The sequence below is a fragment of the Cololabis saira genome, chromosome 19 (assembly GCF_033807715.1).
Source record: "Cololabis saira isolate AMF1-May2022 chromosome 19, fColSai1.1, whole genome shotgun sequence".
Classification (NCBI taxonomy): Eukaryota; Metazoa; Chordata; class Actinopteri; order Beloniformes; family Belonidae; genus Cololabis; species Cololabis saira.
The window spans coordinates 22,675,292-22,747,380 of NC_084605.1; the positions used below are offsets into that span (position 1 = coordinate 22,675,292).

The 72,089-nt window shown below is 41.8% G+C and overlaps 3 protein-coding genes across 4 annotated transcripts in view; 2 read left to right on the forward strand and 1 right to left on the reverse strand.

Moving 5' to 3' along the window:
• Positions 1-5,465: 5,465 nt before the first annotated feature.
• On the forward strand, positions 5,466-18,280 carry sstr2a (somatostatin receptor 2a). 2 transcript variants are annotated; one of them, XM_061707792.1, is made up of 4 exons: positions 5,466-5,632; positions 8,429-9,123; positions 10,688-11,013; positions 16,908-18,280. In XM_061707792.1, the coding sequence occupies exons 2-4, from the start codon at positions 8,736-8,738 to the stop codon at positions 17,337-17,339; spliced, it is 1,146 nt and encodes a 381-aa protein (XP_061563776.1). In that variant the 5' UTR covers positions 5,466-5,632; positions 8,429-8,735; the 3' UTR covers positions 17,340-18,280. The 2 variants fall into 2 exon arrangements, with proteins under 2 accessions (XP_061563776.1, XP_061563775.1); XM_061707791.1 differs by lacking the exon at positions 5,466-5,632 and adding an exon at positions 5,917-6,257.
• A 14,331-nt stretch (positions 18,281-32,611) lies between these two features.
• Positions 32,612-45,233, forward strand: LOC133419453 (tumor necrosis factor receptor superfamily member 13B). The gene is made up of 5 exons (XM_061708641.1): positions 32,612-32,679; positions 40,662-40,793; positions 44,205-44,321; positions 44,493-44,780; positions 44,876-45,233. Exons 2-5 carry the CDS (start codon positions 40,682-40,684, stop codon positions 45,136-45,138), a joined length of 780 nt encoding a protein of 259 aa, XP_061564625.1. The 5' UTR covers positions 32,612-32,679; positions 40,662-40,681; the 3' UTR covers positions 45,139-45,233.
• Positions 45,234-49,713: 4,480 nt separating this feature from the next.
• The window catches only part of usp22 (ubiquitin specific peptidase 22), a 23,998-nt gene continuing 1,622 nt past the window's right edge, over positions 49,714-72,089 (reverse strand). The window contains exons 2-13 of the mRNA XM_061708358.1: positions 65,997-66,129; positions 59,041-59,154; positions 57,102-57,203; positions 55,172-55,338; positions 54,934-55,081; positions 54,579-54,681; positions 52,935-53,093; positions 52,625-52,751; positions 52,447-52,538; positions 51,255-51,317; positions 50,889-51,038; positions 49,714-50,794 (exon numbers count right to left, since the gene is read on the reverse strand). Of these exons, the coding sequence (XP_061564342.1) occupies positions 50,752-50,794; positions 50,889-51,038; positions 51,255-51,317; positions 52,447-52,538; positions 52,625-52,751; positions 52,935-53,093; positions 54,579-54,681; positions 54,934-55,081; positions 55,172-55,338; positions 57,102-57,203; positions 59,041-59,154; positions 65,997-66,129 (1,401 nt within the window). The 3' untranslated portion in view covers positions 49,714-50,751. The remainder of the gene's footprint in view (positions 50,795-50,888; positions 51,039-51,254; positions 51,318-52,446; positions 52,539-52,624; positions 52,752-52,934; positions 53,094-54,578; positions 54,682-54,933; positions 55,082-55,171; positions 55,339-57,101; positions 57,204-59,040; positions 59,155-65,996; positions 66,130-72,089) is intronic.

A 72,089-nucleotide genomic window follows, 5' to 3' on the forward strand; every position in this document is an offset into this window, starting at 1 on the left:
TACATATTTGCCAGTAAAACTGAAGGACAAAAGAAAAGGAGTCAAGCTGGGTATTTTATTTATTTCTTTTAAACATAATCTCCTAGTAATGAAATGTGCTTGATGCACTTTGGTCAAAATATAGCAAGATTACGGTACAAGAGAGCCTTTTTCCGTCAGATTTTTACAACTGGAATTTGGTAGTAAATCAGTATTTCAGCTCTGCATCCTTCTTACGGATGTTTGCTTCTTTCATAACTTATGTTTCATCTTTGTTCAACCCACTTCCAGTGTACAGTAAATGGGATCAGTGATGCCACAGTATTCCATAAATCTAAATAGTTTACAGTAACATAGATAGTTGCATTTAGCCATTTAGAGGTGCAAATTGAGATTCATTTGAGCAAGCTTGGGGGTCTGTCACTCATCCTGGTGTGTCCTGGCACTTGCAACAAATGTTGTCAAACACTGCAGCTCTGAACTAGTGAAATTTGAGAGGAGGCCGTCTGTCCTTTTTCCCTCGGTGGTACAAACAGCCAAAGCAATCTTCAGAGCTGTGTGACTTTGACGATGAAGTGTTTTTGTTTTTGTCCAGGCTGCATGATCCAGTTGACATGCAGTACCTTGGCACTTGCCCTTGGCGCCAGTTGCATCATGTTTGTGATATGATGTGCTGCAGCGAAGTTCTGTCACCAAGAGTCAAGGTGGTCACCAGCAGACGCTGTAAATCATGTCACAGGGAAGCCCTGCTTTCCCTGTGGCAGAGTTCTGCACAGGGCATGCTAGATTGATAGGTAGGAGAGTTAATCTGTCAATTTAGCAATCATAGTGGATAGTTTTAACAAAAAAGAAGCTAAATCTTATGGTCAATACTAAGTACCTCCTTCTTCCAAAGGATTTGGATGAGAAAATAAGTTGCAGGTAGGTGCTGATAAAGATACGAGTCCTGCATGACTCTAAAACCCCTGCAAGACCATATCCCGGTAGTTCTCTGCCCTGTGGGACCCAAACTTTGATCATCAGCCCTTAAAAAAAACTAAGCATTAGCAGGCATCTCCATTAAAGGAGCATGAGGCTCCTTTTAAGAAATGAGACTCTCTAGCGCCACCCTTCGCCCCGACGGCCGTCGGGGGTACTGCAGCCAACAGCGAAGCCGGCACGGGAGAACAGGGAGAACGCACATGCAACGTCATGTGACGTCACATCCGCAGCCCAGCGCGGGAAATTCGGGACCGAATTGCAGCACATTTTGCAGCACAGAGCCTGTTCAAGGCAACGGAGAGATACACTCGAGGGCTCATTCTTTTTGGTTAGGAACGCTTCATCTGACATTATTACTAGAAAACTTAAAACGTATACTAATTAATTTCATAAATCCTGCCTCAATCCTGCCTCATGCTCCTTTAAAAACAGACGATTTTGCTGTTTGCTGGTCCGGAGTATTCAGAGATGTGTTAACATAATGCCAAGAGGGAAAGATACAATCAATGGTCTTGGAAAAGCTTCTTTTTTTTTTTGCTACACACATAAAATGATTTTCAAACAATCTGGAGCTCAGCATCCAATAGTGATTATAAAAAGAAGAAAAAAAATAGTGGAAGGTATTCAAGAGAACTCTCAATATTCTTAAATCCAACCATGTGACTCCATTAGGTCCCATGAACAACATCAGAGATCTCGGTCCAGAAGAGCCCTAGGAACAGCAGAAATACTGTGCAGAACCCTCAAGCTCCCAGGCCTCTGGTAGAGGACCCGAGCTTCAAGAAAGGGAACATGACTATGCAGAAAAAAAAGATAGCCCATGACATAACAGGTAAGACTCGGTAACAAACAGAAAATAAATGTGACGCTTTAAGTAGTAAGTAAGCACTTTTTTTCTGTAATAGTTTGTCAGAGTGGAAACTGCATGACAGAAGTGATAGCTACAATCATCCGACAGTGTCGGCGCTCGAAATGTTCAAAGGTGTTTGACAGAACTTGCGGCTCAAAATTTACCAAAATGATGTTGTGCAGACATGGGAAATGATACTTTTAGTATAAAGCTGTTTGAAGTTGTACGAAGAGGACAGTCAGATTCCCCAATCAGCAAAGTAAGGACTCAAACAGCAGATTGAGAACGTCTGATGTCGGCATTTGATCTTCAGGCCTTATCATGAATGGACTTCAAACTAGGCATCATGTTGACTCAGATTTGTGTAAGAGTTTAAGGCCAAGTAAAGAGTTGTTGACTCATGAATGTTCAAAGCTGCATGTGTTTGTGCTAAGAGGAAAGCACAGAGATGCATTTCAAACGGACAGACACACAAACAAAAGGCACTAAATACAATGAAATGCCAGCTTTTACTTTTGTCAGTCCATTTGAACATTTTCTTTCCTGCAGCGTACTCCAGAGTAAAATCATTTTTTTTTTTCCTGAGTAGTTCTCAGAGGTGTCATGTAAAATAGTATCCAGCACTATAAATGTACTTAGTATATACTTTGTACTCAATTCTATAAAAATGTTTAAATGATTGAAGTTACTTACTGATTTGATGTGTAGCACGAATGTTTCCATCTCCTCTGTTGCATGTCTGAAGCCATCACACGTTCTAACCTAATTTTCTGTTCTGTGATATTAGTCACCCTCATTCCCCCTCAAAATTGAAGCACATTTGTCCCCTACGCCCAGTAATCAGTGCTTTTTGGGCCACTTTAGCAAATCCAGGTGCTAGATGGACCGAGAAGCACTTAACAACATGACAAATTCCAACCGAGGCGGCAACAGAGCAACGATGCCTGTGTTTTTGTCACTGGTGCCTGGTGGCTTTGAAAAAAACATAGATGGATGGCAATAGCTTTAGATGGCTGTGGTAAAAGACTGTCTGTGGTTTGTTTGTACTGACAAAGTCAAATCCAGAGAAACCAGACTAATTCTAAGGTATCAAAACTTCTTGTTCTTCTTGTTGTCTTGGTTTATGGATTAAAATCCCTAAATTAGGCTGTGGAAATGTGCGTGCGTGTGCGTGTGTGTGTGTGTGTGTGTGTGTGTGTGTGTGTGTTCCCCCAAGTACTATTAACCTGATTGGCTAAAATAAAAATGTGAAAGCAGCAAAGCATGAAGTGTCCACCACATTCTGAAAGCTCACACTATTCGCATCAGTAGATTGCTTATGTTCTGTGTGATATCAACAATACAAGCCTCATCTATTGAGGAAGAATTGAAGGTCCTGTGTAAAAAGGCAATAGTTGTGATCTGATGTCTTTTGTATTATTTTTCTCTCATGGCCAAAACATCCAGCTTTAAAGAAACAGCATTCTGAGCAAGCAGGATACCGACTGCTCGTGAAACCACAAACCCTCTAGCAAAGCCTACGATTTTAGTCTAATTTTTAACTTTGAATTAGCTGAAGGTGTCCAAAAAAGATTCACTTTTCAAATGAAGACTCATTTCAGAAATGTTATCCACAATTTAAGGAGCAATGCACAGACATAATGTATGAATGCTGTCCCAGTTATTCATCTGCAATCCCCAAAAAACTAAGAATGAATCCAATTTAACATCAATTTGCCTACATATTTCATTATTTTTGGCTAATACAGCAAATGAGTAATCCAGTTCATTACTTTTAAACTTGTTTAGGAACTTGATCATATTTTAACTACTGATTTTATCAGATTTTTATGTGTAGTTATTTTTAGTTTACATTTAAAATAATGCTTTTTATTTATGTTTTAATGTCTTGAATCACCTTGTTGTTGAATTGTGTTAGAAAAAAACTTGCCTTGCCTTATTCAATGTAGGCACTGTCATGTGCTCTGAAAATAACATTGTGATATTTTTTTTTCCAAGTGTGTTTATTTCATTTTTGCACTGCTTTCAGATGAAATCCTAAATTGTTTCAAATTCAGGAAAGAAATGACCTGATTAGGATTAAAGATTAAAATGCCATGGTTAGGTTTAGGAATTGAAACTACTTGGTTAGTTTGAAGTGTGATTCATGGCTCTACGTAGCAGCTACGCCTGTAGCCGATGTATGGGACCTACAATGTGGGTTCAGTAATAAGCTTCCTTTTGTTTATTTCCTTTCTTTAGCTCATGCATAGCAGCAGAGTAAATGGAGCATAGTTCATGTGAGTTGGGGCTGATAAATGTTGAGGAGCAGTCATGTTTACTTGTATTGAAGCAATATTTCCTTTTACCTGTTTTGAAAGCCACAATGAAAAAGCAATAGCAGGAAATATCCAGAAATAACTACCATGCTGACCAGTCACATTTATTGTGGTCTGCATAGACCTGGTGCATAGTAGCATTTCAGGAGAGGTGCATTGCAGCCGATGGTGGAACTTACGGTGTGGGGTTCCCAGAGATACAGAATTGGTTCAACACAGAAGCATAAACTAGAGTTTTAGAGATTTAAAAACTTGATTAGGTTTAGGGATTAAGACTACTTAGTTACATTTGGAGATTAAAACTGTTTGATTGTTTAGGAATTTTATGTTAAATTTAGGAATTTATCTGGCAAGGGTTAGGGATTAAACTCTATGGTTTGTAAAACGTATGATTTAGGCAGCCCCATTTTAATAACATTTAGAAAAAAAAAATCTTAATTTTACATTTTTTTTAATCTTTCCTTTGAAAAAACATCTCACCATTCCACAAAAACAGTGTAGCCCTCAACAAGCTCTGGGACTCATTGCTTTGGCAAACAAGCAAGTTGGTCTGACAGACATGGCAACGATCCATCCATCCATCCATCCATCCATCCATCCATCCATCCATCCATCCATCCATCCATCCATCCTTGATACTTGCTGTTTTTATTCTGGGTTGGTGGTCTGCTTTTGCCTATCCCACCTGTCCTCCCATGAATGAGAGGGCACTCTTTGGAGAGAGTACCAGTTCATTGTTTGAATTTTGTTGGCAAAATATATTGGTTTTATTATCGTCTTAAAACACCTTTAGTGATCTATCACATAGATAATAACCATTTCCCCCCTGTCTTTAGCCATCTATGTGCTCCTGCCGTCAGTCTTCGATAAACTGTGGCCTCGAGGTTCATTTGATATTTAATAAATTCAAATGCGAGTGGTACAACCTTTTCTAAATGCTGGCACAGAACATCTTGAACTCTCCATTCGATGATATCCTATCATTTGAACCACTCTCGCAAATGAAAAGGAAGTGAAAGGTTCGCCTCATAATACTGTATTTATTTGCCACTTTTTTCAATCTCTCCTCCCTGAATCCCCTCAGTCCCCCCAGATTTTGGACATAAATAAGACTATCAATCTTTGATATGACAACAGCTGGTGGTAATAATAGCTGCACTTCAGTGTTGCTATGCTGAGATAAGTGCAGGACATTTTCCCACAGAGATCTCCACTGGGAGATGTCATGGAAGACACCCACCATCTGCACTTGGCCAAAACCTTTGCCTTTATATAAAAGGCGGAAGAGGGGCTTGACTTCATCCTTCAGATGTGAGTGTCACCAGTGCCGGCTGACAAGGCCATGCACTGCTGTGTTCTGCACGTGCAGGGCCTGAATGGAGAGACTCCCCGGGTCCAACATCATCCCTCGGGGCATCCAGAGATGCTTTTATTCTTTTGCCTTTTTTGCATGGAGTCTGCTTTTGCAACAATCAAAAGGAGGGCGATATTTTGGCCACTGAAGGTACACCTATAGATTCATATTTATAGTTATAAAATATTGATGTTTGCAGATGAGAAAAAAAATGTAATGGAGGGACCCAAAGAGAAGGTAAGGAGGCAAACTCATGACTCAAACAGCAGACTGCCGCACACCGACGCACAAACGCTGACGCGATCAATGTTTATATGAATCTGTCTCTCAGACCACCATCACCCCCCTCCCTTTCCCTCTCTCCCTCTCTCCCTCTCTCCGTCTCTCCGCGCAGCCGTGCGTCCTGCTGGCTGTGCTTGACAAGTCGAGGAGGATCCGGTGCCAAGTCTTTCTGGTTGGAAACGGCGCACGCCGAGCGCACGGCCGCGTTCAAACCCCCCTCCACGTCCCCGGCTTTAACCGCGACGGTTGTAGTGAACGAAGCCTGGGGGTATTTCTCGGGAGATGAAAATGACATGAGAGATGTAGTGTAGAGGGCGGCTCAGATCACCCAGCTGAACGCCGGTGGCTCCGTGCGTAACGCGGCGGCGCGAGCAGGTGGATGGGGAGGCTGGCGGGATGATGGAGCTTCCCAGCGGGTCGCTGCAGATCCAGCCCGCTCCCCCGCTGCAGGACACCCCGGACCCGAGGCAAGGATGAATCTATAGGTGCAAATGTAAGTGTTGGAATTAAGAGCAAAAAAAAAAAAAAGAGAACAGAGGATGTTTTGGTAAAGTCAGTTGCACTCTCGGCTGGCATTCCTGTCAGGACTTTGGTTGGCTTGTGAGGTATATAGTTATTTACTGTTTCTGATACAAAAGGAGGGCAGATGTGTTCTGGAAGAAAAGACTCAATTTGCACCTGTTTTGTTTAAATTTAAAAAAAAGAAAGATATTTGTATTTGTTTAACTAAATGGACAGCTTTGGAAATCGAACTTATCCTCTCTGTATGACATTACCTTTTAATTAAAGAAAGGTCAGAGGTGTGATTGTTCATGGCAACTATTGTATACGTCAATCTGGAGGTTAACTGTGAGGCTGGAAGGAGCTGAGCGACCGCTGCTTTCCTCGCATCCCCTCACTTCATCATTTATGAGTTGAGATGGAGCTCTCCTTCAGTTGTTTGTGACATATATTCATTTGGGAAAAAGCCCATTAAACCTTCCATTTGCACGAGTTTTAACAGAGGAGTACCTAATGCTCTTTCACCTCAAACATACGATCATCCTTCTCTATAATGAGACTAACAGATGTTGCCAAATCAAGACAAAATTGGCACACCAATTAGCCTCCTCCTGCCAGCAGAAAACATGAATCCTTCTCGTCTGAGTCACTTGCTCATCCTCTCAAACAGCCATTTCCATTATAAGGGCTCATTGGTGTCTCTATGCAAATGTTGGGAGGCAAAACAGAAAAGCTTTTTTTTTCTGGCAATAGCCATTTAATCAATTTCAATTCCGAGTGCTGCTGATTACTTCTCCACTCCCTCTTTCCAGCAGTTAAGCAGGTGTTGGAAGCAAAAAACAACTTGCAGGGAAATCTTAAGCATTTCATCATGTAATATTTCACGTAATTATAATATTCTATCTAGCAGCGGTCTGACAAAAGTGAGGGGTTTGTGTGGTGTGATTTGCGATGAAATATTGATGAATGTTGCTTCTTTTAGGTCATTAGTCTTTAAATGGTTAATACTCTTAACAAGTGACATTTATCGTTATCCAGACAGTCTTAAATTCCTTTGGATGTTTTGCCTCATACACAAAACTGTGTTTGTCATGGCTGTCTGTGTGGAGTTTGCATGTTTTTGCTGTGTACTCTTGCTTCCTCCCAGATTCCAAAAGCATGTGTCTTGGCTTGTCTAGGAAATTGAAATTATTGAATTACAAAAAATGTAAAATTGTGCAAGCAGTTCTGTTTTCTTTGTCATCTTCCGCACGCGGTCCCTTCATTAGCTCCGAGCAGAGCTAATGAAGTTTCTGAGTGCTAGTCTCTTGTCATTCAGGTAAATGTAATCTGTCCGTGTTGAACCAGTCCCCATCCCTGCAGGAGAAGGGCGAGGGATCTCGCTTCAGTGTCAGAGCTGTTTGTCCCCAGAGATCAATTGAATAAACATTTGTCTTGGGTAGCGCGGTGCCCTCATCGTTCTCTTGCTCAGGCGTACCTTTTTGAATGTATGCATCGGTCAGGGAGGCACACACACACACACACACACACACACACACACACACACACACACACACACACACACACACACACACACACACACACACACACACACACACACACACACACACACACACACACACACACACACACACACACACACACACACACTTACACACACACACACACATGCAACACACACACAAGGTCCTGGTTATAAAGCAAGGGAAAGACAGAAAACAGTACTGGATCGAGCAGATATTTGTGTGTAAATGTGCAGATAGTTGATGATAACTACAAGTTTTGTCGATGTGTTTGTCTCTTACAACTATGTTAACCTTAACTATGCAAACGCCTAATCTCAACATGTGTGGAATGATGCGGAATAATGTCTTGGCTTGATAATAAACCCTAACGCGTCACTCATGTGGGTTTACCCTTTGCCTCTGATTTTTCTTCCCACGCCTGGGAGGAAAAATCCAACATATAATGGCAATACGTGGAGCACCTCTCTGGTGACACATTTTTAAAAGTTATTCTGATTTAAGGTGTGAAAGCAGTTGTATAAAGTCACCTTGCATCTGTTGCCATGGATATTGAAGGACTATTATTACTCATCAAATGAAATATTTTTTGATCTTCAGCCAAACTTAAGGTTGTTTTCTGTTGTTTTTCTCGCTGTAGATCGATCTTGTCTTTTTCTTGTCTTTCTCCACCTGGATTGTCAAAACCGTGGCTCCTCATTCATGAAAGTCCTTGGTCAGTCGGGTCCCCAGAGCCCCAGTTCCGTAGACTTCAAATTCTCACATTTCCAGCAGCTTTGCTATTATCTTTTATCCCACAATAAGCCCCTGGAAATCAGTGATTTGAAACACATAGCTCAGATCGGTTAATGTCAATCTTCCCCTTATACTTTTATGATTGCACCCTCACTTCTTCGTCTCATCACCTGTAGACACTTTTTGATTGATAATAATCCCCCTCAAAAACCATGGCCTTGGATCTGTGGCCCTTCCTCCCACCTTTACCCAACACCTCCATCCCCGAGCCCCTGCTGTACGACTCCTACATCCCTGGGAATGACTCGGACCTAGACCTGAACATCACAGAGAGCAGGGAGCCTCACCAGGACTCCACCAGCTCAATGGTCATCACCTTCATCTACTTCATGGTGTGCGCTGTGGGATTATGTGGCAACACCCTGGTCATCTACGTTATCCTGCGCTATGCCAAGATGAAGACGGTGACCAACATCTACATCCTGAACCTGGCAGTGGCGGATGTCTTGTGCATGATGAGTCTGCCATTCATCGCCATGCAGCTGGCGCTGGTCCACTGGCCCTTTGGAGAGGCTCTGTGCAGGATGATCTTGACTGTAGGTGAGTGTAATCGTTTATCAGAGAAATCAGAAGCCATTGTACTAGACGAAGGAGCATTATTAACTTCTTCAAGAGAAAAATATCCATAAACCATTATCCATAATGGCTGCAATAAAAAAAACACTGAAAGAACATGTCTTTGCACAGCACAGACTCTAGAGATTTGAAATATTAGCTCTCCATGAGTCAATTTCCATTGTTCATTTGACTCTCGGCCCCCAGATGTTCCATTGTGTTAATTCATTCGATTTAATTCTCCTTTGAGCTTTGACCTGCTCTATTATATCAATGCCATCTCAAAGAGTAAGACTTTGCCCCTTTTGCTTTGATTGTGTCTAGAAAAATCTTAGCACCACCTATATTTTATCTCAGAGTGGATGGAAAGCATACATGCATAGATTTACATTTCATTTTGCAGATTTTCTGAATATTCCTTTGAACTTGGCTAAATGTTTGAATGGAAACCCGGTTGTTGACGTCATATTTGTAATTGGTTTCTAGAAAAGGCAAAAAGGCAAAGTTTCACTCTGGTGACTGGACTGCAGATATGTAGATATAAGCTGGAGCTAAAAGAGTTCTCCATCGAAATTTGGGACCATTTGTTTCGATGGACTTCCAGGGCAATCGCCTAAATTAACCTGGACACTGAAGACATGGAGAAAAGATATTCCAGCTCATTTGTCCAATATTTTAATCACAAAACATAGTGTAACTTGGTTGTTTTTGCAAACAAGAATATTATGTGCTCCACATGAGATCCTGATGCCAGTTTTATGTGAATTTAAGTCAATATGTTCCGATCTTGGATCAATCCTTAATAGACAGGTGGAACATTGGTACCTTTCTTGTTATCCCAGACTAATGGCGCTTTTGCACTAGTACCTCATCAGCTCGGCGCGGCTCCACCCGTTTTGTCCCCGTTTGTTTTTCCACAGCCAGGTGAGAAGTGGGCAGGTTGGGGTGAAGCTGCTGTGATGTACTCGATTGCGCAACCGCTTTGTTCGTGTCGGCGCTGATGAGAAATCAGATGGAGCCGCGAGCGGCTGAGAGTAAAACAGAGCGCCTGTGGATCTGATCGTTCCTTATCGCCCATCTACATCCCTTTTTTAATTCTCTCCTCAGCCACCAGGTTTATGAACATCTGCACCTCAGAGTTGGATCACCAAACAGTCGTTTTGCGCTTTATAATAAAATTGCCGCGAGCAGCGAGTCGCTCTCGCGCTGACTCCCGCGCTGACTCCCGCTTCCTGATTCAAACGTTTGACGGCCCCGCCCCCCCGACCAATCAGTGGCGCGGAGGATGGTGATGTCAGAAATAGTCCCGGCTCAGCCCGGTTAGAACCTCGGCAGAATGGTTACAGAAAAAGTATCTGCTTGGAGCGGCTCCACCCGCCTCATCCCCTAGTGCAAAAGCGCAAGACGGGGCCCTGGCGGGTAGAAGCGAGCTGAGCAGATACTAGTGCAAAAGCGCCATAAGGAAATGAAGGGTGTTTACTGACAATGTGACACCTAATCTTGACTTAACATCTTCCTCTCTTCACTCCTCTCCTCGTTCCCCTTCCAGACTCTCTCAATCAGTTCACGAGCATCTTCTCTCTCATGGTGATGAGCATCGATCGATACCTGGCTGTCGTGCACCCTATTAGGTCAACAAAATGGCGAAAGCCCCGCTTCGCCAAGCTGATTAACCTCACGGTGTGGATTGTGTCACTGCTCGTCAACCTACCCACTATGATCTTCAGCAGTCTGGATAAGGTGCCGGTGTGTGGGATCGTGTGGCCCGAACCGCAGGAAGTCTACTACACAGCTTTCATATTCTACACCTTCTTCATTGGGTTCTTCTTGCCACTGGCAGTGATCTGCATGTGCTACCTGCTCATTATAGTGAAGGTGAGAGCTGCTTTATTCAATGCACATTTTCTGTGGTGCCTTTGTTTTTGTCTCTTTCAAGTTTTTGGCCGTTTGCTTAGATCAAAGACTTTCATTTTCTGCATTAATTTGCAATAAAAGGTCATCTGATTTTCATCTAAATCATGAAACTAGATAAACACGATATTTCTTAGAAAATGAACCAATTAAACATTCACAATGCCGGAGGAAAACGTAAGTGAGCGCATGAAGCAATTACTTTAACAAAAGCTAACTGAAGCCACTTATTTGTACAGCTGGAGTTCAGTGAATAAAGAGTTTGGGGTGTGTTTTTACAGCTACTTGATTGATTAAAGAAAAATATTCAAAGTTTAAAGGGGACCTATTATGGCATCTAATACCTATTTTAAACAGGCCTTGAATGTCTTAAAAACAAGCTTTTGATTGTTTTTGCTAAATAAATTAGAAATTCTGCCTCTGAGCCATGTGTTTATCTTCCCATTCTCTAACCTCATTATCTATGTGGGATTCTGAGTGGGCGGGGCTATGATAATGAGGCTCTGTGCTGATTGGCTGCCTGAATGACGCGATACACTGATACGAAAAAATGGCGGAAGCTCCGGCTGGCGGAGTTAGTTGTGGGCGTGGTTTCACGCATAGGAGACCAACCTATGTAAATCGGATTTTCGTTACGTAACGACGGGAGCAGAATCTGAACGGCTCGTAGAAGCCACATCACACTGGACGGCTCATCCGGGCGGCTGCACAGACACTGCAGAATTTGGTTGCTTTCCTCCTTCTCTGAGTTGGCAGGCTGAGGAGAGACCACTTTATATATGTTAAAGAAATAAAAAACGTGTTTTTCATAATAGGTCCCCTTTAATGTTCATAAGAAGCATCTGCTGATGAACCATAACTCGCAAAAATGAGATCTCTGAATCATACGAATCTGGAAAAGGTTGGGAAGGGATACAAAGTAAAGTCTAAATGTTTAGGCATCCATCACGCCACACTAGGTGTAGAAATTGAGAAAGTTCAGTAATATAAAGAAACACATATACAACGGATGCTAATTGCTTTTTTTTATTTTTTTAACAACCATACACTGCGGTCGTAGCAACTGAGATTAAGGGTGCTTTCAGACCTGTGGCCCGTTTGTTTTGTTCCGATTCAGGGGCTAAATTGATAGTTGTTTCTTCTTTCGTTTGTGGCGTTTGTGTTCACAACCGTCGTAGCGGTTCAAAGCTGTTAACAAATGCCATGCACGAACCAACTGTTCTCTCATTGGTCAGAAAGGAGTTTCCTCTTCCGTGCCCCGGGAAAAACAACAATGGTTATAAAGCCCCTTTCACAGAGAGGGTGGAAAGCACACACCCCCGTAAAGGCTCCTGAAAGCCACATTACAGGGCTGTTCCTGGTAATGGAAGCAAAAAATCTACCTGGGAGATGCCGCTAGTGGAAATGTGCCTTTTTATTCAGGGTAAAATGAATTACCAAGTTCACCAAAGTATCCTGCAGGATGAGGTCAGTAGAAAGTTGCAGCAGTACAAAGGAAGCAATTTGGGAGTCAGAATCTAGACCTCAAGAGAGCCGTTCAGACCAGACATCCAACAGCTGTGTCTGGTGGGGAGCAGTTATGTAAAGAACAGTCAAAGATCCCTCCTGATCCAAAGTGACTCAAAGAACCTGCTTTAGGTCGGTACTGCCCGAGAAGGTTCTAGATACACTGTGAAAACAACCCCTCTTCATATAAGCCTAAAATTTCTAAAACTAGTTAAATAGTCTCATATTAAGCAAAAATATCTGCCGTTGGGTAGGCAAAAAAATTTGGACCAGAATTTTTCGAACTGCCAAATAGTCTAGCTAATTTTCTTGAAACAAGAACATTTTGCTGTGTAGGTCTGCACAATATCAAAAAAAAAGAAAAAAAACATCTGATTTGGGGTGTCAGAGTTGAAAATGGTGCGATGGGGCTATGATTTGTGATAAATAAATCAATACTGAAAAAATTAAAACAAAAAAACTGCTCTCTGAAATAACGACTAGACTATCTGTGTTAACTACAATCTAAATTGGCATCTTGGCTATGAGAAGTTCTGTCTGATTGTTCAGATATATAACTGACATTTAGAGTGTGAATGCATGGCTTTTGGAAAATAATAATATTGCGATATTTTTGCGGTTTTGCAATACTGATATTATACATGCTGATATTGCAATGATGAAAAATTGTCAATATAATGTGCAGCCTTAAAGCTCCGACAACTGACCACTGTTACTTTGAGGGTTCATTCACCTTTTCTTCCAGTGCTGGGTATAGTATGTTCAACAAAGACACTAGAAAGGTATAATTATTTGCGAGTGATCTTGTCTGTTATTGTAGCTTAGATGAGAATCAGATCACATTTTGTGCTCAGCTGTGCTGGTTACGCATGAAAGATAGACAACTACTTTACAGACTTGCATACAAAATGAAACCAGCCATCCTGGGAATACCTTAGGGACCATTTTTAATTTCACAGACTATTCAAATAATCTTGTAAAAGCTTTCTTTGAAAATGGAATAGAACCGATAAAAAACAGATTTACAGCACTAAAAACACATTTTTCTCTGACAGCCAGACATTGACTTCTAAAATTAATGCACCCATTTGAAATTATTTAAGATTTTTTTTCTTCCCATTTTCCTTCCAGCAGTGTTCTTAGTTCTCCCAGTTGTTGCTGGAAGCAAAATTCAATTATTAACTTATCTACCGACTTTCAGTCCGTCTGCCCATTAAAAATGAAACTGCAGCCAGCAGCACTGTAAACGCACGTCTAAAGATGGCAAATTAGTATGTTGTATCTAGTTTGTTGAAGTCACTCTAACAAAGTCCAAAAAGGACTTTTAGGGCATAAATAATTTCTGTAGAACTATAACTTTGATCAGCCAAACCTGTTTGCAACAAGGTTTGGTAGTCTGCTGGTTATATTCTCAATTAATTTACGGCAATTCTGGTTTGTGAATAAAATAGTTTCCGAGCTAAAACTAAATCTGATAAATGTAGTGAAGTAAAATGTGAAATATCTTCCTCTGAAAAGTGGTGGACTTGAAGTCACCACTGGGAAAGAATCAATTAAGCACACTAATCTTGAATGAATTAGAATATTTTAACTTCGGTGTAAACAGTTACATCATAGGTTTGTTGAGTTCATCATCTATCTGCACATACGAACCCAGCTGCTCCCAAGCATCTCTGGTTCAGAGAGTGTTTTTCAGACGTAATGACGGGTAGGAGTTTATCACTCTAAAAGACGCATTTAGATTACCAATGATATTTCTCGATGCAATATATCATACATTCATTCAAAAAGTCTAAAAGATGTCTAACACAATGCTGAACCAATACTGTGATTCAGACCCTCAGACAGCAGGGCACTAAAAAAAAGTTAAAAATGGTATAGAGGTAGTCATTGAGGGAGCTCCAGGACAGTTGTGAACGCAGATTGTGGTTGTGTCCATGACTACCATCAAGTTTCATGCATTAAAATACAGAGACAGAAAGAAATGTCCCAAACCATCCAGAAATCCTGTCATCGTCTTTTTCAAGTGAGTTGAAGTGAAGTGAAAAACTGTCCCCCAGCCTTACAATTGATGTAAGACTATTAAATTGAATTAGATATTTGCATTCTGGGACAACATGTGCTGTCTGTCAGCTCCTTTTTTACGGTTGTGTCTATTACATTAGGCAAAGCCCCTTGGCCAAACTCCAGAGTTGGGCTTTTTGGTATTAAACTTTTAAAGGAGATGAATTATACCCTGTTCTAACAAGCTGTCATCATTACTTGATGTGTTAATAAAACAGTCAAAATATAACCGAGAGGCAAAACAACAGCTCCCCTTTCAACTAGGTCTTTACGGCTGTGTTAAAAGCAACTGGTTTTAAGGGGTGGAGTCAGTCACTCGACTTTAGTCCGCTCCCTTCTTCCAGAGCTGGGTAGTAACGAGTTACATTTACTCCATTACATTTACTTGAGTAAGTTTTTGGAAATTTTGTACTCTTAGGAGTAGTTTTGAATCACTATACTTTTTACTTTTACTTGAGTAGATTTGTGAAGAAGAAACTGTTACTCTTACTCCGCTACATTAGGCTATGCTGAACTGTTACTTTTCTTTTATCCCTTTTATCCACGTACGCGTCAATCTCATGACTTCACTGAATGATTCTTTGGGAAAAATGTTTGTTTTTGCATGTTTTGTCACATTTACACAGACTCAAACACACAGAGAGTTTATACGAGTTCATGTTTGTTCTAGTTCTGCCTGGTTAAAAAAGAAAAGTACAAAGGCTGGAAATTTTGTGCTACTTGTGCTTAATTTATTTTTTTATTCTGTTATTTTATTATTTATTAAAGTACTTGAATTTACTTCAAGCTTATTTTAATTTAAGCTATTTTTTATTTTTTATTAATTTTAATACATTTTATTATTTTATTGATTTAATTTGCCTGAAGATTATTATTTTGTACTTGTACTTGTACCAAGTACTTTTTTACTTTTACTCAAGTAATTATTTGGATGACTACTTTTTACTTCTACTTGAGTCATATTATTCTGAAGTAACAGTACTTTTACTTGAGTACAATTTTTGGCTACTCTACCCAGCTCTGCCTTCTTCTGATGAGTGTTCCCATTTGGAGATCTGTCATCCAGCTTTGTGCTACCCAATTGCGAGGTACAGGAAATCCAGCTCAATGCAAAACTGGCTACGGATAAAAATGGTAAAGGTTGGACTGTTTTGTTCTGATCTGGGTCTGTGATGTCACAGCACCCTATAAACCTGTACATCAATATGCAGGTGTGCACACAAGCCGGTACTCGAGGGCTAGTCTACTGCATGTTTTTGATGTTTCCCTGTCTTCAACACACCTGATTCTAATCACTGGTCGTCCTCAACATGTCATCAAGGTTTACACAACTCTGTTGGTGACACAGCCTTGTCTATCAGGGTTGTGTTGAGGCAGGGAAACATCTAAAACGTGCAGTAGACTGGCCCTCGAGTCCCGGCTTGTGTGCACCCCTGACTATATGATATATTTTCCAACTAAAGGCCTATTTATGTACAACGTTTGAGACAAATACAGACACGGACGGAGCTGTCTCTTCTGATCTTCATTGCACAAGTCTTTTTAGGCACGTCGCCTCAATGCTGAAAATTACGGATAATAATGAGCAAAACTGCTGGAAGCCAGTATTTACAATAATAGAGTAGAGTTAACTGTTGAACAAATACGAGTAAACCAAAAAAAGAAGAAAAATGAAGCCATTCAGCCTCACTCACAGGTGCGCTCTGCAATCCTCTCCACCTGATGAGGTGGACTACACTGTGAAGTAGACTGTCAAGCAAAGTTAGTGGGTTGTACAATAGAAAGGCATGGAGGATCATCCATTTCTTTCATAGATGAAGTGAGCCAAACATCATAGAAGCAAAAATTATTTTCATACAAACCTAACAAACATTTTTTGATAAAAAAATTAACAGCAAAATCTCCTCTACGGTTGCCGTTTGTTGATATCAGTAATTGTCTCATCACTGCCCCCTGATGGATGTGTTAACAACCATACAAACCCAAACCGTATAAGGGATAGTGACGGAAACAGCGTTTGGAAACGACTGACATACAAACATATGAAAGTGGAGTGCAAATGAGGCCTTACAAACCCCAAAGAGACATGGTTATGTCAGAAGTTTTGATTTAAACGACGCTTCAGACATCCAAACAGGCTCTTGTACACAGTGTCTTCCAAATATTACATTTAATCGTTGGCCAAAATTAAAAAGGCACATGTACAAACTTAGACTGTCATTTTTCAGTGTAAGTAAGATGTTAATATATTCTGAAGGTTTCATGTCTCTTTCCCTTCCCTTTCCCAGGTGAAATCCTCTGGGATGCGCGTGGGTTCCTCAAAGCGCAAACGTTCGGAGCGCAAGGTGACACGGATGGTGTCCATCGTTGTGGCGGTGTTCGTCCTGTGCTGGCTGCCTTTCTACCTTTTCAACGTGACCTCGGTCACCGGCACCATCAAGCCCACCTCCGCCCTGAAGAGCACGTTCGACTTTGTGGTGGTGCTCGGCTACGCCAACAGCTGCGCCAACCCCGTCCTGTACGCCTTCCTGTCGGACAACTTCAAGAAGAGTTTTCAGAACGTACTGTGTCTGAAAAAGGTGGCGGGGCTGGACGAGATGGAGCGCAGTGACAGCAGGGCGGACAGGAGCAGGATGATCAACGAAGCAGCGCTCATCCAGGCCAACCTGGAGACTCAGAACGCCGCCCTGCTCAACGGCGAGCTGCAAACCAGCATCTGATGTCAAAGCAGTGGCCATTACGTCCAGAGATGGTAAATGAAACTGCCTCTTGACCGATGGGTTACGTAGTGCCCTGCTATTGACCTGTGATAAAAGCTTTGAGGGGAAGAGAATGACGCCATTGCTGCTCATTGACACTGACACATGAGCAAAGTCTGAGTGAAAAATAAACAACTTCTGAAGGGGTTTCCAGAGGTCAGGGGAACTGTATTGACTCCAGCTAAAAGCTTGAAGATTGCGTAAACCTTGCTACAAAAAAACAGTATTTTGACTGAAGGAATTTTCAAAATTGCAGTAAAATTTAAAGTTGAACTCAAATGTTCATTATGCTGTTAGTGCCTGCCAGTTTGACTTATCCAAGATCGAAGCAAGACGGAGGATAAGCACCATTTTTGCAGTATTTGATTTTCTTTTCCCTTTTTTCGCTGGCGAAGTTGGCCAATCATTTTAACAGCCCTTCAACAACAAAGATCTGAAACCCCAATAGTGTTGCTGTCAATTTTTTTTTGAATAGACATTTTTAGTTCGGTCATATTATCAAACAAAAAAAGAAGAAAGAACCAGAATAGCAGTGGTCTTATACATGTGTGTTTTTTGGGACTCTCGCTGTTATCTTCAAAGGAGAGGCAGCATTGATCTGTGGACTCTTGAAATCAATCCTGGATTATTGATAAAGGATGGGAAATTATACCTGCAGGCACTCTAACTTTGCTCCTTCAAAATGCAGCAACTCTGTACATAAGACATGAGCTTCTGTCTGTCTCTGTGAAAAAGTATCATACACTCTGTTCACAATGAAATAGTTTCTAAAGGCAATCCCTGCTTTAACATTTGGTATTATTGAGCTTGTGAAACCATCATTTGTACAGTTTATTCTGTCCTGACCTTTCCAGGAGTCACCTGTTCTGCTGCTGGTGTCAAGAGCCCATATCTTCTTCAAAGTGTTTTTCTTTTCTTTCTGACAATGTCCGTGTTCCTCTTTTCGTATCAAAATGTGGCCCACGGATTCACATTTGGTTCGGTCAGCGTGTCCTTGTGAAGATGCCCAGATTTCAAAGAAGGCCATGAAATGTGTCACACTTTCAAACGGGGGACGGAGAGAGATGAGCAGAAGCGTGCAAGGCGTAGGAAACTGAGAGTAATGAATCTTATGGGCTGTAACGACTGAAGACAAAGTTTTCAAACAGGCGAGCTGCTTAAAAATAAGGTAGAGGGGAAAAGCAATGTGTTTGTGAATGATAAAGAGACAAAAAAGTTTTTAGTGACAGTGACTTATAAGCCAATTGCATCGCTTAAGCTAAAACTTTACCATTATATAAGATGGGTCAGCCATTCAGACTAATAAATCACGGGGCTGCACAAGCAGTTGCTTTGTGCGCTCCTGCAGAAGTGGAATTAATCATCCCAGATGGATTTTAAATGAACCCTGGATGCCTTCCAGGGGAGGTGTTTTGGATGTGTCCCACTGGGAGGAATCCCGGGGGCGACCAGGAACTTGGTGGAAACATTTGGCTTGGGAGAACTTCGACGTCTCCTCGGTAGAGCTACAGGTCCGATCTCTCCTCAGACTGTTGGCCTGCCGATCTAGTCCTAGTCCAGATTAGATGCATGTATGGACGGATGGCTAAAATTGAAGTAATAGGAGCTAAGAAGACTCCATGGGCGTTTCTCAATAATGTGTTTGCATTTGTGTTCGTGCGGACTTTTGAAACCAATTGTTCAACGTTCTAGTTCAAAAGTCCACGTCGAGTCAAAACAATTTAAAGTCTCCAGATGTGATCTGGTTCTGTTTGTAATCTCAAGGGTGCATCCAGAGGAGACTCGTGCAGTTTTCAACAAGCACTGGTAATAGTCGAGGAGGAAACCTGTAATCATTAGCAGCAACTTTTTTTTTTTAAAGATATTTTCGTGCAAGAAGGTATTTCTTTAAAGTTCAAACGCGCGGCTGATTTATCTAGACTGAAGCCGTGTCCTTCAGACATTCATTTTAGACATGGATGGCATCAAGCCGTCTGCATGCTGCATATGCAGTGTTATCAGCCCTGTATGTAATTGTTTAAAATGAATTATATATTATTATATATAAACACGTCAGGTGCCATAAAGTCATAAACCAAAGCGATTGGGTAAAATCCAGATGCTCTGTACATGTGGGAGTTGGTCAGGAGACGAGTTACACGACGCAACAGATGGCGGTCTGTCAGTTCACTGACGTAGTAATCAGTCGTGGGATCAACTCCAACCGCTGGCCATCAGCTCAATGTCTCGCCATCACTTTCATCGAGTTTTTATTTTGGCTGGTATTTAAATGAACATCAAATTACCGTACTTAGTCCACGGCTGCCAGCTGGAGGAGGATGTCTTTGGTTCTGCGTAATTTATTCCTATTTTACTATTTCTTATCAAATACTGTCCCCATTGTCACATTTTTAGTACGAGCAATTACAGGCATCATTTCTGCCTGTTTGTTGAGCTTTCAGATACATGGAGTATTGTATTTTTGATTCAAGACAGATTAGAGATGCTTCAACCATTCCCTCTGCGTAGAAATGGGAAGTGAGCATGGTCCATTTTGCGGCGTATGCCCCCATGCAGGTACATCTTAATCAATATGCTTCTGCAGTGTCTGATCAATAGGCCATCGTGAGCAGAGATTTAACGGCTATGTATTGTTTACTGTTGTGCATGTGGGGCTTAAGTGTGAAGGCGTGACTCGCATATCGGACAGCAGTGACTAAGAGAACTAAAACCTGATCTAGTAACTGCTACTCGCAGAGGTTCTTGCCAAATTTTCGGGCGCATCCGCTCTTAACGCTGTCACTTACTCAGGTTGAGGCCTATCTGTATAAAGCCAATACATCAGAATTGATCATCAAGACCTGCAGTATAAAGAGATCTTAACCCAAACCTGAACATTTTGACACCCAACTTGAGTTTTTATTGATGGGTTTGCTGGTTATTCGCCAACAAGAACCATATCAGTGTATTAAGTTAATATATTTCCTAAAATAATGAACAGGGTTTTTAATTCTCTTAAATGTAGAAGGTAATTGATCATATTTTGTATAGAAAACTCCATGTTGCACCATTAAACTTTAATGTCAAAACTACATTTAGAGGGGATTCAAAATCACCCATCTATCCATTATCCATACCTGTTTATTCTTACTTAAGGCCGTGGGGATCAGCTGAAGCCAATCCTCACCTCTGGTTAAAGGTCATACCATGAACAGGAACTACTAGAAACTTCTAGAGCTTATTAAACCATTAATGACGGCTAAACGAGCCCACATTTATACACAGATATCCAGTTCCACTTTAGGTGCCAAGCTTTTTGTTCGCTGCAACTTCTCCAACGGAGCTTGGCAGAGGCACAACGCTTGGTTGCCGTGGAGACATGTCACACTGCTTGAAGTTGTTTGACAAATCGGTCAAGACGATTCTGTGATAAGGTCATTGACCATATGCTGGAGTGTCAGGCTGCCTTTGTCCCTGTGTGTCAGTCACGTCCAGAGTCATCAATCAGTGCCATCTCAAGAAAGACGAGGACGCAGACAGGACTCGCGCCGAGAGGTTGATTGCTGACAGCAATCATGTGAGGCCACACGGGCCACACACACTGAAAAGGTGTGTCCCCGTTAGTCGTGGGCAGCACGGCCTGTAATTTGTCATGACAATCTGCTTTCTCGCTGCTGTTGCTTCTATTTCCAGCCGGGTCAGCGACGCTATGAATCACAGGACTCCCATGCATTCGCAGCGTTGTGCGCAGATATTTGTGGTCTGTATAGGTGCAGGCCTATGTGATTTAGCCTTGTTTCTCAAATTATCACACACTTGTCAGCTCCTTCCGCCTTCGTCTGACGATGGGGGTGACCTAATTCTGCTTTTAGAAGTGTAGTCACCAATGGGATTGTAATACTGCATGTCTGACTCATGATTATTGGGACGGATCCACAAAAATATCCTCGGTCTTGGACCCTTGTTACAGATTCACATTTTTACAGGATGATTTTAAATCATTTCATAGTCCCATCTGTTGCAATTCTGATATTTTCCAAGCCTGGCCAGCCATCCTGATTCTTTTTCTCTTTCATGCAAACACTTCTTTTGGCGTGTGTTTCCTCTGGATTCAGCCTTGATTTCTGGGGTGCAGATCAAAAGATGCAGAAGAAACGGCCCTCTGGACGTCATTAGATATTCAAATGATTGGAGAAGCGACGCATGTGATGTCGGTGTGGCAAAAAACCGGAATAGTATCAGACCAAAGACATCAGAAATGGCATGCAGTGAAGTAGGAACGCTGGTGAATGTTGTCAATTTTGCAGTAAAAATCTGTCGATCCAAAGTGTTATTAGCAATCATCTTGGTTGTTTTAAATACGGGTTCTTGGATGCTCCTAAATAAGCCAACCCATCTCATTCGGACTGTTTCAACATATTCTGTGCTGATAGAACTGGTTTAAAGGAGGGGGTACCCGACCATCTCACTTGAGAGTTTTGCTCCTTTTTCCTTCATTTCCGTGAAGTAAATGGGTGCAGTTGGCGAGGCTTGCATTTGGCCTCATAAAGCCTAAAATGCAAAAACAAGTCTTTCATCATCTATAGTTTAACACTTTTTCTCTTTTTACGGCTTGATAATGTTCATTCCTTCGTTTTCCACGATGAAGCGTTTCAAGCCCTCCCCGTCCCCAAATATTGTACTGAAGAACGCACAAGGCCTCTCGTTGTCACTGGCCATTAGGACATACGAAATGGACACAATGTACATAGTGGAGCTTTTAAATGTTTAATAGATGTTGATTAACATGGTTTGTGCCAAAGCCAGTGCACATGCAGCTCTACGAAGACAGCCGGAGCGGTGAGACGGCGTCTGCATTGGCTGCTTTCTGTGTCATTTTGTGAAAGCAAGCTTGTATCGTTGTCTGAGATTAAGTGGCGTTCTGTGAATAAACATTTGGGTATATTTAACTTTTATAACGTTGGCTTTGCCGGGTAAAAGTCAGTACTAAATGTGAAAAGGGCATTTCTCCGTATTTCTGGCAGGTTCCTGCAGCTGTGGTGTTTCTCAACCCTGGTCCTCTGGACCTGCGATAATGTCCGGCATGTTATAGATGCTGCTTTGCTCAAAGCACTCCCGGCTCAGATGAGTGCAATAATAGACATATACATAGACGCCTCCTCGACCGCTGCTGCCTATTGGGGCTGACGAGCCTTGGGGCCGCCATCTTGGAAAGGGCACCCGCTCCACTCAGTGTCGTCTGTCTGTCTGGCGCAGTTAAGTGTCAGCGTATTTAATCAGTCATAACTCGCAGTCAGAACACAAAACTGATTTTCACTGGGGTTTTTTTCTGCAAACGTCATACATCTAGGCATGATACCGGACACATGATTCGACGTATTTTAATATTCATTACACTTAACAGTAATAGAATATTCTGGCATTTGAGAATATATATGTATAATACGCACACATACATGTAAAAACACGACTATATAATAGAGAAGCAGAAGCAGATTGTGTAAAACTCTACTCTGTGTAACGCTATTTTAATAATATGAAGAAATAATAATAAACATATATATGCACATCCATATATATTTATGTATATCCATAAACATCTCCATATATATAAATCAAAATATATATACAAACACTATGGCATGCCATTCAGGAAATTAATCTTTGAATTGCTAAATGCCCGGAAAGATGACTGTTTTGCAGAGCTTCTTTCTCATGCTCCCTTTCTGCAGGTCAAGAGAAGTGAGTTTAGCAATGTGGTGTAGCCTTATTTTTAGATTTTTTATTTTATTTTTATTTTTATTATTTTTTCATTTTTATTAATTGTTCAGGAATAATGCTCTGGCATCTTCCTTCCTATCAGGCTGTCTTATGCTGTCGTATGGGTAGGATGACCGGTCCAAGATGGCGGCCGATGAGGCATCTATGTATATATGTCTATGAGTGCAATCATTTGCATCAGGTGTGTTTAAGCAAGTATCTAAAACGCGGGGCAGCGTGCCCTGAAGACCAGAACTGAAAAACACTGCACAACCATACAGTGTACAGCTGAGAGGCAGAAGCAGAGGAAAAGAAACCCTCTTCCTTCCTGCACCTGCTCTTTTTTCAAATGTAATTAATTTGCGAAGGGCTATTAACGTGCACTTGTGAGGATGCACCGTTAAGTACAAACTATGTGTATTTGTCGTATCCTCTGCTTGGTCTTGGATGGAGAGGACTGCATATCCCACCTGATTACGTGTTACGAAATGTATTATCTTTATTAGAAAAACGTATGATGTTGGTTTCTTTTTTTTGGGCATTTTTTCAGGCAAAACTACATACTGTAAGCTTATAGTCTTGAAAATCAGCAGCATCTGTATCAATTTCTCATTTGGTATTATTTCAAGATACATTTTAGGGGAACTAGTCAAAATTGCTTGTTTATATTAGTGTACAGCTGTGAATACGTGATTTACTGTGCTGTTACTTATATCTATGTGCCTTCAAACTGAAAACCATGTCAAATCATTTGTGTACAACAAAAATACATTGATACCTGATTTATCCCCTAAAAGCAAACCAACCAAAGGCCTTTGAACTCTACAAATATGTAACCAAAACATTACTAATCCCGTTATACATTACTTCTTTCCCCAGCTTTTGTTTGTGTGATATAATGTCAGAGGCAGGTGTTTATTTGTGACTCCTTATTGTTGCATACTGTACATAATGTGATCAATGATTGTAATGGACACGGCCGATGTCCTTGTCTCTGCAATTAAAATGCAGCCCATGGTCCCGTCGGTGTACTTGTGTCAGGGAGTGTGTCGTGCAACGCAGACTGTGTGTGGATACATGTCATCCCACATGATGACTTCTGCTAATCAAAGAATGAGCCTCACGTTGCAAAACGGCAACACGAGACCCGTCCATGTTCCTCCAGGAATCGAGAAATTCCACGTTTTCTCTTGACCTCTGAAAACATTATTTGGGATGCGCTACGTTACACACTCAGTAAACATCTGCATTCCTCAAGAGGCTGTAAAGGGACTTTTAAACACAAACATACCTGCCGATTAGTTCCAAGAAGAGTTAATGTCTTAATGTCACCTGGATATCCATCCAGGCGAAGGTATTTGTCGTATTTGAGAGGCCATCACAAAGCCCTTACCTCAGTCCTATAGAACAGTGGTTTTCAGTTCTGGTCCTCGTGGGGCCCGTGTCCTGCACGTTTGAGATGTTTCTCTGCTTCAGCACACCGAGATACAAATGACTGTCATGATCAGACTTGTGCAGACCTTGATGACATGCTGATGCCGACCACTCCGGTGCACTGAAGCAGAGAAACATCTAAAAATGTGCAGGCCACCGGCCCCCAAGGAACGGAATTGAAGACCACTGCTATAGAAAACCTGAAGAAGACCCACTAACCTGACTCTTCTGTCGTGAAGATCTGGCCAAAATTCCAGTAATAGCTTGTGAAAGGCTACCGAAAACATCTGAACAGAGCTACACAGTTTAAAGACAATTTTGTGCGTGTATGTATGTGTGTGTATATATATATATATATATATATATATATATATATATATATATATATATATATATACATACATATACACACACACACATACATATATATATATATATATATATATACATACACACATACATATACATACATACATACATACATACATACATACATACATACATACATACATACATACATACATACATACATACATACATAAACTGGCTGACAAGAGTAAAACGAAATCCTCAACAATGAGGGGAAAACAAGTTTATTTACCTTTTTTGTAACTGTATGTGAACCTCAGACTGCAACTACAGATTAGATACAGAAATATCTAATATATCTATATATAATTTTATATATATAATTTTTAGACTCAACAGTTGTGTCTGATAATTATGTCTCCTTTAAAAAACAAAAAACAAAAAAAAAACAAGTCATGTGTATTGGCTGTTATGGTTTGATGTGGATTTATTTTGACATCCTTTTTACTCGTGGATGGAGGTGAAACTCAGTTTAATACTTTCCACACGAGTGACCCGACTTGCAACAATCACTTCTCATCTTCTGCAGCCTGACTTGCCTCCGTGTGATTCTGAGCGCCGGGCCAATCTACACCGCCGAGGATTCAGTACACGAGAAAACGATGTTTTCCCTAATGAACATCAGGCTGAGGGCTGGTGGAAAGTGCCAGTTTGCAGGTTGGAGGATGGAGATGAAAATGCATAAAAAAAAGGTCGTATCTAACTTCTACAAACTAAATGAGTTTTAAAATGATCAGTTTTGAATGTCAGTGTAAAAATGTCATCTCACGCCATCAGTGCTACCCAAAGTTTCATTATTTCGGTTGAGTGCTCCTCCAAAGCTTCCCAACGTTATGATCAAGCCTTTTTATTTATGTAATTTGACCTTTTAGATACACAGATGGAAAAAAAAAAAATCACACCACTCTTGCAATTTCTTTTCAAACTGCTGTTGCATGAAGTGGAGTCGGAGGAAATGAGTGTTCTTAAAAAAAAAAGATTCCCATGAAGTACAGCCCTGCAGAACTGCACAGAAAGACACACAGGAGACCTTCTAAACCTGAACTTTTTGAGCTACAAGTAAAAAAAGCAGAGCTCGACTGTCATAATGTTTCGGCCGTAAACTTTCAGCCTATTACATAACTACCATCCAGCTAACTATAATATCTATACATATGAAAATATGATGGTATTCTGACTCTGTCATGATCATTATGAGAAGCAATCTGCTTGTTACGTGATGTTTCCAACACTCAATCACATCTCAATAAGTCTGAGGACACTGAAAGCAGAGAATGTCAGCGAGATTGTGGACTACAGATGCATGACAGAGCGCCTCATTGCACCTCCCCTGTCCGACTGTGTGTTAACAGCTGGTCAACTAGACCCGCGAAGGTACAATATTCCCACCTCAGGGCCTGTTTTCTCAAAGCACCGTGGTTTCCTCTACTTTGCAGCAAAGTAAAATCCCTAATGTTTCTGGTCTCTTGCTCCCTTATTCAGTCAGTGCTGAATAAACACCTACAAGAAAAATAAAGTTGGAATAAAACCCAACGTTTCAGCGGGTTGAAGCTCTTTCAGGCTGCCAAGCACAGCCACAGTGAGTGATCAAGGTGGAGTGACACAGTTTGTAATACGTCCAGTCCACCAGTCTCCACTTGTCCTTTGGTGTCCACAAAGATGTTCTGGCGAGGCGTCTCTGGACGGGGGACCTGGGGCCTCATTTATAAAAGAGTGCGTAGGATTCATACTAAAAGTGTACGTGCACTCAAAAGCCAAAAATGGCGTGCGCACAAGAAAATCCTGATTTATAAAACCGTGTGCATGCACACTTGCACGCAATGTTCACTTTATAAATCACAGTCCACCTGGAAGGTTGCGCAGGTGAATTCGCCTCATACCCCGCCCTCTACACGCCCACTTTATACCATGAATGGGCAATGTAAACTACTTGATGACTGTATTTGCATATAAATGAGTCAGGATAGTGTCAGGATGAATGAGACGTGTCGAGCCAGGCAACCGTGCCACTAAATTTCACGGAGATCGAGATGTCTTGAGCTCATCTATGCAGTGATTGCTGCTTTACTTGAGCCTTCCTGCATTTGCTTCTGAGGCCGAGGAGCAAAATGTTACTCAGGCGTTACAGGGTGGGACCGAGCTGGCCGTGTGAATGCTGATTGATGCTTGAGGTTCTGTTTTTTCCTGGTTCAGTAATGTTCAAGGTCTACTCCATCATAAACACCCGTAAGGAGGAAGGAGCGGCCGCTGGGAAACATTACTCCAGAGATGCAACAGACAGGATTGTGACTTTTTCACAATGCATTCACTTTGCCGCTTCAATTTCACTAATACATATGGTTAGGGGCAAAGTGTTTAAAACAGATGGTACAGTTCAGTATTAAAAAACATGTCTGGGTTTAGATGGTTCAAATAAAAATATCACAAGACTGCTTACACTGTTTTATTCATATTAAGGGATTCGGTTTCACACAAATCAGCCAACGGATGCCAAGACAATGCTACACTGTGAACAAACATGCGCTTTATATGTTTTTTTTGTGACATCTAGCTTCTTCGGTGCTCTCAAAAGACAGAAGACGGTCTTTTCGGGTTATATATTTAAGCATGTTGCCTTCAAGCGTTATTGCATGTTCCCTCTCTCCATCTCTAGCCTTTGTCTTTCCTGCCCTTTGACCTCCCTCAAGCTTCACTTCTCTCCTTTAACCTCTAATCGAGTGACCACTTTGAGCCTCCCTCTTTATCCTAGTCTTTTTTTTGTCTCCTTAACTCTTGATTTTACTGTCAAAGAATGTTGTAATTTGTTGTTGTTTAGCCTTTAAATCGCTACTAATTTGTTATCTGATATAATTATGAAACCACCCAACCAAAGTTTTTTCCTTCATTGATGTGCTCTGCCATGATGCTTCATCTGGATTTAATTAGCAAATGCTTTTGCATGCTACTCTCCGTCGCTTCCACTTTCCCCTGCTTTCAAACTTACTTCATCCTTGACACTGACATTGGTATTCTGGTCAAAAGACCTTCTTGGAACTTTTACTTTTTCAAGCTCAACAATTTGATCCTCGCTCTTTAAAATTCACTTCTTTAAACATCCCTCCTCCTTTCTCCTCCCCATCTTAACGACTTTGAAAGCCAGGGACTCTGATGAGAAGTCTCTGACATCCTCCGGCTCAGCTTATCCACCACCGCTCAGACCCCAGAAGTCCTCTCCTATCTGTTTCCGTCACACTCGACTGCTCCATCTTATTGGAAAGTACTTTTTTTTTTTTTTTTATTTAAATCAGTAAATTTTGTTCCATCTCTTAAATTGACTCTTCAAGATCATTTGGTGACATTGTTGCAGCAATACATAGTCCTGTGAAAAAGAATCTGCCCCCTTAAATGCAGTTTTTAAATGATGCCCCCCCCTAAACCTAATAATTGGATGCGCCACCCTTGGTGGTCTTTCGAATCGCTGTGGGGAATTTCGTTCTATTCGTTTTTGCAGAATTGCTTTAATTCCGCCACATTGGAGGGTTTTCAAACATTAACAGCCTGTTGAAGGTTTCAATCAGCGTTTCAATCAGATTTAGGTCCAGACTTTCACTAAGCCACTCCAAAACCTTAATTTGTTTCTTTTGAGCCATTTAGAGGTGGATTTGCTGTTGTGGTCTGGCTCCTTTTCCTACATAATCCCAGTGGTGTAAAGTAACGAAGTACAAGTACTTCGTTATTGTACTATTGTAAGATTTTTGAGAATTTGTACTTTTATTGATACTTTCATTTTTCTGTACTTTTACTTTTACTTCGTTACATTTTCAAGGAAAAAAATCATACTTTTAATCCGCTATATTTAAAATTGGACACGTCGTTACTCGCTACAAATTAAAGAACAGCCCAGCGGGGGCTGATTTATGGTTCCGCGTTACATCGGCGCAGAGCTACGGCGTAGGGTACGCGGCGACGCACACCCTACGCCGTAGCCTACGGCGTAGGTGTGCGTCGATTTAACGCGGAACCATAAGGCGGACGGGAAAGAAGGGGGGCGTGAATATACCGAGAAGGAGCCGCAGCTCCCGGGAGAGTTGCGCCGCAGAGGCGGGCCGGAAGGCCGGAGGAACCGCCGTCGCGTCGAGTACCGATGAGGACTGAAGCCTGAATTATGGTTCTGCGTTAAATCGACGCAGAGCCTCGCCGTAGGGTACGGGCCCTACATTGGTGTAACGCGGAACCATAAATCAGCCTTGAGCGGCAGCCGACGCGTGTCCATGCGCACCATTCTTTGATTCCACCCCTTCTAAGGTGGTTTTGGCATTTAAAAGTCTCATCATTTATCAGCTGGGGTTGCTTAATGTTGTCACTGCATACTACAGGCTGGGGGTGGACCTGTCAGCGGGGCCAATGGGGGACAGCAGCAGTGATGCAAAGGGAGAAATTAAAATGGGGTAATGGAAACAAACGCTAAAGTGGTCAGAATAATATCACCATTATTTAGAGTTGTAAGCAAATTATTGGATTCTTCATTTCTTTGCAATCCTTTTGAAAATAGTTTTGTACTTTGAATTTTGTACTTTGTACTTTTTACTTTTGTACTTAAGTACATTTTACACCATGTACTTTTGGTACTTCATTATATTTAAGTTGAGGTACTTTTTACTTTCACTTAAGTAATTTTCAAGCAGAAAATTTGTACTTTTACTTAAGTACAATATTTTTGTACTTTTTCCACTTCTGCATAATCCCAGGTTGGTCACAAACTGATGGTTGGGCATTCTCCATCGAGGACTTTCTGGTTGAAGGTGGACAAGCAATCGATGCTTCCGTCAATTACAGCAAGTCGTCCAGGTCCCAAAGCAGCAAAGCAGCCCCAGACCATCACACTGCCACCACCGTGTTTGACTAATTGAGGCAAGTGGGGGCTTCAGAGCTTTAGATGATGTTCTGGGTTCTTTTATTGCCTCCTGGATTAGACTTTGATGCTCTCTTGGAGTCATTTTGGTCGGCTTGCCACTCCCAAGAAGGTTCAGTGATCCATGTTCTCTCCATTTGTGAATAAAGGCGCTCACTGTGCTTCACTGGAGTCCCAATGACTTGGAAAGGGCTTAGTAACCCTTTCCAGGCTGATGGATGTCAGTGACTTTATTTTTCCTCTGTTCTCAAATTCATTCGTTTCTTTAGATCAGTGCATGATAAGTGGCTTTTTAAGATCTTTTAGCCTATATGATGATGTCAGACAGGTTCTATTGAAGTGATTTCTTGATTCGACAGGCCAGTGACAGGTGTGACTAATCCCACGCAGCTTGGGCAGGTAACACAAGAGAACTCCAGACAGCATGAATATAAACTTACTTCACAGTATCCAGTAACACACCATCATGTTATTAACAAGAACTGCAGTCCCTCCTACTATTAGTCTTGCTCATGTGGATAAGAGGGCTTAGAATATGTTGGGTGCGGTGGCCATGTTAGCAACAAAAAAAAGAGGGTCTTAACACAGGAGATGAGTAAAACCAGGCCCCCCAACAAATTGAATTCTTGTTTATTCAGTTATCAACCAAAGTAAGACAGCGTTGTTTGGAGAAGATGGAGCTTTTCAATTAGATTCACACAAGATCCCAAACACTACACCGTTGATCCCATCTGATCATATTTGTGGTAAGCGCATCTACAGCCAAGCAGCTCAGGAGTTAGAAATCTCTTGAGGTGTTTGGATGTGTGTAGGATTTACAAACTTTAAAGCCTCTAACACAGCCATTTGAGCAAAGAAATGGGTGCACTTTAGAACAAAGTAGCTCCCAGCACGGCAGCTTTCCCAAGCACCGCATCCCAAGCCCTTCAGAGAGAGCTCTGATTTTTACATATAAACTATGGGTTTTTCATTGTTTTAATCATCAACCTGAGACTCGGTTGGTCTAATAGCTGATGATTACTGTTGTCAGGGTTCAGCCTCATCAACAAGACTCCAGTCATCATAAGATGTTGGTTTTCTCTTCATAGATGGAACATTAGAGCTGAACACCATGCTGGATGTGACAAACGACCACCTGGCTGACATGTGAATTGCAGTAATTTGGACTTGGCAACCATCAATCTTTAGTCGGAAACTGTCTGTTCTTAATTCCCAACAGACCTGTGTTTTCCAGCACTACTCTGGGCACTTCTGTTTTATATATTTATGAATAGCAACTCTTTGATTTCTGCTGTGTTCCTGCTGCCCTTTCTCTGTGTCTGCTTCAACCTCTCTGGATTTGGGGGCATTTTTTAAGCATTATTTTTTACTTCTGAAGGCTCAGTCACCTGTTGTCATGGTAACCCATGTTCAAAGAGGATGAAGTGTTCAAAATAAGAAATCTTTTCTCAATATTTTAAGCAGCATGATCCAAGCCATTGTAGAAAATGCTTCAGAAAATTGTAAGTGTGTGTTTTGTCGGTGGGGTGTTTCAGTAGAAAATATCAAGATGATACAAAGAAAGTCACAACTTGACTTCCTTTGAGTTACTGAAGTGTTTTTGAGCAACATGTTGGCTCTTGCTGGAGAAAGATCAGTGCACTAAAATCTGAGGAGTTAATTAGATGTCCTACTATACAAACATCCTACCAGCAGCAGCCTCCACCCCTTTTGATCCAGACAATCGTAGTCTCAGTTCACTCAGATAAATATCACTGTGATCGTGTCAGGAAAGGCATCCAAAATCTATTATCACGCAGAATACAAGGATCTGCTGTGACAATACTTGAAGGTTAAGAGATAAAAAGAGTTGCTTTTGCCACTATGATGGAGACATTATTGAGCTGAAGCGCAATTTTCGGTTCATATACTGAAGCTTGTCTCCATCTAGTGTCCAGAGTCTGGTACTGCGCTTGTTCTTGTGCGGCATAAAAGACTGCCGTCGATAGATGCCAGATATGATGTATTGAGAATTTTAAAAGGATGAGTTTTTAAAGTTTTTCACTTCTGTATTAAACAAAGATAGAGGTCGGCAACAGAACTGGTTTGCCTTCGGTAAACACTTCAAGATAGACGTTTAGAACTGGCACCAACAATGGATGTGATGAAAAGAGGTGTAAGAATACCAAAATGTTCTACTCGAGTAATAGTACTCTTAATGTTGCTCAACAACAGTGAAACTACGTGTCTAAAAGTCTCATTTAAAAACCTGCTCAAGAGTAAAACCTGCTTATTTTCTTTCTTGATAGAGCGGTGGGTTTTTTGTGGAAAACCCCATGGGTCTTTCCACCCAACTAAAACCTTTAATATGTACAATCCAACAGCAAAATACACCTGGCCAATTATAGAGAAACCATATAAAAACAAATACATTAAAAAAACAACAACTTTCCAACCATTGATGGGGGGGGCTGCAGTTGTTGTGGATTTACTCACTGGACAGATATAAAGCCTAAGCTCACCCAAATGTCTCAATGACCTTATTTGTGCATCCATCTTTAAAGCGTTTAGTCAGTTTAAACAGGAATTGATATTCAAATCAGTTGAGCTCTTTCATTTGTATTCGGTTGCACTGGTCTGCATGTCTGCTGTCCATCCGTCGATTTCCAGCTTTCTTGAGGTTGTCCATAGCCTGTTTAGAAAGAACTGGACAAACCTCTACTAATGTCAACCACAGGTTTTCTTAAGATGCTTCTGAAAACCTCCTTTTCTTCTTGTGCCATTTTTCATTATTTTCTGTTCTCGAGTGAGCTGATTTCCTTTTTCCTTTTCAGAATTTGACTACCCATCTGCAGTGAGTCTATTCTGGGCCGTCTCAGGTTTCTGAAGGTACAGTAAGGTCAGAGTTGCGATCCACACCTTGCCTTCTTCTCTCCAACAAAACATGCATGCAGGAGCTTAACTTTGCCTTATTTTTAATGTTTCTAATGTCATCGAGATGTTTTTGCTTTAACAAATGTATCCATGCTGCGTGTTTGGATTAAAATTTCCCTTCTTTCTGCATGATGATTTTTGACATTTAAACTTTTTTTTTTCAATTTTCAAGTCCTTTATTTTACTGAAGTTACTGCCACAGCAGGGTATCAAAATACAACAATACAACAACGCTAAATATTAAGGCAAAGGGTAACAGTGAGCAAAACTGGAATCAAGACAAGAAACATGGCTAGGAGCACAACCCACCAGTTCATGTCAAACAAAAGGAGGTGACTTTAAATGCACACTTGAAAACACTTTGGGCCAATGAGGATGATGCAGAAAGGAAAGGTCCACTAAAAGAAGTCAAACAACATAGCACACACAAGGGGAAACACTTTCAAATTATACAAAGTAGTAAAGAAACTTGGCTAAACACAATAGCCTACAGGTGAACAGAGGCAAAAGAAATGGAGGAAAGTGAGAATAAAGCCGAACCAAACGACATGAACCTGAACATTTCATTCAGTTTTGTCCTGCCCTTGTTGCACGGCTTCCTGGGAACCTTCATGATCACCGACGTAGCTGCAACAACCGCCCTTGCGTTTGCTGGAGCGTAATTTGTCTTACATGTGTTGAAAGAGAGAATGTACGCCGTTAGCTAGCACAGCACGAACACCTAGCAGGTTTGCTTGGAAAACAAACTTATTTCAGTTATTTAACTTTGTTGTGAATTGATACAGGCTACAAGTGAAGTCTGTTAGTTACAAAAAGTAAGTTTCTCTCCCATGGCAGTGAAGAATTAGGAGTGTTAGCATTGCTAGCATTAGCATCGAGCCCTTGCAGCCATAGAGAACTGTAGTTCCCTGTGTTCAATAGCAGGGGACATGTTCTGCAGGTCATACGGATTTACTGAGGGCGAGTGGGAACAAGTGGGCAACAGAACAGGGTCGTTGTCAAAGTTTTGATTGTCAAGATTTTCCACACATGATTTCTATCGGTCAGGACTGCAGGTGGGTCAGTCAAGTAGGAGTACCCTCTTCTTCTCCAACTCTGCCTTTGTAACGTGTACACAATGTGGCTGTGCATTGTCTGATAAAGTGCATGGACATTCCTGTGCAACACTTTGGTATGGTGGTAGCTATATGTCGTATGAGTATTAGCTCCGACAGAGGCATTGATACAACCTGCTTTTAGACTTAGTGATGCAAAAACTGGACGATATCCCAGAGGATTCGTTCTTGGTCTGTATTGCACATATTAATGATAAATCCCATTCCATTAGTTCAATGAAAATGTTGCCAATTAAATATCAACCCAAATAGGCCTCCTGTAATATCAACACCATGAGCCATGACATTATTTTAAGGAAACCCTCCACCACTTGTGAGCTTACTTTTTTGTTTGAGGACATAATTGCGTTCACTCTGACATCTCTGGGATTGCGCTGTAATCTGCAAGTATCTGGATGATGCACTTGTAATAATCAGAAACTGAGTGGGGGAGGTCCGACACTTCACGCCCTAAATGATCAATCACCTCTTGATGTAGCGAAAGTGAGACAGTCATTCGTCATGTTTTCAGCCACAAAGAGCCACAGAGCCAAAGCCGGTGCAACATATCACATCACATCTTGACAGTGTAAAGGAGATAACTTATGTAAAACAGACAAAGTTTGTCGTTGTGATTTCCTGTAAGAGCACAAGGATGTTTTCGAACTGAGATGGCTCTCATTCACAAATTGTGAGCGTAAGAACAATGTCCAGCGCGCTGTATGTGATGATAGTACTCTACTTGAAACAGAGCTTGTGTGTCAGCCTGACCCCCCCACACCAGCCGCATAAGAAAGTTCAGCTACTGTTGTGACAACGGATTACAATAAGCATAATCCATGTTCACAACAGGACATATAGAGACGCTGTTGTGCAACAACTGGCATTTCAACTTCAATGTCTTCAATGTAGCCTAAATCAGATCAAATCAAACTTTATTTATTTAGCACTTTTCATACACTAGTAACGCAAAGTGCTTTACAGAATAAAATCAACATTTAACATAGAAAAACTCACACTCATGGTTAAAAACACACATCTGGTCATTTTAACACACATCCTCACTTTAGATATATACCTAAATAAATAAATACCTGGCTTGACGCCGAGGTGAGAAACAATATCGATATAGAAAACAAATCAGTTTTTAAACATTTTGCTATTTATGCGGATATTTCCTTCCTTATTTTGCTCAGAATTGTCTGCAAACATCTCCAATGTTTGGGACTTGTGGGGAAGCAATCTGTTTGCCTAGAGGTTCAGTCATGGTGCTTGGCCTTATCCATTTGACAACCTGACTTTAAGGGATCTTCAGACCACACATGTTTCAGCGTTGGCCGATTGCCGTGCTGTTCAGATTACATGACTCAATTTGTTGTAATGAATCCTGATGCAGTGTGCAATTGATCACACTGCATGATCTGACAGCGCTTTGGCCATCTGATCACCAAAATATGCTTTGTCAATGACATACATTTGTGAAATAGGAGCAAAAAATACCTTTTTCACCTTGAAAATGAACCAAGAAAAGAAAACTGTGACTCACCTCTGACTGGTCTGCAAAAACAGCTAGTTTAACCCCCTCTTCTTCATTTGAATGCATGAAGGTAGACCAAGTTATATCACCTCTAGTGGGACAAAGTGGCGTTGCCAGTCTTGCCCAGTTAAATTTTGTACACATAAACATATAAATATGATTCAAGTTTTTATTGTTTTGATTCAGTATATGAGAAGATCATGTAAAATACATAGAGGCCATGAATAAATTAACAGAGATAGGCAGTATGTGGTAAATAAGTAGCCGAGTAGCAAAAAATAGAGAGAAATCAGAGTTATTGTGTTGCACGGACAGACGGCATCACATAAGACCAGAAATCCTCCTAGACAAGGACGTAGGATCGAGGCTGTCTTAATCATTGTGTCAACCCGTTCTTTTAGCACGTGATTAGGTTAGGTGTGGTTGATTTTTAAATATTTCAATCTCCTACATGTGGTCATTTAAGGGAAGCCAGATTCCCTCAGCACAGTGAGTCCCCTTGAGTCCCTAAAATCAGAGTTTTCTTTCTTTTCTGATCAAGAAAAAGGTTTCAGATATAAGAAATATAAGAATTGGGTTTTTTTTTTCAATCTAATTATTAATTTAAACTAACCTTCGAAGAGAATTGCAACATTTTTCTAAAAGCAATCCAGCTACCCGTAATACATCTTAAAATGGACAACAGTTGATTTTAGGACTCAGTCATTGTCTTCTCTAAATGCTACACCTGTTGTTTTCAGTAAGCATGCACCGTCATAAAGTGAAACAAAATTACAGTGTTTTAAAGACAAAACTAACACCTTTTAATCACCCACAACCGCATAATTTCCAGTAGCGTCTAACAGGTGCAACGGGCAGAGCCTCTGTGAAAATCTCAAAAGGAAACCTGATGCTTTTTTATTCTCTGTCTCATCCTGATTTGTTGTGATTAGTCATTACTGAACCTTGCCTTTCTGCTGCATGACTTTACACGCCTCAGTTACGGTTGATCTTATCAATGAGTAGTTTACTTTTAAACTATATGCATTTGAAGTTAAAGAAGTTTGGAAATAAGGAAATAAACACTGAAGGAATCTGAAACAAAAGTCATTGTCAGGTGTGCATGCTGTTTAAAAATAGTTCATTATATTTAGTCTCAGTTGAGATAATGCTGCACATGGTCTGCGAGATTGTGGATCAGAAGAGAAGTGAAGCAGCGATGACACACTGAAGTCCAGGTTGGTGCTCGCTCAACAGTGAAACACATGTGGAGTCGTTGCCCAGCAGTTTCATGTTGATGCTGAGAAAGTTTCTTCAGTGCCAGCGGTGTTCAGAAGAGTGTTCAAATGTGACTCACGGTAGTTGCTAAAGATTTTACATTTATGCACCTTGATGCTTTTTTGATACTTTTATCAACACTTGGAGCAAAGATCAATGGTATAACATCAAAAAAACAACTCCTTCCTTATAGGTTATCAATCATTTTTCTAATGTTAGAAATTAAAAGCAGTGTCATCAGTTTATAACTAAAGATGTATTTTTATGTGCTATGCCTTCATTTGATGAGACTCTCTCGACTGAGTCGGAGCTGGGAGGCTGCCGTAAAGACGTAGTAACTTTGTAAAATGAAATAAAATTGTATTTATATAGCGTCTATGACAAGAAAAGTTATCTCTAGGCGCCTTTCAGAAGTAAACCCTAACTGCTTCCCGAGCGCTGGAAAAGTGGCAGCCCACTGTTCCTAGTGTAAATAGTGATGGATAAAAAGGGGGACTGATCTGCAGACCCAAACAGTCGGGTAGGAAACCCAACAACCCAGGGCCCCTGGATACCTGGGTCCCACCTGGCAGTGAACAGGCCAAAATGCCACCCAATCCTAATTACCAACCCCCCCTCCATGCCAGATGACTCTACCAACCTTTTTTTGGCGTGCAGGGTGTAGTCCAGGTATGACCCAGCTTTCCATGTAACAAGTCTTTTTTTTTTCAAATTGAGAGTTGGTTCCATACTAGTGGTGCCTGATAGCAGCAGGCCCGTCGGGCAAATCTACATTTTATTGACTGCTCAGGGTTAAAGACAACTATGCTACTGCACTTAAGTCAGTCACATGATCACGTGATCGCTTCCACCAGCTTTTTTCTTGGAAGTAGCAGGAGGCCATTCATGTACATCTAGGCATGATTGACAGACTGTTTGCATACTATGTAGTTCATTTTGACAAAACCAGTATAATAGTATAGTATGCAGGTTCGAAAATGGCCTTGATTTTTTTTTTTTTGGATAGCCTTAGCTCCTCAGATCTGCATGGTGCTGTGACATCACAGACCCAAATCAGAGTCTAATGACTCAGTTTCTTCATGTCGTCTTCCAACCACATTTACATTATTCTGCATTTGCTGTACCTTGGAAACGTGTAGCACAAAGCTGTGACACCGATTTCAAAAAAGGCACTGCCCCCATAAGAGGAAGGTATGGAGTCAAATCGAGTGTCTGACCCCGCCTTCTGAAAACCAAAGGCTACGAACGGATCTGTGAAAATCTGTTGAAAAAGGGCCTTTGTACTGTCTCTTTGGTATTGTAACCAAAACATGTAAAAATGTCACGAAATTGTGCTTACTTTTAAAAATGGGCACTCTCCTTTTACAGATATTTGTAAAAATGGGTTAAAATAGCAATAAGTTTGATAAAAAGATCCAATATGGCAGATAATTATACAAAAACACTCTTTTACAGGTATCAGAATGAGCTGAGTGAGTATGCAGGTTTAATTCTGACTTCCCAGTTATGGTAATCATAAAACGATTTTCTGGTTGTTGAAAAGAAGAATAAAGAAAGAGGACGTTAAGCTGGGTTCTGGTCATCCAAAAAGCTTCTTGATCTCTGATTTGTGAGGATAATCCAGAGATCCCCAGATGTCAGGGTCAATCCAGCTGTGTGGCTGACTTCATAACTTTACAGATGAAACTTATATTATAAACCAGCTCAATCAGATTAGGATGGCACTGACTTGATTTGCATCGAAAAGCCTAAATGCACTAAAAAAACCCACATGCATTGATGTGCAGTGTTTTTCTGGGTTTCCAGTTTAATGCTTGCAATTATGCATCTCCAGTTTACATAATTACTTGCTTGAGTTCTTTGCAGTGAATCATCTGCATGTATAATTAATAAAAAGAAATGCACGTAGAAAACTTTATTTTTGTAAACCTGCAGGAACCGAAACTTCCAGTGTGAAAGGCTCTTTGTTTCAAACTGCTCTGCGTAAATATTTCTTTTCTTATTTTGATGAATTCTTCCAGCTTCCAGTCAGCTTCTAGGAGCTCTCATAGGGTTCAGCACCAGGCAGACTGCAGGGCTCACTGCACTCCAGGGGTCTACTATGAGTGGGGGCAAGTCTTAGGGGGGGGTCACCTGACACAAGGAGGGGAAGTCCCAGAACACGCAGTATATTCATATCCAAATAACCCTCCATGTAGAAGTATCTGTCACTCACGCTCATCTTCAGATCAAGGATTCTCCCATCGCTTCTTCATCTTGCTGGTAAGTAACTCTCCATCAGTTTTAGCAGCATCTGCTATTTAAATGCGATTAAAAATCAATTTAGAGCTGTATTGTACTAATAAGTATGATGGTTACATAGACAAGAACATTTCTTTCTCTATAAACTCTGCGCATTTCTTTCTCTTGTAGTTTCCTTTAGAGACAGAAATCAGACACAAAGCAGCTTAGAGATATCCCAAACCAGATTGAATGGTGTTAGTTCTGGGTTATTGGTTTTATTTGCCTGTTTAAAAGATGTTCTGTCGTGGGTACTGTTGACTGTAGCGTTTATGATCAGTACAGACTGAACTCGCCTGTGAAATGTGAGTAAGACGGGGACTGCGGGGTGAGCGGGGTGTGACAGATGTTCTCAAGAGGAAAGTCAGGTTCGCACCTCTGACAGTGAAACCAGCGGAGGGCGGAGAAGAGCTCGATATGTGTGTCCTTCACACTCCGCTGAGCCAGAGCTGCCAGAGCAGAGAAAACTCTGAGAACAACGGTTGATTCGTACCACTGGACTTTTAGAGTCTGAACATGTTTCGTTATAACTGCAGTCAGCTTCATTTCTGGTAAGATGCTGGATGTTCCAGGAAGTTTTGGTTTTCTTCCATTAAAAAAAACCCCAACATATATTAAAAAATAAATAAATAAAGAAGATTAAAATGCATATATATGCTTTAAGTTTTACCAAACATGGTATTAACCATTAATATATATGCAGACAAGGGAAAAAAAAAACAAAAAAAACTTTTGTCGCTACCATCACATTTCTCTTGATTAAAAACATAAATAAATAACCTTTTTTGCAACATATCTGGAACAAATAGTTGCAATTTCTTCTTGTTTTTCCTGCATTTCATACAGCTTCTAAAAACTTTTAGAAATTGAGCTTAGTAGGAGCGGCGTAGGAGAGTATAGGGGTGTATAACACCTGGTAATGTTGAATAAACCTACCTAATCTATTTTATTATACCTATTCTATATCATTTATTTGCAATTCACAATAACAAGACAAGATAAAAAAAAAAACCAGATAAGATATTGTAAGGCAGTCGACTGTAGTGTGGAATAAAATAAAGATAAGAGAAACAAGTTTGGTTTAGCACATCGAGGTATAGGAGCTGTGGATGTTAAATAATGTGAGACTCACTATTTAACAGCTGTCTTGTAAACTTAGTTATGCAGCGTACAAACTGTTTTTGCAACACAGAAGCACATATGTTGTAAATTCTACAGTCAGATGCAGAGAAGAAAAAAAACCTGGAACCACTGAACTAACTTCAAGCTAACACTGACAAAAAATGTTTTCTTATCTTTCTTCATATCATTCTGAAAGTGAAAACATTGCAATTTCCTATCTGTAACTTGAAACTTGTGGCTGGTCATGAAATCAAAAGAAAATCAGTGTCATAACAATTCATAAGTACATTTTTAAGCTTTTGATGTGTTCTGTACACCCTGAATCTACAGAGGATGGTGTATTCTTGCTGATATATGATCAATTTGATGGTCAGTAGAGCTTTCAGCTGACTCTTCAGCTGGGAACTTGGCCTTTATTTATTCACACCTTAGTGAAGGAAATAAAAGTAGGTCAGAAATCAACGGCTTGATCGATACTTGTTTGAAACCTCCTCACCCTCACTATATGTTTGCCTACATAAGATACCAGTATTTGCATAAATGTAGGTTCTCCTATGCCAGCTGTTTCCTTCACAGTTTCCCATTTCAGTGTGTGTGTGTGTGTGTGTGTGTGTGTGTGTGTGTGTGTGTGTGTGTGTGTGTGTCAGCAGGGGGCTTATCAGGGCCCATGGGTGGAAGATGCAAAGAGGATGAGTACCAGGACCTCTTGATCAGACAATGTCGGCGCTGTCGCCCCACATGCGGCCAACATCATATCCCCAAGTGCGCCAGTTACTGCAGTGAGTGCATGCATGAACTTGCAGACACAGGAACAGATGTGTACGAATACTTAACAGTCGTAATGCAAGGATGTGATATAACACATTTCTTTTATTCTGCTTCAGTGTACAGCTGAGTGATATAATTACCAGGCTTCATACGTCTAGTCTCAGTCTGTAGGCGTATCCAAACCTCCTCCTGCAGTATTTTACCTGCCAAATCAGTTGACCTGAGTATACAAAACTAATTAATCTGAAGTGCATACTTAAATATACATCCTACTGTTGTCTGAAAACAATGTACTACCTCTTTTAATCCTATTTATGTCTCTGTGTGGGTAAATGCATATAGATGAACAACAATATATAACTTTCTTCATTCCAATACTTTAAAAAAGGGGAAATACTAAGGGCCTTATGATTCTATAGGATTCAAGTGGGCAGATCAACAGCCCCTGATGATTTAAATCATCGATATGTGTGTAGATGTCTAGAGAAACCTCTAAAGATATTTTGGCAGTTTACTGGTCTATAACATTTAGGTGCAAGACATAAGTAATATCCCGGTCCATGCCGTGCAGGCTCTGGAGCCAGCAGCCTGCCGCGGGACCTTTTAAATCAACGCAGGCTACGATTGATTAATAAAAAAAAAAAAGCAAACAAAAAAAAAGCAAAAAACAAAATAAATGCAGCCTCAACAGGGCACAAGCCCGTGTCCTATTTGTGCCGGTGTTCTGCCATTTTTTGCTGCTTTGCCAAAAATGCTACCTAATGATTTCTACCTTTGCAGAGCTACAATTTTTGTGTTTTGTTTTTTTCTGTATTTTACTCCCTAGCCCACTTCCTTGTCTCTTGCAAGGCCGTTATTGTAAATAAGAATGTGTTCTTAATGACCTGCCTGGTTAAATAAAGGCCAATAACTGAATTAATATCAAATAAAGCGATAGAATTGTTTTTTTTTCTCTTTATCGTATAATGTTCACAATGTGTAATGCAATTCATGTCATGGGTAGTGTATTTTGAAGGATCAAATACTGAACATCCCATATTATCCATTTTACATCGTGCAAGAAATGATTGGCGTGGCAATCAAACTTTGAAAATCGATTGTACGCATGCGCAGAACCACAAAGTAGCATTTCTCTGCAGGTAGCAAGGATTGGCAGAACACCGGTCCCAAGCCCGGGTAAATGCAGAGGGGAGTGTCAGGAAGGGCAATTGGGTTAACATACTGTGGAGAAGATAGATGAACTGATATGATGACAGCATAGTTTTCTATGCATTTCGGGGGTTTGACCCCCCAAAATTTTTTCGCCCATCCTTCATTTCAGTCTGCCCACCTTAGTGGGCCTTGCTAAATCCGGCCCTGGCAACGCATAGCAAGCAGAAGTGATGTTCCTATGTTAGTCCGCTGGAACTGAACATACTAGTGCAATCATATATGAATACAGGCACATACATACAGACACAAGTTGGATGTTGGAGAATGTTTGAAAAAATTGGAGCCCGAGTGAACGTTTAGAGGAATTATAGTATTTAATAACTGCATATACAGTAAATGACAAATTCATGTAGGAAATTTTTCTCAATGCCATGAAGGCGCAATCCTGATTGTGAAAACTTAAAAAAAACTTTGTAACCCAATCGTAACAGGCGGTTGTATCACATTAAAAATTAAAAGATAATTTATTAAAGCTGGGAAATATAACTGCATCCATTCACACTGCTAGTCGCAAGGCTAAATTGACATTTCTTGACCCACAAGTCTGACAAGGAAAGGATTATTTTAAGCAATTAATGTTAAAAAACTTTTAAATCGTGTTTGTTAGGCTACTTGAGTTCATGGTTACTGGTAAAATAATAAACCTGGAACATTGATGTGCATGTGAGCTGACAGGAGTATGTTCAGTATCCATGTCATTATTAATTAAACTGCCATTTGCGAGGAATATCAGCTCATATAATCAACAATCAAGGGTATTTTGTGTGAAGTAAGAACATATCAGGATAGGATCATATCTGACTGTGACAAAAAAATCATTTATATACCTTTTTGACACAAATGCATCATGTCGTCATTCAGAAGTCTCTAACATGTCGATATATGATCGTTCGTCTGATTAAATTGAACTTTTCTCTGAAAGGAGACTGAAAGGGTGTGTTCACGTAACCCTTCTCTTGACCAGGTTTACCTCACAGAGTCAGTTACCGCGGTAACAGACTGAAACCGGTGAAGTAACCTTGCTTTGTGAAACGGATCCCTGGTGGTTGTTGTAAAGGGCGGTGAAAATAAATGCTGCTAGTGTTGTTTCTGACTTCTCCAACAAGGTCCAACAGATGAAACCCAAGTGGATTTGTTGAAAACAGAATTCCCAATACTCACTGTTAAGCACAGAGGTAGAGGGGGGATAATTTGGGGTTCTGCGGTCGTAGCACCCTGCATTCACGAGCAAATCTGTTTGAGAATGGTTGAGAAGTAAAAGCATCATGTTAGAAAGTCCCAATCAAAGATCAGATCTCAGCAAATGAAATGCTGGTGGGACATTAGCGGAGCTGTGGAGAAGAAATGTGCAATGACCTGGAAGAGACTGATAAGGGAAACGAGTTATCTCGCAAGTTTTTATTTTTTTTAAATATATTTTTTATCCCCGATTTTTTACCCATTTTATCACCCAGTGCTCTTACCTAAGTGACAGTCCTGGGCATTGCTCCCCTCTACCAACCCCGGGAGGCCCTGCTCTGAGCTCAGGTCTCCTCCTTAACCTGAGGAGTGAGCAGACCACTTCTTTTCACCACTGGCCGGGCGTAGCGCGTGGAAGGATCACGTTATTCTGGCCAGACCCCCCACCCATCTGGCGCCCCGGCTGGCCAGAGGGGGCATGTGTAGCCCATGTTTTTGTGAGGGTAGCTCACATTGCTACCCAAGGGAACACGGGGAGAACATGCAAACTCCACACAGAAAGGCCCTTTCACCAACCCCACCCAGGGTGTGGGCGCTGGGGGAACTTAGCACGCATTCAGCGCCCACAGCGTCCCCGGCGGGAATTGAACCCAGGACCTTCTTGCTGTGAGACAGCTGCACTACCATCTGCCCCACCGTGCCCCTCATCTCACAAGTTCTTGATGGGAAGGGGGATCTATGAGATACTGAATCATGTTTGTTGAAGCAGTTTACATAAAAAAAAAAAAAAAAAAACAGCAATAAAAAAAAAAACAGGCTTAAAAGAGGAGGTACTAATCTTGGTACGGTACTGTATGTGCTCTTATTGAGCAAAAAAAGTGAAAAGAGCAGTCATTATCACAATTACGGTACCCTCCGATATATGAATGCCATGTCAAAGTGATAGCACAGATGCAAACGTTCAAAAAAAAGCTTAATCCAATGTCCTCTGCTCCCGCTGACTCTCCTGTGGTGTGCTCTGCTGCGTCAAGCATCCGCCCTCTGCGAGGCAAAGCCGGGCCACTGCTACGACAGGCTGCTGAAGGCATGCCTTAAGTGCGAAGACATCTCGGGCAGACACCCACCAGAGTGCAACCAGCACTGCCCAGGTGAGTACCACCGGTCCTGGGACCAGAGCTCAGCATTATAACCCGCGTTACCGTGCAAACTGGAAATGTCCAGATCGCTCGTTGTTGCACAGCTGCAGATCAACCGCATGACTTTAGTTGGATACAACCACCGAGAGCCATCTCAGAGACCTGATTCACATCTCTCTGCAGCTCTGTCACGGCCCGCGATAACCAAGAAGCTCGTGGTTGACGGTACCACGCAAGTGTGGACCAACAGGGCACCCAGAGGTTTGGAGGACTCTGCGATCCTGCTCTACTCCCTGCTGGCCGTCTGCATGGTGCTGTTGTTTTCCAGCCTGTGTCTCGCCCTGATCGTCTTTCTGAGGGGGAAAAAGGCCAAAAGCCCTGCAGCAGCATCCACAGGGGGCGGAGACCACAAGGGGAAGTCTGTGGTCAAGCCAGGACAGGAATCTGGCCAGGCGGCAAAGAGCTCCAAGGGTCAGTGTCATATAAGTACTGGAATTATTCAACACATTTCCCTGGCATGTTTTCCTTTCTTTGGCCTCACCGCGTGCCCACCATGCTGTTTACAGATGTACCAACAAGCCTGAGGTATCCCACCTACCGGGAACCTTCAGATGACTCCAGCCCAACGGAGAACTGCACATGTGTACACTGTTTCCCTGACCTGAGAGCTTTCGGCCAAGACAGCGGCAGACCGCCAAGAGCGCAGTACTCGCTTTACCAGGAAGGCGTCCCCCAGAGACCCCATGTCCAGGATGGGGGTTCCATCTGTGTCGCGGGGAGCCTTCTTGGCTCTGGCATTGGTGCCTTGAAGGAGGCCACGATGGGATGAGGTCCATCTGAGCTCCTTGAATTATTGCAGGGGAAAGTCTGAAACAGTCAAATGATTCCTCTGAAACATCAGAGGTTGTCAGTTTAGTCACATTTTACTTTTGGATAAAGGTTTGTTCATCATGTTACTCTACGGTTGCGGTCAGATACAGCTTCATCGTCTTCATCTTCTTCCAGGTCTTCGTACTGTCACTCCGCGACTGCAACAAAATTCCCCCAACTCTTGTTTTTCTTCTAACATGCATCATCCCTTTCACCCAGCAGTCATTCACTGGCCTCCCTGCTCCCCTGCACGCCATCTTAGATGTTTATTGTTGATATTAATCTGGTTGTCACTACCGCCATCACCTCTGCTCCGTTTCTCTCAGTGGTTGTATGCCTCTCCAGCGGTGTCCAGAGGTTTCTTTTGTTGCTACTGGAAACCAAAGCTGAGTCCAGATACCAGACTAATTCTTTGTATAGAAGAAGAAAAGAAGGAGGATAGCTGGTGTAACCAAATATGTATCAGAACAAGTGGGGACAATATGAAATATGCAAATAAAACAAGATGATTCTTACATACAGTATACATCGACTTTTATCTCTTTGCAGACGGCACAAACTCTGCTTCATTTTGTGTTGGAACAGCAACTGTAACATGTTACCATTCTTTCCCACAGCCCTGAATAGAAGTGTTTCAGTGTCATCTTGTTCCATTATTTTTTTCTGCAAACACGTTTGTTTTTTTGTTTTGTTTCAGGAGTCTCCACACATTTTCTCTTGTGGCGATAGGAGGGAGAAGAGTCCAGTAACCGTACTCTTTTCTTCCTCCGCCATGCCTTTGCCACTCGTCGTGGAGAATGTGTTTCTGGATTGCTTTGATGAATATTTAATAGACGGTGTCAGGGAACAAGCTGTCTTGAACAGACTGTATAAAAAGAGCTGGATAACCCCCACCATCCCCGTGATGTCACTCAGAGGTTTTCTGAAGAGTGCTTTGAAGCCTTTTATTCCTCATACTGCACGGTACCATGCTGCAAGGAAGCCCACTGGAACGCGCCCGCCGCGGTTAGCCATTTTAGCTTGGCTGACTTAGCTTACGCTAACCTCTGAACCTAACCTAGGTGCAAATAATATCAATTTACCTTCAATCTTATTAAAGCCGTGTTGCTTTGGAAACCACTTCCAAAACGAGTGCTGCCTGAGGTGAAACGATACATGTCATGAACATACTACTCATGTATATAAATATCAATATATGCATCTTAAAATGTTCATACATATGCAAAATGAGGTCTATATACAAATTAATTGGTGGTGAAAAAAATTGTAAATGTCTATTTGAGAGTACATACACATATGTATGTATGTATGTGCATGTATATATATATATATATATATATATATATATATACACATACACACACACACACACACACACACACACACGGAACATTAAAAAATAACCCACAAAAAAAAGGGTCCAACAAGCGTGCTGCAGTGGAAGCTTGTATGACTTGCATGTAAAAGTCTTCAGGCCTGGACATTTAGCGGATGACACCACCTTCGCCTCTCTATATCAAACCATTCAAAAGTTATTGCAGAACATTGGAAGTATCACATATCGAACAGTCAGAAGAAGGGGCGGGGCTAATTCAGGCCATTGAAGGTCAATGACTCAATACCGAGTCCGATGACACCACCCACATGTCTTTATCACAACCCGTTCAAAGGTTATGGCAGAGAAAAGTTTTCTAGGGGGCGCTGTTGAGCCATTAGGCCACGCCCATTAATGCAAACCATTAAATATCAAATTTTTCGCCAGGCCTGGCTTGTGTGCAAAATTTGGTGACTTTTGGGGCACGTTTAGGGGGGCAAAAAGGCCCTCCTTTCATCAGAAGAAAGAAAGAAAGAAAAATAAAAAGTAAAAAAATTCCTACAGATACAATAGGGCCTTCGCACTGTAAGTGCTCGGGCCCTAATGATGGTGATGATGTCACTGATACTTCTGACAGTTATCATGGTAGTTATCATCCTCATTGGTCGCTGCGACTAAAATCCTCGTCATATCAGACTGTCCCAGATCCCCCTGGGCCCACTGGCACCGGCTTTAGCCCCCAAATTGGGCAGCACCAGCGGCCGCAGGGCCCCCACCCCCCCACTGCTGCACCAGTGCCTACCAGGGACCCGGACAGGAATGTGGGCACTCGAGGGTGGGGTCTTTGCCTATTCTGCCATCACATAAACGATACGTGCAGAGGTCAGTGATACAACCTCATATCACAGATCCATCACAGGCTTTTGGACTTGTTGATAGTGACAGTGTGATGGGAAAAATGTGTTTCCCATACTTGATGAAAACAAAACTGCTGAGAACCTCAGAATACGGCCTTGGCCGGCCGACTACAGGTGCTGACTACTACTCTGCCTCAACAAAGATTAGCAGTGGCAACACCAATGTTTTGTCTACTAGTATGTATCATCCTCTACGCTTCAAAATCAGTATGCTCCTCTGTTTCATTGTCATTCTGCATCGAGACGCCTGAAGTATGTTCTGACCCTTTTGCAATTAACTGTTTAATTAAATCTACTGAAATCTGGATAATCTCTCAAGTCTTATTCTTGGTAATTTAGGAATTTCTAGGTAATTTATTCATATAGTTGGAAAGAACGTGTTAAAGAGGTTTGGCAGGTTTTTCCACAACAGACAGTGTGGGTCTTTTTTTTCCTCTAATATTTAGTCCTGAGCACACAGATACAACAAACGTTTGATAAAAATGCACGTCCCCAATGAACGATGGTCTATCAAAGAAGCTTCCAGGTGATCAGACACCAAAGGTGTCCTCCATTGATAGTGACATTAATCAATGTATAAGTAGAAATATGCAAGTATCTTTCAATCTTGCTTAAAGCGACATTGTTTTAACAGATTTCAATGATTTTATCACGCTGTTGTCCAAGTGGAAAAGCTCCACCCAGCTTTACTCTACAAAGACAGGAGCACAGGTCAAAAGCACACCCAACGCTGGTATGCCTGTGTTGACGTTCTCCCACCTGCTGTTGCTCACTTCACATCTCTTAAGATCAGAAAAGGTGTCAAGTAAGAGGATATTCTAGTCACCATGGTAACTGATAAGATTCAGTCTCTCCATACATTTACGAAGCAATCTCATGAAGCTAAACGTGGATTTTGCACTCTACATGAAGTGATCTTTGTTCTTGGTTGTGCAGGGATACTTCAATGTGAGACTTGTGGTAAGAATTAGTGACTTAAATGATCAGTTATGTGCATAGATGACACAATGGCCACCTACTCATTTTCTGCCTTTGTTGTCAAGGATGAGATCATCCCTGCTGTCACAATGAAACAGTCACTGAGGTGGTCGATGTCCGAGGGAGGATGAAAAGGTGCAAAAATTACAAACTTGCAGATTTCCTTTTTTTTTTTACATTTAAATTGGACCTTTTATGAATCAAAGAATGTCGCTGCGAGACCAAGTCCAGGTAAAATCAGAGCCATGGGCTTCCAACGACGGGCATTTATCTAAAGTGATCAGGGACATTTTTGAACCCTGTAGAGAAGGCGGATGCAATCTTTAATGATATTAATTATTTGATTATAGATTGAATATGTTTGTATTCTCTCCAGCATGTCCCTGTTTGACGACAGACTCCGCAGGCAACACAGAACAAAGTAGTTGCCATGGTTACCAGCTGGTTGATGTTAACCATATTAAATACTTGTTGAGGACCACTTCTGCATCGGGACCCTGAAACTCCCCCCTCGTTGCACCTCCTGGAAACATTTCACTAGGAAAGTAACAGTCAGCAGCTGTGTACGGATATATAATTATCTTTATTTGAGTGCATTTCAATCACCGTGTCCAGTTCTTGCAGCAGTAACAACTGTGTGTGCGAGGAATGACTCGACCGGCTCAAGATGCACGTCTCTTCTCGTGATTCCGGTCCCGCATCTGGATCCAGCAGTATCGAAGACCAAATCCACTTTGAGGTTTCTCCATTTGTCGCATACATACAAACTGTACACTTTTACATACATCATCATCATCATCATCATGTGAAGGAAAGAAAAAAACTAAAAACAAAAAAAACAAACAAACAAAAAAAACTTATCAAACTGTGATACCCAGCTCAGACGGCATGCTGAATGCAAGTACTGATTCAGTACACGAACATACGGTGCATACGCACGACACACGTGCATACAAACAGGAACACGCGCACAAAATAACACGTTCTATACAAACACCGAGTTGTTTTTTTTTTTTTTTTCCTTCGTTCCTGGGGAAATTACACGCACGCTCACACAAACGGATGAATTAAAGAGACATGCGGCCGACAGTTAACACTGCAGGACTGAGCTTCTGAGCCATCACCCAAACTATACACCCTCCTTTTCTTTTTTTTTGTTTCATTTCTTTAGAATGATTTACCTGAAACAGCATTATGACAATGTGTCTAAAAACGTGGACAATATGTCTCAAAGGAAAACAAAAAAGACGAAACAAAAAAGGCATATTTTGTAAGAAAGAAAAAACAGCCATAGCAGCACTTACTTTCTCAAAAATGATCAGCACTCTTTTCTTTTTTTCTTCTCTACTTTGCATTCCGTGTACAAAAATCATGATTGACGGCACAATTTAACACAAACGAACAACGTGAGAGTTTACGAAAATGAAAAACCGTAAACATTTTAATTGCAAGATGTATAAAAATATAATATTCACTGTGTTTTCAATTTCCCCTCTGAGTTTTGGAAGCTGGAAGGAGGAGAGGCAGAACACAAACACATCTGCCACGTCCATTTGTTTTTTTCTCTTCGGAGGAAAATGTTTTTTTTTGTGTGTTTTTTTTTGTTTATTTTAAAGTACCTACGTGACAACCACAGACTCACAAATTTTAAAATGGAACAAACTTCGTCGCTTCTACACCCCCGCCCCGATAGGCTCACAAATAAAGCTTAAATCAAACAACTTTCACTGGAAATATTTGGTCTTTTGGAGCGGAGAGTGTGGGTGTGAAAGACAAATGTGTTTGCTTCCAGAGTTTTGAATCCTTGCAGGTACAGTGAGAAGACAAAAACAAACAAAACAACTTTCTCTGCAGAAGCAGAGCTCTACACTCCGGTAGGAAGCTGAGGCTCGGCTTCTGCGCACCCCTGGATGTTACTATATGCAGCTGTGCAAGCAAGAAGCGAGACGTGGGTGACGGAGAGCTTTGGGATCAAGTAAAACTACCTCAGCTTTCATGCCTGCGCCTCATGGCTGAAGAATGTAGTTCCTCTATCATCTGGAGGGAAGCACACTATCTCAGCTTCTTTCTTCTTTATGCCCTGAATTCAAGTGAAACTTTCACTCAGTTTACAAACCTGCTGTCTGTATTTCAAGCATTTTTGCGTAAGTCCTTGTGTTTTGCTTTATCCTGTACGGCAGACCGTGGATCTAGTTTATCGTGTGGGGCGGGTCGTTCCTTTTCAGAGTGACCAAGGTAGGGGGGTGTTGAGGTGTCCTCGCCTCCCTCCTCGCTTGTTTTCTTTTTTTGTTTGTATTACCTTTTTTTTCTTCCATGCAACTAATCCTGGTGTCATGCTTCCGCTCCTCCTGCAGGCGGTAAACTATTCATACTCCAGGAACTGTTTGTGGTAAAACAACAGGTACCTGCAGAGATGACAGTAAAATCACCGCGGTGTCAAAACTGAGGCCTCGTCGTCAACGGAGCAGCGAGGCGTTGCTCAGTGACCGACTCGCTCACCCTTCGCTGTCCAGCACGTCCTTGATGCTCGCCTTGGTGATGATGGCGTCGTCACACTTGAACCACTGGTCCTTGTGCTGCCGGATGAAGGTGGTGTAGTGGCCGCTCTCTAGTGTCCCCTGGTGGTTCACCACCGCGAACAGACTGTACCTGAAACAGGAACAAAAAAAAGATGCAGCACTGTTCTCACTATGCTGCTTTTTATAATCTTTCAAATCGTCAGGAGCAGTCTGACCTCTGAGGCGGTAAAAAGAAAGCTTTTATGAATAGATTTGCTGCTTAACACCACACATTTAATCCGTGAGGTCACAGAGAGATGATTAAATGGAAACTTGGGGTTTATTTTGACTGTGGGGCTTGTCTTACTTGTTGTCATTGTTGAATGGTTCCACGGTCTGCTGGTACTGCCCGTTCATCCGACTCTCTTTACTGAAACACGGAGCAAACAGAGCACACTTAGTCCCAGCAGCAATAGCTCCTACTGATGTTCATAATCATGTTCAGAAGGCTGGAACTGTAAGAAACATCGCACAACTAACCAGGTTACATGGCTACAAGTGAGTGACCTGACTGGGTACAAGAGGAACATCGTAGAGGTGCAGAGTCTCTCAGACTGAAAGACGGGTAGAAATCCACTAGTTTGCAAAGATCTTCATTTGTGAAACAAATTCAGAATAATGCTCCTCAGATTAAATCTGTGATAACCGAACATCTCATTATCTACAGTGACACCATCAAAACATTTTGAGAATCTGAAGAAAAGAACAGCCTGAAAAGCAGTATTGGGTGCTCGTGGTCTTTGAGCCCTCAGAAGGTGCTGCACTAAAAACAAACATTTTTAAAATGGACTGCAACAGAGGAAAACTGTGCTGTGGTCAGATTAACTGAACCCAAAGAGAAGACGGGTCACCCGGCTCGTTACGAGTGCTCGTCTCAAACGCCTGCACCGCTGGTGGTACAGTAGAGCATTGCTGCGTATGGAAGGGACACAGCTTTGCACGTTTGGTAGGGCACTTACAGGTTTCAGAGAAACACATTGTCCAATCCAGACCAGAGTCCAGGGGCTGAACTGGTGCAGAACTTTCACAGATCAAAAACATTTGGCAGAAAGTGGGACGAGGAACAAAACAAGGACCCAGAACTGCTAAAGCGACTCAAATCCTGGATCAACAGACAACTTCCCACTGATCTTCCAGATGAATATAAACCACTGTTAAGAGAAGATGGGACGCTACAAAGATGTTAAAAATCCTCTCGTCCTTTTCTGAAATGCATCGCTCTAACTGAAATAAAAAAATGTCTTTTTTAAACTTATGGTGGTACAATTCCTCACTATCCACATTAGAGATTTCTTCTGTGAATAGCTAAAATAAGAGTTTGAGTTTTTTAACTCCTAACATTCTGTTTGTATTTACATTCCAGACGGTGTCCAGAGTTTTTCAGAACAGGGACTCTGTGTATATTCTTGTCATAAACTGCTCCATCCACGCAGAAACACTTTTTTAGGTTTTAGGTTTTTGAACACCTTACTTTCAGCCCTCGTTGTGATTCTGCTCACCTGGAGGCCATGAAGGGGGTCATGTCGAGCTCCAGCGGGAAGGAAACGTAAGTCGTGATCTTCCGCCGTAATTTGGCCGAATGTTCGAACCTCTGAGAAAAAACACACCCAGCGGCGTTAGCGCACGACTACGGTTTGTAATATGGCCTAAATTAGCAGGCATATTTCATTCTCTTACTTTGAGGTGAAAGCAAGCCACAATGGGCAATTTCTTCATCGTCAGCTGCTTGGTGGACTCCTGGTAACTATGGCAACCGCTGCACTTGATCTTGGCACTGCTGCCGAGGTGCTCTGGTCTGGTGAACCTGGACGGGGAAGGGAAGGGTTTATTTCAAGCTCGCCCAAGTCTCTGCTCCGATGGATTTGGGAGAACAGTTGAATCTCAAAGTGACTTGAGAGTTACAAGTTTGGAAAAAAGGTTTGAGACCTACTGTGTTTTTGAGTTTGGACTTTATCTAAAAAAGAAAAAAAAAAGAAGAAGAAAAGACCTGCGCAGACAGTCTGTGAGCGTCGTGGCTCCAGTGGTGTGACTCTCTCCGTTCAGTGCCGAACCGTCTCCTCCGGGGCTGAGGGGCCAGAACGGCGTGGAGGAGCCTGGCAGGTCCAGGCTGATGTCCCAGAACGGATCTATTGTCGTCGAGACACCGCTGGGAAGAAGACGGGAACAGAAACGGCAGAAGGGGAAGCGTGAAGAAGAAGCACAGACAATTAGCATCAACGTTTTTACAGATTCAAAGATTGTTCCTGTGAGGAAAGAGGAGACTGCTGCTCAGATGCTCGGCCCGACAGCTCATCAACGCTTTCGTACATTCAAGCAAAGTAAAGCCCTCACACGTCAGGTGTTTCACTGCCCAGTGTCCTGAACGAGCCTTCGTGCTCTCAAAGGAAAACTTTGAACTTATTCAGACGAGAAGATTTACTGCCGGATAGTTTTCCAGCAGCTCCACAGAGTCTGCTGTTGGAGCTGTGGTGCAGCTTCTGTGAAAATCAACCGTCTGTTGCCTCTCTGCTCGTTGCAGTCAAAGCCCAGTTATTTGATTTCAGGCATTGACCTGAGCATTGGTGTAAATCTTTTGGTATTATATGATCTTTAATCTATAATCAACACAGCTTTTGCAAAATAAGAGTTTGCAAGGTGCTTCTCATTATTACACAACGGTGGTATGATAAAGACAGACTTATGTAAGTGTGCATTTGTGAGAAAAAGGTTCTGCAACAAGTCAAAGAGCAAAAAACAAACAAACACAAAGAGCAAAATAACTGACTAATATAAAGCATTTTAAACCCAAAAGTTTAAATCTGCCACAAAATCTCTTTCTAAACTATTACTTCTAAAGAAAAAAGCTCAAGCATTACACGAACAGGTCCGAGGTTGTTCTACAGTATGTTTTCTGAAGCTGCCCCCTAGTGGCTGCAGGCAGCTACAACAGGTGAACGTCAGGTTGATTAGTGCATGTGGATTTACACACACCAGTTTGCAAAGATCAATCTTTATATTGCCTAAACGAAGTTTATAGCATCCATATGGAGAATTTACGTTTTTTTGTTATTTGAAATACAGTACAGACACAAGAAAACCAGGAAAAAAAACATGCAATTAAGCTGATTACAGTTCTGAATAAAAGCTTTAATTACATGTTGAGGAATACTGATTTATCAGCAGTAAATAAATGGGGGTAAATGCACCGTTTTGTCTATTAAAGAATGGCTCCATGAGTGTCCTTCAGAAAAGCTTTTTCCAGTTCTGGTCCACGAACGGGAACAAGATAACCAGCTCCCGTCACACGGGCCAATTGCATTTATTTGAGATTGTAATTATGTCATTTTCCAAAAAAAAAACAAAAAAACAGACAAACAAACCACCAGGTGGAGTGAGAGAACAACTTTCCAGACTGCATTGGGGGACAGGCTTGTTGCTGCAGTGTAGATGTGTGGATGATAAAAGCAGAGTGGGGGTCCGGCAGGGGGGGGTAGTGTCAGAGCAGATGAGCGAGGTAGACTGAAGGGCATCCTAGTAAGTCTACAAGGACACATCTTTGCACGAAGGCATCAAACTCCAGTATAACAGTCTCTCGGGAGGCTTAAATGGACAGTTTTTACACACACATACACACACATACACACACACTTACTGGCAGACTTGGCAGGTGACGTCAGACTGCAGGCCCCCTGTGAAGATTTGGTCGATGATGCAGTTACAGTGGTTTGGGTTGTTGGCTTTCTTCCCGTTGTCATCTGAGTGGATACACACAAGGACACGCGCGTGCAAATTACTGTACGCTCGCTAAAAGCATTCAACTTCACAGACACCCACTCGGCTTGTAAACTGACAAAAGTGACACAGAGATCCAAGAGTTTCCGCTGTCAGTCGACACAGCTTTCATCTTTTTTACCATCCTCGTAGCTCCACTCATCCAATCACGACTTCAATGGGGTTTTTATCAGTGCTTTTCAGCTCTTTTTCACGTTGTGAAGTCTCCGCTTTACCTTTGCAGTGTCTGTGCAGGACGTCCAGCGCTGCGATCAGGAACTCGTGGGCGTCCTGCTGCTCGTAGCCCGCCAGGTGCCGGGCGTGAGTCCACACCAGGTGGAGGAGGCGGAACGGGATGTGAGGCGAGCGGTGGCCTGAGTAGAACTGAGGAAGAAGTGGTGACGTTTGCGTTATCACTATGCCCGTTTGGATAAACTCTGGGGAAAGGTAAGACAAAAGAAAAGAAAACGGCACCTCCTGGAAGAGCTGTGACATCTCACACACCAAGCAGGAGTTGCTCTGCATCTCACATTTGTGTCGGTCGGACAGGAAGAAGTCGCGCAACAGTGGAGTGTGTGTCAGCGCCTGGACGATGCAGTTCATAAAGCATGTGTTGCCGAGGTTTATCAGCCCACGAAGGCCTGATGGAGGATGCGAGAAGAGGAGATACACATTCAACAGCCAAAAAAGAGAACAAAAAATCTAAAACGTATAAAAGATGGAGAGAAGTAAATAAATCTAGCAATGCCCCTGGGGCAATGTTGGACCACACGAAGGGAAGCCCTGATCAGATTACAGCAGGCCCAGCCGAGTGGGAGGTGAAGGGAATGGAGTGGAAAGCAGGCGCGAAGGTGGAAGGAGATGGTGTTCTCAGTGATGAGCAGCCAGGCCAGCACAGTTCAACTGATGCTAACGGTGCTGGGCAGATCCCTGCAGGCTGCTACAAGGTGTTAAAAGTACGCCAGCTCTCCTCGCTGCCAAACACTGTCTGACGCCTCCTCTGCCTCCACTGCAACGCTCCCTGTTGCTACAGAACATTAATATGTTCTGATCACACCTCTTACACAGCTTCTTTCCAGAAATGAATCACTTTGAGGATTACGCTGATGTTACTGTGCATGTTAAGAGTAAAAATGCACGTTTTGTCAGAGCTAGATTAGAAAAATCTAAACCATACCCACCTCAACTAAGTTAAAGGAGCCGTCTGTAAGAAATGGCCAAAACTGGTACTGCAGTCACTTTCAAAATATTGTTGAGTGGCGTGTACCCTCCCCCTCCTCCCCCCGACCAGAGGTTGCCAGGTAGGCTGCAGAATGCAGCACGAACGTAGGCTGCCATGGCTGCGATAATTAGAGCTGAGCTGGAAACCCGGATGCCGAAACAATACTGACTTGGTGATTGGGAGATAGGTGGAGGGTGGAGCTTCAGAAACAATACTGACTTGGTGATTGGGAGATAGGTGGAGGATGGAGCTTCAGGCCAAAACAAAAAATGACAACATAAACATCAGTTGAGGGCTGCAACTCCTCTTTTTAAACTGGAATATCCTGGCTTGAGTGCTGTTGTCAGTGACATAAGTATTTGAAATGAACATGATTTTTAAATGTCTGTTGACATATCGGGGTCATTTTATGATTCGTTTTATTATTGCTCTTACATACAGCTCCTTTAAAGACTAGCCGAGGTCCGTTTGGTCAATTTGTGTGTCTGTTATTGAAACCCTAATGGCACTTTTCCACTAGTACCTACTCAGCTCGGCTCCACTCGGTTTAGTTCTTTCCCACTAGGGGTCTAACGTGGCGAGTAGATACTTTTCTGTATCTACTCTGCCGAGGTTCTAAGCGGCTGAGTCGGCTGTATCTGACGTCATCACAATACAGGACACAGATTTGTCGGGGGGTTGGGAGTGAGACGTCTGAGCTATGAAGTGAGCTCTGTCACTTCATAGCTGCTCGCGGATACCAACGGACTTTTCAGCAGCGTCGAGACAAACTAAAAAAAAAAAGAAAAAAAGCGTTGCCGCTTGAAGCTTCTCTCTCTCTCATTTTTTAACCTGATATTGAACACGAGCCACAGAACCAGCAGCACATACATCATCTCCATGTTCTACATCTTTAGTGGTTTTGTCTTCTTCGTTTAGATCTCACAATCAAATACGTCACAGCAGCTTCACTCCAACCTCCTACTTCTGCTCCAGGTGCTGAATTGTTATAGAAAAGAAACCAGGCCGAGTCGAGCCGAGCTGAGATGAGTAGAGCCGAGTAGGTACTAGTGGAAAAGAGCCATAAGTGTTGCTTACGTCACTTCCTCCCTCTGATGACTAATCTGTTCAGACCAAGAGATTTCCTAACCACCACCAGCACCAGCACCGACTGTATGCATGTGTTCATGCAGCAACACCAACCGATTGTACAGTTGGAGGTGATTCTCCTCCTCTTGGGATTGTGGCGAAGCAGCTCCAGCTCCCTCTTGGTGGGCTCCCACGTTGAGTACTTCTCCCCTATGCCTGCAACATAACATACACATGTTAGTGGGGTTTTTTTTTTTTTAAAACACAGTTCTGTGTTCACAATGTATGCCACACTCTAGTCGAGCTCTGGGAATTACAACTTGGCTTTGAAACCATTAGGAGACATTAAATTGGCCATATAACATTGCTTTTCAGCCATCAGATTTCAGGCGTTTAAATCTCTGGTACTTCTAAACCACCGTTGGAACCTGCAGAACTCTAAAAGCCTGTCATTCTTCAGAACGACAAAGACAGAGGTTCTTCCTGGAGCAGATGTGGGTCAAGCGTTTCTTGTGTGGTCTATTTTGTGGAGGCCCGTGGTCGGCAGAACTAATGGCCCCAGAAGGCACTCTGAGTTTTGTTTTCAACAGCTCATATGCTTTTATACATGTTCTAGCCGCCAACGAGATTCAGACAATAAAAAGTGGACAGCAGGACGAACCTTGACTACAAAGACCGCCGATGAACATTTCTGTTGAGTAAATATTAATCTCACTAGCTGATGCAACATGATGGATCTTGTCAACTTTCAGGAACTCACCGCCCACATCATCTTCCTCAGTCCTGCATGTTTTACACTGTAAAACATCCCCTCTAGTAATAAGCCGAATATTCCTAAATCTAGTCAAATTGTCTGATATCAAGCAATTTTTAAGCAATTTTAATTTTCTTGACTACAATTCTTAAAACTAGGAAAATAGTTTAGCCACTAAACAAAAAGACCAATTTTCTGGTTACAAGTCTTTGTTTCCTTCATTAGAAGGACGTTTTTCAGTGTTCACGTCTCCCTGGTTCCACAACCCCGACAGTCACTGACAGATGTGTACAGACCTCGATGACGAGTTGATGGTGATTCGTTCATTTGAATCAGGTGTGTTTGAGCAGAGAAACATTTAAAACATGCAGCCCAGTGGATCCTCGTGACCCGGACTTAAGAACACTGGTCTATTCATACATGTTTTTCTATATACACCCAAGGCAAGAGGTGTAGATGCAGGAATTGCTTCCAACATTAGGAAAATTAAGGCTTTCCCAAAAATGATTTTTAGGATTAAATTAATCCTGAACAAACAATCAAATAAATTAACTGGTTACAGCATCATGTCTTGGCTGCAGAGGTTTTCTGACTCAAACTATTTTTATTGCAAAGCCATCTGGGCGTGATAATCTGGGAAATTGGAGGTGTTTTTTGTGTGAGAAGAACCGACGGGAATTTGTTATTTTTCCTGGTATCCAAACACAGATCACAAGAAAAGGAATCTGCAACTATGTACTCTGTAGTACCCTAAAATATACGACACCAAATGTTTACTAATCACTTGGAGTTTAGACTTATCAACTTTCAGCGATGGAACCGAACAAACTTTCGTCTTCTGTCTTTTTGAAAATCCCTTGGCGTACTAAAGGGCAGAAAAAACGAATTTATTAGCTGCATTATAGGCCCAGAAAATAAAATAAATATATATATATATATAAAATATATATATTTTGGGTAGGAAGTACCAACAGCTCCACAGGGATGGACAATATCCTTGATCCTTGCTGCAAAGTTGAAAGCATCTGCTTCTAAAATGACCACTGAAGCGCTCGCTGCCACTAAGCGCTGATGTTGGGAAAGAAAAAAAGGAAGATTTCTCAGCACCATGAACACGATGCCCTCTGTGCATAGCAACACTGCAATGTACATTTGCCTGATTTATTCGAGCCTCTAAAATGATAATCCATCACGATAACAGCGCTGATACGTTAGTAAGCACAAAAAAAGCGATAACATAGCCACTTTAATTGGAGTGGTTTGCACGTGTAACTGTGTGTGTGTTCAGTGTTGCTGTACCTTGCATTTTCCAGGCTTTCCTTTGCTCCTCTTTGGCAATTTGTTCCATCTCCTTGTCATAAATGTAGTCTTGGCACATGAAGCAGTAAATTCCCCCATACAGCAGGTCAATAGCTGGACAAGGAGACAAAGAGAGAATGATAATTAACTGTTGCCATTTTATTTAAAAGCAGGGACGCCTAGAAGGCTGCGTCAGTGCATTCTGTATGAACCACTGCCTGTTTTATCTCAGTCTTTCCCATTCAAGTCATGCTCCCGCAGGTGCTGCCGTGCCAGGTAGCCTGGCTTATCTGCTGATCTGTCAACAACCTGTTTAAGCCACTTAGAAACGACAGAAAGACATGCGGATGGACGGAGTGAAGGGGGCAGAAAAGGACAAGGAGAAGTGGCAGGAGGAAGAAAAGGAGGCAGCTCTCTGTCCCATCGTTCACTGCTGCACACTTGAGTGTTCACACGGACCAAAACAGCCTCTACTACTTCCTCCTCTTCTCTCATCACCTGCGATGCACCCTGCAGCCACCTGTTTGATGTTGCCATAACAACCCGCCTGTGGACCTCCTGGTTGTTATCCTCTGCAGGCATGGGCGGCAAAAAAAACTAAAAAAAAAAATGTAAAAGAGGTAAAGGCTGAAAGTAGGCGAGGAAACGAGAAAACAAGGGAGGGAGGATTTTAACTTGAAGTGAGGAGTTGTAAAGAGAAATATATGAGGAAATGACGAGGAAAAGACATGTTGCAATTAGAGGAATCATTTAGCAATCCTGAATATCGATAGGGTCATTCAGGTAACCATGGGAACAAGAGGAGGGCAGAAGAGTAGAGGATGGAGATGGAGATGAGCCCACACGAGGTGGCAAACATAATACGGCAAATGTCTGGGTGTAAACACATAAAATGGGCTGATGAAAGAAGTGAAGTGGCAAAGAAAGCAATCAAAAGGAGAAGCGGGAAGAAGAGGGTTATTTAATGAAGGATAATTCCAAGGGGGGTTGTAAAGATGACTTAATTACCTCGCTGCAAGTCTGCAGGGAGTGGGACCCTGTGTTTTTTTTCTTATCTTTTCTCTCTGTGTTACACCGTTTATAACTCTATTTTTGCAGCATTTCATTCAGGCGCTAACCTAATTAGACTCACAATTACACTCTTTGGGAAAGACACACACACACACACACACACACACACACACACACACACACACACACACAGCAGAGGATCTGGCTGAGCTGAGTGATAACACGGAGGCTTAATAAAACCAGACCGTAGAGTCTCAACATCTGCCAGGCTTCTGTGGGTGACACCCCGAGTGTCTTCACTGCAGCACTGCTCTGCTCCAAACACCGCAGTGCAACCCACTCCGCTCGCAGCTCCAACCCGTCTCATTCACTTACGTGGAGGACAAGAACAAAAAAAGAAAAAGGAAGCTGAAGCTGCCATTGTACTGTTCTGATAAAGGATGGTGATGCTTTGTGATGAGGATGACTCTTTAGAACATTGCCTCTTAAATCAGGTTTATTTTGTTTTTTATTTCACACATTTCTGGCCACTTCAGCCTCTGAGATGAGCACTCTTGTCCGGAGCTTTTCAAAGACTATGCATGTTGCTTCACAGTGGGGCATTCGGATAATTCCCTGAGCAAGTTGATATTCATGAATGCACAGTTGCCCTTAAGGTTTTTTATATGCCATCGACATGATGTACACGCCGTACATGGAGGCTGTCGCAGCACAGGGGACATGAAAATTAAAAAAATAAATAAAAGATACAGAATTAGTGGACCACTGAGCAGTAACAGAGTTTAGTTTCTCCTGTCTGCGCTGGCGTGCTGCATCACGTCCCCTTGTATGTCTTCACCTACGGGTGTGATGACTCTATTCCTCCTCTAATCAAATACAGCCATACGGTTCTAAAAATCAATATCCAACCAGTTTCTAGAGCCGTTGATTTTGTTGCAGGAGTTTGGGGTAAAACCTAGGATCTTTCAGCCGTAGTGTCTCCATTACAGTGTAGGAACTAGCAGTGGATTTTTTTTCCCATGCCAATATCAGAAATACTTGCAGATGCAGCCAAAAATAAGGGTATCGCTATTTACATCTATGCACCATCTGATACCACGCCTCAGATTCATTTACATTAACATAATTACATTTACATAATTAACATTCTCCTTATGCAAGACTGGAAGCAGGACTTTGACAGTTATTGTCCTTGATGACCGGCCCCCATTGGTCATCGAAAATGAAAAAAAAAAAGAAAAGTAAAATAAAATGAAATCCAACATCCGGAAGCGTGGCCGTTTCCCTGAGCGGATCGATCGATCATCCATCCATCCATCCATCCATCCATCCATCCATCCATCCCTCCTAGGGGCATTCCCAATGCTTTACTCGATGTATATCTTAAAGTAAAGATGATGTAGTTTGTTATTTAAAAAATACAACATTTAAAATATCACTATTATTGGAACAGTACTCAGTATTGGCCGATACCCAAAGCCCAGGTATTGGAAGGAAAGAATTAAAGAAATATCAGAACATCTGTACCTACTTAGATCCAATTACTTAGGAAACTAACAATCCGTACTACTATCCGTCCAGCATATCAATTAGGGCAGGGCATTGCCAAGGACTTCACGATACGCATACCGATATTGGATATCCAAATTTTGCGATTTTATACATGGTTCGCTGAGAATTGTAAAAGGCATTATGCATCTTAAATGTAAGTTCTTCCGGTTCTCGGCGAAGGCGGACACTTTTCTGCTCCCTCTCCCTCCCTCCCTATCTGCCCTGCTGCTGCTTTTGTCTTGTCTTAGAGCCTCTCTTTTTCACATCCTCTGAAACTCTCTACAATCATGGAATCGGTTAACTGGTCTCTCAGCACAATTGACCACATTTTTGCGACGAGAAGTCAGGGGACAAGGGTGCCCTCCTGCCCCGACGGGACATTTTTTGCCGGATACATGATGGACTCCTGGAAGCACTGGAGGATCATGTGTCTGTCTATTCTGTTGGTCAAGGATGTTGAAGATGCCTTCATAATTGGATTAATGATAACAGGATTTCTGCTTTTTGGAGCTGGCGGTTACCTGGCATATCGACTAATTCGTAAGTCGTCGACAGCTGTTCTGGCCCTCTCAGAGCTGCCGGACGTGGCTAGAGGGATAAGCTGTGCGACCAACACTCTAACGTTGGGGGAGCTAAAACGCAAGCTAGCTGCGGTTTTTGAACTCATTGGCAAGATGGAAAAGACCTTGGAGAAGTTGGAAGCTCGGCTTGGCGGGAATTGACCACAAATTCGTCTGATTGGAGTCGCCATTGATGAACCAGAGACTTAAGGCAGATGGAAAATTACTGGAATCTGCCTGTCCTAAAACAATTGTTGATTCTACAATCTGACCTTGACAGAGCAGCTTGGCAGGCTGCTCCAGTCACAATCTCTCTGGAGGAATGAAAAACAAGATGCTCTGCTCCCACTAGCCTCCTCTTCCCAGGACATGTGGACCTGTATCAGAACTGTACCGGGCCGTCTGATAACATCAAGGACAATGGCTGAGGAGTAGCTCTGGGGCAAAGTTCACAGACTTACCGCTCACACACACACACACACATCTGCTGATAGCCACACCTCCCTCATTTCAATGCCTTCCCCAGCTCCCCTCTTATCAGCCCCCCCAACACAGTCTCCAGGTTTGAGCGCCACGAAGGCCGCGGCGATCACTTGGATGCACCGTGCCGCCCCCCCAGTAATCCTCCCCCCAGTAATCCTCCCCCCCATACCCACATGCAAGTCTTCGTGATGATGTTATGTTGCTTTTATGTGCTGAGTTTTTTTGCACCTTGACACTGCGTATTTATACACAGTGTGAAGATGCCTTTTTTCCCTCCTCTATCCCAGTGTCATCCTTGGAAAATACGCACATTATAACATCTATGTCGCCAACGGTGTATCCAAAGTCAAATTCCCTGTTTGATGTATTCAAACCCTGTCATTAAAGTCAGATTCTGATTAAAATCAGAGTTGCACGTACATCAGATTATAGTGATAATTCATGGGACAAACTGAGTCAAAACAATGTAATTCAAATTATCCATGCTGTTTTGTTGTAACTATTAAAGCTAAAGTTACAACATATTTGCATGTTTTTTATTTCTATAATATGAAATTAACATCAACAATGTTATTTAAGCCCATGTATGCAATAAAGTCGTACTAGATTTACAACCTGTCTGAAACATGATTTATTATTTGGAAGGGGAAAAAAAAAAAAAAAAACACGATACAAAAATTTTGAATATTGATATCGAATCGGCCGGCAAAGTATCACGATATATTGCCATATCGATATTTTTGCCCAGCCCTAATACCAATCAGTGCCAAGTCAACACCACCCCTCACCCACACATTTCCTGGCACCATGCTGATGTAGTCCACCCAAGGCAGGGATTACCAAAGAATTCCCCCAAAAAATTCTTATTGTAAGGCCATTCCTGGTAATGGAGATGCACCAACGATCGAGGCAGCGTGAAACTACCCCCGATTCCCAATGATGAAAATCTGAGTTACTAGTCCATCACGGGCTAACCCAGAAATGGAGACCTCTACAGTAAGAGGTATGAAAGCTCTTCCTGTAGAGGCAATTAACTGACCACAGGAAGAGAGGACCACCTGGAGAGAAATAATGCAAACATCTACACAGTCAATCAAGGATCCTTCCTGCTGCAATGCGACAATCCTAACCGCCTCACCACTCTGGTTATCTTTGAAAGCAAAAGAGAAGCTACATTTTAAAATTGTCTAGCTGGTCATTTATTTCATGACCTTGCTATAGACCACCTCACCAGATGGTCACTTTTGGTTTAGGTATTTGTTAGATGCTCATTCTGAACAGAAGTCTCCTCTCCTTCCACTTCCTGTGGTTCGTCTGGAGGATGGTTGAAGCGATCTACAAAGAAAACGTTTTGTCCAAGAAATAGGTCCTTAGATGTTTGTCCACCAATTCCACAAACGGCTCCTCTCTAAGGCAGTTCTGCAGGGGCATCATTACACAGTTAAATGTAATGTGAAACTGGAATCCATACATCATTTTTAATATTTGTGAATTACATGCACTAATCTCAGAAAGAAAACTGAGCTTCCTTGGCAACATGTGAGAGTTTGGACAAAGATCAACTGGTTTAATCAAGAGATTTTCCTTTCAGCTCAGCTCCCGTCTACGTAGTCCCTTGCAAAACACATTCAAGGACAGACAGTCGAGCCAACACTTCGTCCCCTTTAGTTTGCTAATGATCCCGAGGCAGATTGGTCTTTTTTTGTGTTGCTTCTGTTTTGTCTAGCCAGTAACAGATGTGAGATAAAGGGAAGGTGAACTCTGTATAGAAAGGATGTGGCAGTCAGTGTAGAGGTGTTGCAGATGTACTGCTGAATGCCAGCTTGATGCTGTCTGAATTCAAGGGCTGGCTCACGATTGTGCCACTATTGGCTCGATGTGGATGGAGAAACAGCAGCGTTGCACAAATAATTCATGACAGACACGTACAGCATCTGGTACTGGTTTCACTGGTCATTGTAGTAACTAAATATGATTATTTCTCTTCATTTAGAGGTTTGACAATGTAGATTGCTTAACAAGTGGTGTTAGTGTTTAAGTTCAGGTAAAATGCAGCTATTTCTGTGCTTATTTCTGAGTAATGCTGATCCGGCCCTGTGGGTTTAGAAGGAATAAGGGGATAAACAAAGCTAAAGCCAAATGTTCATGTCGTTCAGCAAACACCCACGTCTTTATTCAAATCTGGATCCATCCCGATTGTGTCTGTTTGATACAAATATTTAATTCAGGGAGCTGGAATTCTGTTATGGAAACAACGAAGCGGCCTGTGTGTGAGGTGACGAACGCAGGTCAGTTTATTTCCTGAAAAGACAACCTATAAGAATGTTTTGATAAATCAAATAACATAAGCACTTGATGGACTCCATTCAAAGAATACACTTGACATATATTTTTATGTTTTAAAGGTCAATTCAAATAGACAACAAGTACCTTTTATTCATCTTACTGCAATATTACGGTAAATATTAGCCATTATTCACTATTTAGGTTACAAATACATATATATTCTCTTTGATGGGTTACATGAAGCTTTCCTCCCAACTTAGTTTTAAAATTTAATGCATGTACCAATTTTAGGAAATACTTAGGAATGCTGTAGCCTTGACCAGCAAGGTTTTTAGTCAAAGATATGAGATTAATAAGAGCACAGCAGAGCAGATATGTGAAATTAAATCAGTCCCAGACACATTACACCATGCAAACAGAAGCCGTTTTGCTTCTTTGCAGTTTGGAACAAAAATAATCTTGACTTACTCGTTTCCTTGCACATTACAGTCAAAACCAATCTGACATCCATTTGATAAAAGCTGGAGCCAACTGTTTAACTTTCAAAGAGGGAGAAATGTCATAAAATGTCAAACTCGATTCCTTTAATGTAATTTCCCCTTCGGAGATTAATGAAGTATTATTGAATTTAATTGCACTGAAATACTCAGGCGAGAGTTTAATCCTCCTTGACGCAAAAAGGATTTTAGATTTTGTTGCAATGATGTTACACTGGTTTGTGTGAGTCCATAAATGTGTCACTTACTGTGCTACCGTGTCACAATTTGGCCTGGGAGTGTCCAAAATATAATTTGCTTACCTTGAAAATAGACACTGGTGTAAATGTCAGAGCTCCACACAAGGATAAAACCTATACTTTTACATGACTTGTTGTAAAGCTTTTTAACTGTCATTTATTTTGATAAGTTTATTGACAATATGCACACACTAATGTTTATAAGGCAACTTATTGATGCAAATATGGCAGTTGTGCATGTCTGATGTTGCACCATGTAGAAGTGGTCCAGCTGCACCTGCATGATGCAAACGCCTGCGAGTGTGGGAGATGGGAAGTGTGTGTCATACCTAGGTTATGCCTCTTGCTCTTGGCATGTTCGTGGATATGTTTTTTGGCAAAACAGGCGAAGAAGACGCAGTAGAGGCAGGAGTGGAGTCTGTTGAGGTGGGCACCACACATGTGACAGATGCATGACTTGGCCTGGAAGAAAAGAGGGAATGAGTCGAGAAGACGAGGGTTAGAAACAGAGAGATTGAGGGTGGCATCGTGAGATTCCTTGAATCTAGGACCTCGGCAACAAAAGCAACCCAAAAAGCATCAGTGGCTCAGCTGAAAGCAGGGTGTTTTAATGGCCAAGCATCTTAAAACACAAACATTTTTCATACAATAGCAGAATTTTTTTTATCAATAAAGTTATTGGACAAGTCTATGCATTCATGCTGACATCCCGATAATAATACGTGCTTGGTTTGCTGTTTTTCTTCAACAGATTTCTAAACAATGCTAATATATTTTAGATGTTTAGAGAATATACATGTAGTCAAATGTGTTGGTACCCTCAATTAAAGAAAAAGACCCACAATGGTCACTGAAATAACCCAAAACTTACAAAATGTAGTACTAAATAATATATGACTGATAACCAACCAATAAAAACCAGATGCTTATTTTGAACTGTTGTTCAAGAGAATTCAAATATCTAATGAAACTGAATTGGACAAATTAGTATTTACCCCTAAAAAAAAGATTTAAAATAATTTGAACACATTGAGATATTAAACTAAAGTGTGTCGTGTATCTCAGGTGTCTAAAAGGTAAAGGCTATAATACCATCTCCAAGCTTGATGTTCCTGTGACTACGAAAACAAGAGGAAAACTGATACACTGAAGAGACGGATAATGGAAATGGTAACCAAAGATCCCAGAGCAACTTCAAGAGGGAATCAATGTGACGTTCAAGGTCATGGGTTATCCGTGCCAGGTCACACCATCCCTCACTGTGTGAACCAAGGTGGATGACTTTGCCATAAATCATAAAAAAAAGTTAGTCTGGAACTTGTCAAAATTCATATTGACAAACAACATCGTCTTTGGGAGAATGTCCACTGGACAGATGAGACACCACTGAAGCTTTTTGGTAGGTTACATCATCTCTATGTTCACTGATGCAAAAATGAAGCCTTCAAGAAAAGACTGTAGCTACAGTGATACATGGAGGAGGCTTGGTTATGTTCTGGAGCTTCTTTGCTGCATCTGGTACAGGTCTTTTGAATCTGTGCAGGTACAACGAAATCAGAAGACTTTCAAGACATTCTGGACTGAAATATGCTGTGTCCAGTGTCAGAAAGTCAGGTCTCAGTTGCAGGTCACGGGTCCTCCCAACAGGATAATGACCCAAAACGAACAACTCAAAACCACAAAGAATGAGTAAGAACAAAATACTGGAATATTCTGAAATGTCCTTCTAGGATTCCTGGTCTAAAACGATTTCTGGATTGTTGTGACAGAATGTTCAGTCAATTATAATGTATTATTTTTCAGTTTAAATTCATTTTGGTGACTGTTGCAGGTTTTTCCTTGCTTTAATGGAAGGGTACCATCAAATTTGACCCATTTCCATACGCATTTCATAAGGTCCAACATCAGGAAAAGGCCTGGATTTATCCTTGTCAGATGAGGAGAAAGATTGCTAATGATTAGTTATAATTCCACTTTGAAATATCCATAAATAACCTCATGTTTTCCACATCCGAGTAAACTCAGAAGCCAAGAACTTTCAAAATTCTTCTGCTCCAAAGATCGCCAGGTGTATTTATCAAATGTGTAAACTTAGAATGCAATACACAACTATGAATTATTAATTTTGCTACCAATAAAATGCTTTTGATCATTGCAGTAGAAAGTAGAGGGAGGTGGGAAGGACTGTGGCTCGAGGGTGGATAGCTACAGTTCAAAAAAGAATGCAGAAGGCACACTGGCCTGCCAATGAGCCAGCGCGAACATGAGGAGGTGAGAAGAAATGAGCGATGCCTGGAAGAGAGCTGTGAGACGAAGAGGGTGGGAGGGTGTGAATCTGAAGGCCCAGACAAAAACAAAAAACAAGGGTAAATTTTAGGAGGACAGCGGGACATAAGCAGACGTACAATCAACCTGAAAATCTAGCAATGACACACATCTCAAACAGATACTCCTAATATAATGATACTCCTGTTTGCTGCCCATGTGATGGTTTCTGAACCTTGGAGAAAGTGAGAATCACCATGATGTAAAGTGCTGCACTGATACTGAAGCCCTCTGAAATCAAATATTCAAGAAAGGATCGTAGAGAGAACCTGGTGCCTTTAACTCTGCCGACTCTGGAAACCAAAAGCAGAGAGGGAACTGCAGGCATGGATGGATGCATCCAGTAAGCTGTCACATGGGTGGATGCAGGATGTTCCCTCTTCGAACAGCTCTTTTACAAATGTCTAGGAGATTGGGGAGAAGGAGAAGCGGCCAGGAGATAGCTCCATGTCTCTCCATGGAAAAAGAGCAGACGTGGGATGGGAGCCGACAACGGACGGACAGAATCAGTATCAATCAAGACTTGAATCTCGCATGTCATTCAAACTTGAGGCCAAAAGGGCCTAAAATGAGCTGCACCTAAAGCTCGTCTGCAAACTTCACCTTTCTTCTCGCACAACGCTGCTTCTCCATTTGAAACAAACATGCAAATTGAGGGCATGAGGGCCCACCAAGTGGGACCGTGGCTGGTGACATTACTCGAAGCAGAAACAGAGACGCAAAAACCTATGATGCCCCTGCCTGGCATGATGAGCAGAAGCGGACACTGGTGAAGGAGCTCCGGGAATGTGTTCCGTCATTGTCCTTAAAATAAAACGGATCAGGCTGCAGAAAGAGTTCGGTCGAAACCATTTCAAAGATGCAGATAATCAAAATATTCACGGCTACAAGCAAAGATGAGATAGGAACGCATGACCAGATGTTCACGAACAATCAGTCTTTTCTGCTCATCATAAAACAGATTCCAGTCCCACATGCACATTCATACATGCTTAGAAAGCAAGAATTAGGAAAATACTCATCAATATGCAAAAAAATATGCAACAGTCTATTCTTACTCATTCTTCAAGCTGTCAGAGTCTATTTGCATGACTCTGGTCCTGGATTAAACTAGGTTCATGTGGGAATTTGTGTTGTGAGCATCGGAACAACCTCATCGGTCACATCAACGTCCGACTACAGTATGTGTATAGATAGTGGTTATATAGTCAGAGGAATAATGATTTGGAGCACTGACCATGCAACAAAAGCCACTGTGGTCTTCCCAACTCCAACAGAAAAGCGTAATTTCTCACCAAGTGCTATTGTGTCTGTTACCTGTCACATGAATGTGACAACATGCATCATTTACTTTAGGAAAAGACCAGTATGTCTGTAATGGGTGTCAAAATGAAAGCTGGTGGCGCTACACCATTAGCACTGAAAGCACACCATTTTCTGAGATGGTTAACATGCCAAGAAAATCTCTCACTTCATAAGAGTATAGAGATGACTTCAATATTTCTAAAGTAATCAGTTCATACTCGAGTCCAGGTTAAGATTTGTGCAAAATCTGAAGAGAGACTCAGTAAAGACATTAAAGAGATGTTGAATTCAATGTAACAGTACACATACTGGATGATAACACTGTTAGTCATAGCAATATAGGAGAAAGGATGATTGCAGAGCCATGATTTCAGTTGAGACCTCCCACGTAACACTTTCTGATCGCTCTTGTAGCCCTAAAACATCTCAAACATGATGAGACAAGAACACTGGACCTGAGATGTCTGAAACCAAAATGTTGGACTTCGATCCTTTGGGTCCAATAGGTGGGATGTCAGTGGGTCAGAAGTGCTACAGATCCTATCAGAATCTGGCCGAGGGATATGGCATCGATATGAGCTTAGCGTCCAATTTTATCCCACTTCCTTAGTGCTTCCAGCTCTTCCGAATCTTCGCCCTGTAATGGGACGATCAATGTTGTTGACTTGCTCTGTCAGCAGTAATGTTCCTAATTACAGTTAGTTTAAATTTAGAGCCATGTTTAATGCTCATGCACTGAATCCAGCTGCTTTGGGGTCACGAGCCAGTGTTCTCATACTGTCAGTCCAAAGTCCAGAGAAATGGGGAGGGTTGTGTCAAGAAGGGCATCCTATATTTAAACCCAAATACGCAAACCCAAACAAAGCTAAAAGATGACAATTTGTTGCCCAGACATTAGTCACATGAGGAGATGCAGATGGTTCTACACATCTGTTTGGTGTATGAGGGTTTGTGGAAGATAACCTTAAAAGGTCTTTAATGGAGACATGATATGCCTCGGCTAATTTTCTGTGGTCTTGAGGAAATATCTATCATGCTTTGGTCCAAATGCCACATGTAAACAGTACACACAAGCACGCTCTGCAACTATAGCTGTACAGCTCAGTTTTTAGCAGAGGCTTTAAGGGCGTGGACATGGTGATCTCAATTTAACCCCCTCTTCTAAGCTTTGCGCGACTGACTTTGGAGGTGCAGCACCATGATGGGCGAGGACAAAGATTAGGTGGGCGGAAAATTGTACTCTGACCTGGATTTGTAATGTCACAATATTGTGCAAGTCATAACTGCTTATTGGATGAGAAATTTGCAGACCAAGCCAACAAAGTGACTTCCATTACCCTAAACTAGTTCAATACCATCTTTTTTTTTTTAAATATAGCCCCTTTAAAGAGTATTACTGAATCTGTAAGAATCCAATTGATTTCATATACAGTGTATAACACAGAATCCTTTAATCATAACCTAAAAACCTCCTGACGGGTGAAGTCTAATCGCACGTGTCGTGCTGATGTGATAAAACAATCAAACAGAGGCCTCTTCAAATTGTCACGGTGAACGAATGCTAAAAAGTCTATCTGCATTGGGAGGACACTGATCTCCACAGAGGAGACTGCAACAGTCTGAGGTCGACATCAGCAGGTGTGGAAATGCGTGCATGACAGTCACCAATATTTTCGACTGGTAACACATTCATGCTTCGACACAGAGTGGTTTCACAGCTGGGGTATCGAGAATAGAGTATTTCTTTTCACGGATGGCACGTCGCCTTACACCAGAAGACAAGGATCCCACGATAAGCGCGTGGGTTTGAGAAATAAATAATTTGAAGCATGAGCATTTGATCATTTTCAGATTGCTCCCGTCAGCCTCTCTGCTCCTCAGTGGAGGCCGGCATCAGAGGCAAAGAACCAAGCATCCACTGGAGGAGGACCCTAAAACACACTTGCATGTATATTAGGGCTGCACAATATTAGGAAGACATTTGATATCATAGCACAAACTGCAATGAAAAAATTAGTTGTTATAAATACACTACTACTTCAGCACATGGCATTAATGTAAATCTGCTTTGTAGCTAAAATGGACCCCTTATAGTAAATAGCCTATGCAGACACTGCAAAAATTGAAATTTCAATCCATTAACATGGTTTTCTTTAAATTAACAAAACTGCATCTTGAAGCAACTGCAACACCACTACTCTTAATGTACTGTAAGTAAGCATTATGGCATGGCATCAAATGTAATGTTCCATCAAATATGTTACCGATACTCAGAATGTGAATGGGTGGCAGATGGATAATAGACTACCATTTATTGTGATTTATATACACTTCATTTTTATATTGCATGTAGATATTGTGATGGCAAAATACATTCAATACATTGAGCACTGGTGTAGGCTCTCAGTCATCCAGCTCATCATCACTCTCAAAAGGTTTGAAACAAGGCAATTGAACTACTACTTCTTTTGTTCTTGAAGATGGTTCTCCTTCCCTCCTGAAGATGTAGGTTTGAACCGATGAAATCCTCGGCATAGAAGGCGAGACATATTCAAGAACAGAAGAAAAGAAGTCCAGTTTGTTTTGTTTTAAAGCCTGAGTGTTCATCAACCCCGGTTCTGAGGACACACTGTCCTCCGTGCTCTTATCCACCTGCCTCAGATTAGTGGGCCACTGAGGGACTTGTGACTACCTTGATGACGAGCTGATGGTGATCCATCCAGCCATTCGGATCAGATGTGAAGGAGCAGAGCAGCAACATTTAAAAACATGCATTTCCAAGCCATCCTAGA

What these genes read in the sequence shown, in the direction of transcription:
- LOC133419453 (XM_061708641.1), top strand. Translation starts at nt 40,682, where the DNA reads ATGGGTGGAAGATGCAAAGAGGATGAGTACCAGGACCTCTTGATCAGA. An exon ending in GTGCAACCAGCACTGCCCAG is followed by an intron (nt 44,322 to 44,492) that starts GTGAGTACCACC and finishes ATCTCTCTGCAG; the next exon opens with CTCTGTCACGGCCCGCGATA. An exon ending in GGCGGCAAAGAGCTCCAAGG is followed by an intron (nt 44,781 to 44,875) that starts GTCAGTGTCATA and finishes TGCTGTTTACAG; the next exon opens with ATGTACCAACAAGCCTGAGG.
- sstr2a (XM_061707792.1), top strand. Translation starts at nt 8,736, where the DNA reads ATGGCCTTGGATCTGTGGCCCTTCCTCCCACCTTTACCCAACACCTCC. An exon ending in CAGGATGATCTTGACTGTAG is followed by an intron (nt 9,124 to 10,687) that starts GTGAGTGTAATC and finishes TTCCCCTTCCAG; the next exon opens with ACTCTCTCAATCAGTTCACG. An exon ending in ACCTGCTCATTATAGTGAAG is followed by an intron (nt 11,014 to 16,907) that starts GTGAGAGCTGCT and finishes TCCCTTTCCCAG; the next exon opens with GTGAAATCCTCTGGGATGCG.